At 47.3% G+C, this 72,089-nt stretch overlaps 1 protein-coding gene across 2 annotated transcripts; it reads right to left on the reverse strand.

Moving 5' to 3' along the window:
* Window positions 1-28,658: 28,658 nt before the first annotated feature.
* Window positions 28,659-57,593, reverse strand: LOC138676055 (uncharacterized WD repeat-containing protein alr2800-like). Of its 2 annotated transcripts, none has more exons than XM_069764911.1 (8): window positions 57,503-57,593; window positions 38,892-39,136; window positions 38,551-38,731; window positions 37,570-37,676; window positions 37,236-37,382; window positions 32,696-32,776; window positions 32,397-32,609; window positions 28,659-29,023 (listed from the first exon to the last, which is right to left on the reverse strand). In XM_069764911.1, the coding sequence occupies exons 2-8, from the start codon at window positions 39,114-39,116 to the stop codon at window positions 28,904-28,906; spliced, it is 1,074 nt and encodes a 357-aa protein (XP_069621012.1). In that variant the 5' UTR covers window positions 39,117-39,136; window positions 57,503-57,593; the 3' UTR covers window positions 28,659-28,903. The 2 variants fall into 2 exon arrangements, with proteins under 2 accessions (XP_069621012.1, XP_069621004.1); XM_069764903.1 differs by lacking the exon at window positions 57,503-57,593 and adding an exon at window positions 42,700-42,839.
* Between the last annotated feature and the right edge of the window lie 14,496 nt (window positions 57,594-72,089).

The raw sequence follows: 72,089 nt of genomic DNA on the forward strand, positions 1-72,089 counted from the left end.
ATTCAAGAAAATTCCACTTCTTTGCTTTATTAAACTCCTGGGTTGCTTTGGCTTTATGTTTTGGGTCATTGGTCGTCGTTTCATACTACAGATGGACAATCAGTTTGGCCGCATTTGGCTGGATCTGAGCACACAGTATGGCGGCTCTGAAGACCTCAGAATTAATTCGGCTGCTTCTGTCCTGTGTCACATCATCAATAAACACTAGTGACCCAGTGCCACTGGCAGACATGCATGCCCGCGCCATCACACTGCCTCCGCCGTGTTTTACAGATGATGTGGTATGCTTTGGATCATGAGCTGGACTGCGCCTTCACCATACTTTTCTCTGTCCATCATTCTGGTAGAGGTTGATCTTGGTTCCATCTCTCCAAAGAATGTTCTTCCAGAACTGTGCGGCTTTGTTAGATGTTTTTTAGCCTTTTTATTCTTGATGCTTATGAGTGGCTGCACCATGCAGTGAACCCTCTGTATTTACTTTCATGCAGTCTTCTCTTATGGTAGATTTGGATATTGATACGCCGACCTCCTGGAGAGTGTTGGTCACTTGGTCGGCTGTTGTGAAGGGGTTTCTCTTCACCATGGAGATTATTCTGCGATCATCCACCACTGTTGTCTTCCGTGGGCGCCCAGGTCTTTTTGCATTGATGAGTTCACCAGTGCTTTCTTTCTTTCTCAGGATGGACCAAACTGTAGATTTTGCCACTCCTAATATTGTAGGAATTTCTCGGATGGGTTTTTTCTGTTTTCGCAGCTTAAGGATGGCTTGTTTCACCTGCATGGAGAGCTCCTTTGACCTCATGTTTGCTTCACAGCAAAACCTTCCAAATGCAGCACCACACCTCAAATCATCTCCAGGGCTTTTATCTGCTTAAAGGGACCCTGTCACCTGAATTTGGCGGGACTGGTTTTGGGTCATATGGGCGGAGTTTTCGGGTGTTTGATTCACCCTTTCCTTACCCGCTGGCTGCATGCTGGCTGCAATATTGGATTGAAGTTCATTCTCTGCCCTCTGCCCTCCATAGTACACTCATAGTACAATCTTGCCTTGTGCAGGCGTGTACTATGGAGGACAGAGAATGAACTTCAATCCAATATTGCAGCCAGCATGCAGCCAGCGGGTAAGGAAAGGGTGAATCAAACACCCGAAAACTCCGCCCATATGACCCAAAACCAGTCCCGCCAAATTCAGGTGACAGGTTCCCTTTAATTGAGAATGACATAACGAAGGGATTGCCCACACCTGTCCATGAAATAGCCTTGGAGTCAATTGTCCAATTACTTTTGGTCCCTTTAAAAACAGGGTGGCACATGTTAAGGAGCTGAAATTCCTAAACCCTTCATCCAATTTTAATGTGGATGCCCTCAAATGAAAGCTGAAAGTCTGAACTTCAACTGCATCTGAATTGTTTTGTTTAAAATTCATTGTGGTAATGTCTATAACCAAAATTAGAAAAATGTTGTCTCTGTCCAAATATATATGGACCTAACTGTATATTCTTGTACATAGGAGCTGTGTTATAGTAGTTATATTCTTGTACATAGGGGGCAGTATTATAGTAGTTATATTCTTGTACATAGGGGGCAGTATTATAGTAGTTATATTCTTGTACATAGGAGAAGTATTATAGTAGTTATATTCTTGTACATAGGGAGCAGTATTATAGTAGTTATATTCTTGTACATAGGAGCAGTATTATAGTAGTTATATTCTTGTACATAGGGGGCAGTATTATAGTTGTTATATTCTTGTACATAGGAGAAGTATTATAGTAGTTATATTCTTGTACATATGAGCAGTATTATAGTAGTTATATTCTTGTACATAGGAGAAGTATTATAGTAGTTATATTCTTGTACATATGAGCAGTATTATAGTAGTTATATTCTTGTACATAGGGAGCAGTATTATAGTAGTTATATTCTTGTACATAGGAGCAGTATTATAGTAGTTATATTCTTGTACATAGGGGGCAGTATTATAGTTGTTATATTCTTGTACATAGGAGCAGTATTATAGTAGTTATATTCTTGTACATAGGAGCAGTATTATAGTAGTTATATTCTTGTACATAGGAGAAGTATTATAGTAGTTATATTCTTGTACATAGGAGCAGTATTATAGTAGTTATATTCTTGTACATAGGGGGCAGTATTATAGTTGTTATATTCTTGTACATAGGAGCAGTATTATAGTAGTTATATTCTTGTACATAGGAGCAGTATTATAGTAGTTATATTCTTGTACATAGGAGCAGTATTATAGTAGTTATATTCTTGTACATAGGAGAAGTATTATAGTAGTTATATTCTTGTACATGGGGGCAGTATTATAGTAGTTATATTCTTGTACATAGGAGCAGTATTATAGTCATTATATTCTTGTACATAGGAGCAGTATTATAGTAGTTATATTCTTGTACATAGGAGCAGTATTATAGTAGTTATATTCTTGTACATAGGAGCAGTATTATAGTAGTTATATTCTTGTATATAGGGGCAGTATTATAGTAGTTATATTCTTGTACATAGGAGGCAGTATTATAGTAGCTATATTCTTGTACATAGGAGCAGTATTATAGTAGTTATATTCTTTTACATAGGAGCAGTATTATAGTAGTTATATTCTTGTACATAGGAGCAGTATTATAGTAGTTATATTCTTGTACATAGGAGCAGTATTATAGTAGTTATATTCTTGTACATAGGAGCAGTATTATAGTAGTTATATTCTTGTATATAGGGGCAGTATTATAGTAGTTATATTCTTGTACATAGGAGGCAGTATTATAGTAGCTATATTCTTGTACATAGGAGCAGTATTATAGTAGTTATATTCTTTTACATAGGAGCAGTATTATAGTAGTTATATTCTTGTACATAGGAGCAGTATTATAGTAGTTATATTCTTGTACATAGGGGCAGTATTATAGTAGTTACATTCTTGTACATAGGAGCAGTATTATAGTAGTTATATTCTTGTACATAGGGGCAGTATTATAGTAGTTATATTCTTGTACATAGGAGCAGTATTATAGTAGTTATATTCTTGTACATAGGAGCAGTATTATAGTAGTTATATTCTTGTATATAGGGGCAGTATTATAGTAGTTATATTCTTTTACATAGGAGCAGTATTATAGTAGTTATATTCTTGTATATAGGGGGCAGTATTATAGTAGTTATATTCTTGTACATAGGGCCAGTATTATAGTAGTTATATTCTTGTACATAGGAGCAGTATTATAGTAGTTATATTCTTGTACATAGGAGCAGCATTATAGTAGTTATATTCTTGTACATAGGAGCAGTATTATAGTCATTATATACTTGTACATAGGAGCAGTATTATAGCAGTTATATTCTTGTACATAGGAGCAGTATTATAGTAGTTATATTCTTGTACATAGGAGCAGTATTATAGTAGTTATATTCTTGTACATAGGGGCAGTATTATAGTAGTTATATTCTTGTACATAGGAGCAGTATTATAGTAGTTATATTCTTGTACATAGGAGCAGTATTATAGTAGTTATATTCTTGTACATAGAGGCAGTATTATAGTAGTTATATTCTTGTACATAGGGGGCAGTATTATAGTAGTTATATTCTTGTACATAGGAGCAGTATTATAGTAGTTATATTCTTGTACATAGGAGCAGTATTATAGTAGTTATATTCTTGTACATAAGAGCAGTATTATAGTAGTTATATTCTTGTACATAGGGGGCAGTATTATAGTAGTTATATTCTTGTACATAGAGGCAGTATTATAGTAGTTATATTCTTGTACATAGGGGGCAGTATTATAGTAGTTATATTCTTGTACATAGGAGCAGTATTATAGTAGTTATATTCTTGTACATAGGAGCAGTATTATAGTAGTTATATTCTTGTACATAGGAGCAGTATTATAGTAGTTATATTCCTGTACATAGTGGTAGTATTATAGTAGTTATATTCTTGTACATAGGTGCAGTATTATAGTAGTTATATTCTTGTACATAGAGGCAGTATTATAGTAGTTATATTCTTGTACATAGGGGCAGTATTATAGTAGTTATATTTTTGTACATAGGGAGCAGTATTATAGTAGTTATATTCTTGTACATAGGAGCAGTATTATACTAGTTATATTCTTGTACATAGAGGCAGTATTATAGTAGTTATATTCTTGTACATAGGGGGCAGTATTATAGTAGTTATATTCTTGTACATAGGAGCAGTATTATAGTAGTTATATTTTTGTACATAGGGCAGTATTATAGTAGTTATATTCTTGTACATAGGGGCAGAATTATAGTAGTTATATTCTTGTACATAGGAGCAGTATTATACTAGTTATATTCTTGTACATAGAGGCAGTATTATAGTAGTTATATTCTTGTACATAGGGGACAGTATTATAGTAGTTATATTCTTGTACATAGGAGCAGTATTATAGTAGTTATATTTTTGTACATAGGGCAGTATTATAGTAGTTATATTCTTGTACATAGGGGGCAGTATTATAGTAGTTATATTCTTGTACATAGGAGCAGTATTATAGTAGTTATATTCTTGTACATAGGAGCAGTATTATAGTAGCTATACTCTTGTACATAGGAGTAGTATTATAGTAGTTATATTTTTGTACATAGGGCAGTATTATAGTAGTTATATTCTTGTACATAAGGGGCAGAATTATAGTAGTTATATTCTTGTACATAAGGGGCAGTATTATAGTAGTTATATTCGTGTACATAGAGGCAGTATTATAGTAGTTATATTCTTGTACATAGGGGGCAGTATTATAGTAGTTATATTCTTGTACATAGGAGCAGTATTATAGTAGTTATATTTTTGTACATAGGGACAGTATTATAGTAGTTATATTCTTGTACATAAGGGGCAGAATTATAGTAGTTATATTCTTGTACATAAGGGGCAGTATTATAGTAGTTATATTCGTGTACATAGAGGCAGTATTATAGTAGTTATATTCTTGTACATAGGAGCAGTATTATAGTAGTTATATTCTTGTACATAGGAGCAGTATTATAGTAGTTATATTCTTGTACATAGGAGCAGTATTATAGTAGCTATATTCTTTTATATAGGAGCAGTATTATAGTAGTTATATTCTTGTACATGGGAGCAGTATTATAGTAGTTATATTCTTGTACATAGGGGGCAGTATTATAGTAGTTATATTCTTGTACATAGGGGGCAGTATTATAGTAGTTATATGCTTGTACATAGGAGCAGTATTATAGTAGCTATATTCTTGTACATAGGAGCAGTATTATAGTAGTTATATTTTTGTACATAGGGCAGTATTATAGTAGTTATATTCTTGTACATAAGGGGCAGTATTATAGTAGTTATATTCCTGTACATAGGGGCAGTATTATAGTAGTTATATTTTTGTACATAGGGCAGTAATATAGTAGTTATATTCTTGTACATAGGAGCAGTATTATAGTAGTTATATTCTTGTACATAGGAGCAGTATTATAGTAGTTATATTTTTGTACATAGGGCAGTATTATAGTAGTTATATTCTTGTACATAGAGGCAGTATTATAGTAGTTATATTCTTGTACATAGGGGCAGAATTAGAGTAGTTATATTCTTGTACATAAGGGGCAGTATTATACTAGTTATATTCTTGTACATAGAGGCAGTATTATAGTAGTTATATTCTTGTACATAGGAGCAGTATTATAGTAGTTATATTCTTGTACATAGGAGCAGTATTAGAGTAGTTATATTCTTGTACATAGAAGCAGCATTATAGTAGTTATATTCTTGTACATAGGGGGAGTATTATAGTAGTTATATTCTTGTACATAGGAGCAGTATTATAGTAGTTATATTCTTGTACATAGGAGCAGTATTATAGTAGTATATTCTAGTACATAGGGGCAGCATTATAGTAGTTATATTCTTGTACATAGGATCAGTATTATAGTAGTTATATTCTTGTACATAGGGGGCAGTATTATAGTAGTTATATTCTTGTACATAGGAGCAGTATTATAGTAGTTATATTCTTGTACATAGGAGCAGTATTATAGTAGTTATATTCTGGTATATAGGGAGCAGTATTATAGTAGTTATATTCTTGTATATAGGGGCAGTATTATAGTAGTTATATTCTTGTACATAGGGGCAGTATTATAGTAGTTATATTCTTGTACATAGGAGCAGTATTATAGTAGTTATATTCTTGTACATAGGAGCAGTATTATAGTAGTTATATTCTTGTATATAGGGAGCAGTATTATAGTAGTTATATTCTTGTACAAAGGAGCAGTATTATAGTAGTTATATTCTTGTACATAGGGGCAGTATTATAGTAGTTATATTCTTGTACATAGGAGCAGTATTATAGTACTTATATTCTTGTACATAGGAGCAGTATTATAGTAGTTATATTCTTGTATATAGGGAGCAGTATTATAGTAGTTATATTCTTGTATATAGGGGCAGTATTATAGTAGTTATATTCTTGTACATAGGAGCAGTATTATAGTAGTTATATTCTTGTACATAGAAGTAGTATTATAGTAGTTATATTCTTGTATATAGGAGCAGTATTATAGTAGTTATATTCTTGTATATAGGAGCAGTATTATAGTAGTTATATTCTTTCACATCGGAGCAGTATTATAGTAGTTATATTCTTGTACATAGGAGCCGTATTATAGTAGTTATATTCTTGTACATAGCAGCAGTATTATAGTAGTTATATTCTTGTACATAGGGGCAGTATTATAGTAGTTATATTCTTGTACATAGGAGCAGTATTATAGTCGTTATATTCTTGTACATAGGAGCAGTATTATAGTAGTTATATTCTTGTACATAGGAGCAGTATTATAGTAGTTATATTCTTGTACATAGGAGCAGTATTATAGTAGTTATATTCTTGTACATAGGAGCAGTATTATAGTAGTTATATTCTGGTACATAGGAGCAGTATTATAGTAGTTATATTCTTGTACATAGGAGCAGTATTATAGTAGTTATATTCTTGTACATAGGAGCAGTATTATAGTAGTTATATTCTTGTACATAGGGATAGTATTATAGTAGTTATATTCTTGTACATAGGAGCAGTATTATAGTAGTTATATTCTTGTACATAGGGACAGTATTATAGTAGTTATATTCTTGTACATAGGGGCAGTATTATAGTAGTTATATTCTTGTACATAGGGGCAGTATTATAGTAGTTATATTCTTTTATATAGGAGCAGTATTATAGTAGTTATATTCTTGTACATAGGGACAGTATTATAGTAGTTATATTCTTGTGCATAGGAGCAGTATTATAGTAGTTATATTCTTGTACATAGGAGCAGTATTATAGTAGTTATATTCTTGTACATAGGGGCAGTATTATAGTAGTTATATTCTTGTACATAGGAGCAGTATTATAGTAGTTATATTCTTGTACATAGGAGCAGTATTATAGTAGTTATATTCTTGTAAATAGGAGCAGTATTATAGTAGTTATATTCTTGTACATAGGGGCAGTATTATAGTAGTTATATTCTTGTACATAGGAGCAGTATTATAGTAGGTATATTCTTGTACATAGCGGCAGTATTATAGTAGTTATATTCTTGTACATAGGAGCAGTATTATAGTAGTTATATTCTTGTACATAGCGGCAGTATTATAGTAGTTATATTCTTGTACATAGGAGCAGTATTATAGTAGTTATATTCTTGTACATAGGGGCAGTATTATAGTAGTTATATTCTTGTACATAGGGGCAGTATTATAGTAGTTATATTCTTGTACATAGTGGCAGTATTATAGTAGTTATATTCTTGTACATAGGGGCAGTATTATAGTAGTTATATTCTTGTACATAGCGGCAGTATTATAGTAGTTATATTCTTGTACATAGGAGCAGTATTATAGTAGTTATATTCTTGTACATAGGAGCAGTATTATAGTAGTTATATTCTTGTACATAGGAGCAGTATTATAGTAGTTATATTCTTGTATATAGTGGCAGTATTATAGTAGTTATATTCTTGTACATAGTAGCAGTATTATAGTAGTTATATTCTTGTACATAGGAGCAGTATTATAGTAGTTATATTCTTGTACATAGGAGCAGTATTATAGTAGTTATATTCTTGTACATAGGAGCAGTATTATAGTAGTTATATTCTTGTACATAGGAGCAGTATTATAGTAGTTATATTCTTGTATATAGTGGCAGTATTATAGTAGTTATATTCTTGTACATAGTAGCAGTATTATAGTAGTTATATTCTTGTACATAGCGGCAGTATTATAGTAGTTATATTGTTGTACATAGGGGCAGTATTATAGTAGTTATATTCTTGTACATAGGGGCAGTATTATAGTAGTTATATTCTTGTACATAGGAGCAGTATTATAGTAGTTAGATTCTTGTACATAGGAGCAGTATTATAGTAGATATATTCTTGTACATAGGGGCAGTATTATAGTAGTTATATTCTTGTACATAGGGACAGTATTATAGTAGTTATATTCTTGTACTTTGGGACAGTATTATAGTAGTTATATTCTTGTACTTTGGGGCTGTATTATAGTAGTTATATTTTTGTACATAGGGACAGTATTATAGTAGTTATATTTTTGTACATAGGGACAGTATTATAGTAGTTATATTCTTGTACATAGGGGCAGTATTATAGTAGTTATATTCTTGTACATAGGAGCAGTATTATAGTCGTTATATTCTTGTACATAGGAGCAGTATTATAGTAGTTATATTCTTGTACATAGGAGCAGTATTATAGTAGTTATATTCTTGTACATAGGAGCAGTATTATAGTAGTTATATTCTTGTACATAGGAGCAGTATTATAGTAGTTATATTCTTGTACATAGGGGCAGTATTATAGTAGTTATATTCTTGTATATAGGGGGCAGTATTATAGTAGTTATATTCTTGTACATAGGGCAGTATTATAGTAGTTATATTCTTGTACATAGGAGCAGTATTATAGTAGTTATATTCTTGTACATAGGAGCAGTATTATAGTAGTTATATTCTTGTAAATAGGAGCAGTATTATAGTAGTTATATTCTTGTACATAGGGGCAGTATTATAGTAGTTATATTCTTGTACATAGTAGCAGTATTATAGTAGTTATATTCTTGTACATAGCGGCAGTATTATAGTAGTTATATTCTTGTACATAGGAGCAGTATTATAGTAGTTATATTCTTGTACATAGGGGCAGTATTATAGTAGTTATATTCTTGTACATAGGGGCAGTATTATAGTAGTTATATTCTTGTACATAGGAGCAGTATTATAGTAGTTATATTCTTGTACATAGTAGCAGTATTATAGTAGTTATATTCTTGTACATAGGGGCAGTATTATAGTAGTTATATTCTTGTACATAGGGGCAGTATTATAGTAGTTATATTCTTGTACATAGGAGCAGTATTATAGTAGTTATATTCTTGTACATAGGGAGCAGTATTATAGTAGTTATATTCTTGTACATAGGGGCAGTATTATAGTAGTTATATTCTTGCACTTTGGGGCAGTATTACGTGATGGTAACCTCAGTTCTGTGTTCTCCATTATGTCCTGTATATGCTGTAGTTGTCTCTTTTCCGGATTTGTGCTTGCTCGCTGTATGATGGGTGATGTGTTCAGATCGTTGCTGGGATGAGAGGGTCACAGACATTAATCCAGTGTCACATCTCTTGTACTTCCCGGAGTAGAGGATGCGTAAACATTATTAAAGTGTCTCCTGCCGTTTTCTCAGGGGGTCACCGGCCGGACTCTGCTCTATCACCTTAAGCAGCGCCATTATTTACAGCTCGTCCCTGGGAACCTCTGGAATCAAAGATGATGACTTCTGCGATGAGGCCATGGACACCAGCGGGTCAGGAGGCGCTCACCACTGGCACAGGAAGAAAGTGTCTCATCACCAAGAGAGGACACAACAGATCGTATCCATCATCACATCCATCTGAAGAGGATGACTTCAGGGTCATCATCATCACTGAGGACCAGCGGGTACCAGAGACGTGTGCAATGGTGTACAGAGGAAAGAAAGGACTATGGCGCCCTCTGCTGGATGCTAAAGGCAGATCATCTAGAAATGCTGTGACCTCAGCTGCTGCAGAACCTTATAATACACTTCAGCTGCGGCACATCCTCATACTACAGGGCCTTGTGAAAGTATTCGCCCCCCTGGAACTTTTCAACCTTTTCCCACATATCAGGCTTCAAACATAAAGATACCAAATGTAAATTTTTGGTGAAGAATCAACAACAAGTGGAACACAATTGTGAAGTTGAACGAAATTTATTGATTATTTTAAATTTTTTGGAAATTCAAAAACTGTAAAGTGAGGCGTGCAATATTATTCGGCCCCTGTAACTTAACACTTTGTTGTGCCCCTTTTGCTGCGATTACAAGTCTCTTGGGTTTGTCTCTATCAGTTTTGTACATGGAGAGACTGAAATTCTCGCCCGTTCTTCCTTGGCAAACAGCTCGAGCTCAGTGAGGTTTGATGGAGATCGTTTGTGAACAGCAGTTTTCAGCTCTTTCCACAGATTCTCGGTTGGATTGAGGTCTGGACTGTGACTTGGCCATTCTAACACCTGGATACGTTTATTTGTGAACCATTCCATTGTAGATTTTGCTTTATGTTTGGGATCATTGTCTTGTTGGAAGACAAATCTCCGTCCCAGTCTCAGGTCTTTTGCAGACTCCAACAGGTTTTCTTCAAGAATGGTCCTGTGTTTGGCTCCATCCATCTTCCCATCAATTATAACCATCTTCCCTGTCCCTCCTGAAGAAAAGCAGGCCCAAACCATGATGCTGTCACCACCATGTTTGACAGTGGGGATGGTGTGTTCAGGGTGATGAGCTGTGTTGCCTTTACGCCAAACATATCGTTTGGCATTGTTGCCAAAAAGTTTGATGTTGGTATCATCTGACCAGAGCACCTTCTTCCACATGTTCGGTGTCTCCCAGGTGGCTTGTTCCAAACTTTAAACAACACTTTTTATGGATATCTTTGAGAAATGGCTTTCTTCTTGCCACTCTTCCATAAAGGCCAGATTTGTGCAGTGTACGACTGATTGTTGTCCTATGGACAGACTGTCCCACCTCAGCTGTAGATCTCTGCAGTTCATCCAGAGTGATCATGGGCCTCTCGGCTGCATCTCTGATCAGTCTTCTCCTTGTTTGAGATGAAAGTTTAGAGGGACGGCCGGGTCTTGGTAGATTTGCAGTGGTATGATGCTCCTTCCATCTCAATATGATCGCTTGCACAGTGCTCCTTGGGATGTTTAACGTTTTGTAAATAATTTTGTATCTAAACCCGGCTTTAACCTTCTCCACAACAGTATCCCGGACCTGCCTGTTGTGTTCCTTGGTCTTCATGATGCAGAACCCTGAGACTATCACAGAGCAGGTGCATTTATACGGAGACTTGATTACACACAGGTGGATTATATTTATCATCATTAGGGATTTAGGACGACATTGGATCATTCAGAGATCCACAATGAACTTCTGCACTGAAAGTAAAGGGGCCGAATAATATTGCACGCCCCACTTTTCAGTTTTTGAATTTCCACAAAAATTTAAATTAAACAATAAATTTCGTTCAACTTCACAATTGTGTTCCACTTGTTGTTGATTCTTCACCAAAAATTTACATTTGTATCTTTATGTTTGAAGCAAGAAATGTGGGAAAAGGTGGAAAAAATCCAGGGAGCTGAATACTTTCACAAGGCACTGTACACCTCAGCTGCTGCAATACCTCATCCCACACCTCAGCTGCTGCAGAACTTCATTATGCACCTCAATTGCTGCAGAACCTCATAATACACCTCAGCTGCTGCAGAACATCATGATACACCTCAGCTGCTGCAGAACCTCACAATACACCTCAGCTGCTGCAATACCTCATCCCACACCTCAGCTGCTGCAGAACCTCATCATACACCTCAGCTGCTGCAGAACTTCATCATACACCTCAGCTGCTACAGAACCTCATCATACACCTCAGCTGCTGCAGAACCTCATCATACACCTCAGCTGCTGCAGAACCTCATCATGCACCTCAGCTGCTACAGAACCTCATCATACACCTCAGCTGCTGCAGAACCTCATCATACACCTCAGCTGCTGCAATACCTCATTCCACACCTCTGCTGCTGCAGAACCTCATCAAACACCTCAGCTGCTGCAAATCCGCATCATACACCTCAGCTGCTGCAGAACCTCATCATACACCTCAGCTGCTACAGAACCTCATCATACACCTCAGCTGCTGCAGAACCTCATCATACAACTCAGCTGCTGCAGAACCTCATCCCACACCTCAGCTGCTACAGAACCTCATCATACACCTCAGCTGCTACAGAACCTCATCATACAACTCAGCTGCTGCAGAACCTCATCATACACCTCAGCTGCTACAGAACCTCATCATACAACTCAGCTGCTGCAGAACCTCATCCCACACCTCAGCTGCTGCAGAACCTCACAATACACCTCAGCTGCTGCAATACCTCATCCCCCACCTCAGCTGCTGCAGAACCTCATCATACACCTCAGCTGCTGCAGAACCTCATCATACACCTCAGCTGCTGCAGAACCTCATAATACACCTCAGCTGCTGCAATACCTCATAATACACCTCAGCTGCTGCAGAACCTCATAATACACCTCAGCTGCTACAGAACCTCATAATACACCTCAGCTGCTGGAGAACCTCATAATATACCTCAGCTGCTGTAGAACCTCATAATACAACTCAGCTGCTGCAGAACCTCATAATACACCTCAGCTGCTGGAAAACCTCATAATATACCTCAGCTGCTGCAGAACCTCATAATACACCTCAGCTGCTGCAGAACCTCATAATACACCTCAGCTGCTGGAGAACCTCATAATATACCTCAGCTGCTGTAGAACCTCATCACACACCTCAGCTGCTGCAGAACCTCATAATACACCTCAGATGGTGCAATACCTCATCATAAACCTCAGCTGCTGCAGAACCTCATAATACACCTCAGCTGCTGCAATACCTTATAATACACCTCGGCTGCTGCAGAACCTCATAATACACCTCAGCTGCTGCAGAACCTCATAATACACATCAGCTGCTGGAGAACCTCATAATATACCTCAGCTGCTGTAGAACCTCATCACACACCTCAGCTGCTGCAATACCTTATAATACACCTCGGCTGCTGCAGAACCTCATAATGCACCTCAGCTGCTGCAGAACCTCATAATACACATCAGCTGCTGGAGAACCTCATAATATACCTCAGCTGCTGTAGAACCTCATCACACACCTCAGCTGCTGCAATACCTTATAATACACCTCGGCTGCTGCAGAACGTCATCATACACCTCAGCTGCTGCAGAACCTCATAATACACCTCAGCTGCTGCAGACCTCCTTAATACAGCTCAGCTGCTGTAGAACCTCATAATACAGTTCAGCTACTGCAAATTCTCATCATACACCTCAGCTAGCAGAACCCCATAATACACCTCAGCTTCTGCAGAACATCATGATACACCTCAGCTGCTGCAGAACCTCACAATACACCTCAGCTGCTGCAATACCTCATCCCACACCTCAGCTGCTGCAGAACCCCATAATACACCTCAGCTTCTGCAGAACCCCATAATACACCTCAGCTGCTGCAGAACTTCATAATACACCTCAGCTGCTGCAGAACATCATGATACACCTCAGCTGCTGAATAACCTCACAATACACCTCAGCTGCTGCAATACCTCATCCCACACCTCAGCTGCTGCAGAACCTCATCATACACCTTAGCTGTTGCAGAACCTCATCATACACCTCAGCTGATACAGAACCTCATCATACACCTCAGCTGCTGCAGAACCTCATCATACACCTTAGCTGTTGCAGAACCTCATCATACACCTCAGCTGATACAGAACCTCATCATACACCTTAGCTGTTGCAGAACCTCATCATACACCTCAGCTGATACAGAACCTCATCATACACCTCAGCTGCTGCAGAACCTCATCATACACCTCAGCTGCTGCAGAACCTCATCATACACCTCAGCTGATACAGAACCTCATCATACACCTCAGCTGCTGCAAAACCTCATCATACACCTCAGCTGCTGCAGAACCTCATCATACACCTCAGCTGCTGCAGAACCTCATCATACACCTCAACTGCTGCAGAACCTCATAATACACCTCAGCTGCTGCAGAACCTCATCATACACCTCAACTGCTGCAGAACCTCATAATACACCTCAGCTGCTGCAGAACCTCATCATACACCTCAACTGCTGCAGAACCTCATAATACACCTCAGCTGCTTAAATACCTCATCATACACTTCAGCTGCTGCAGAACCTCATAATACACCTCAGCTGCTGCAATACCTAATAATACACCTCAGCTGCTGCAGAACCTCATAATACACCTCAGGTGCTGCAATACCTCATAATACACCTCAGCTGCTGCAGAACCTCACAATACACTTCAGATGCTGAGTAACCAGCAGGTACATAGTTATTTCCCGTGAACAATGTATAATACAGAACTAGTAAAGACACGAATCATCCACTACAAAAAGGAATAGAAATAATCAGTAGAAATGCAGTGTTCTTGGAGAGAAATCACAAATTATTGTACACAACATTGTAATAAACCACATGTAAGGCTCGTTTCACACTAACATTTATCCCGGCTGCGGAGGGATGTGGACTTCCTCTGTGAAGCCCCGACCTCTTTGTTCAGCTCTGCCTATGGCTACATGCGGCGTGCGCACCCTATCTTTAACATTGAGTATGCAGGCCATGCAGCTGTATGCAGATGCTGCTGCATGCGTCGGAGACATGGCTGCGAAAGGAGAAGCCTGGTACGACCAGCAGAACAAGGACACTCCTGTTGGGATATGCACGTACCATGGCCTGAACTCCTGTGGCAAATCCAAGGCTGAAATGGTCGCTGAACTGGTGCAATTCGAAGCAGACCAAGCCTGGCCAGACAGCCCAGAGGCCGCAGAAGCCAGCACAAGCAGAGGTGGTGCTGCAGCAGAGGTCCAACCACTGAATGCCGGCCCTACTAGCAACCAGGGCGAACTGGACCCCCACCTGCTGACGGCCTTGGAACAACTCCGCGCTGACGACTGTGAGGGATGTCTGCAACTGATTCAGCAATACCGGCAGGAGGCCCAGGCCCAGTGAGCCAAGCGAGAGGCCCAGGCCCGAGCCGAGCGAGAGGCCCAGGCCCAGCGGGAAGCGGAGAGCCGAGCGGCAAGCGGAGCGGGAGTACCAGCTGCAGATGGCCCGACTGCAAATGCAGGGGTCATCCCAGTCCAGCCGTGAGCCCAGCAGCGCTCAGATACCGAAGCCCCGACCCGAGCACTTTCCTGTTATGGAGAAGGATGGGGATTTGGACACTTTTCTGCGGGTCTTTGAGAAAGCCTGCAGACAGTACAGACTGCCTGGGGACCAATGGGAACAATACCTGACCCCAGGGCTGAGAGGTAAAGCTCTGGAGGCGTTTGCTGCCCTCCCTCAAGAACAAGATGGTGACTATGAGGCCATTAAGCAGGCCCTGATAACAAAGTACCAGCTTACACCTGAGGTTTACCATAGAAAATTCTGGACCCTCCAACATGGCCCACACGACAGCTACGGCGATGTGGTGCATGGACTCAGGACCCACTTTAACCAGTGGACCCAAGGACTGTCAGTGACCACCTTTCAGCAGCTGGGAGACCTGATGATCAAAGACCAGTTTTTTCATCTTTGCCCAGCTGAGGTGCGACAGTTCGTGATGGACAGAGAACCCAAAGACGTAACGAAAGCAGCGCAGATTGCCGATGCCTATGAGGCCAACCGTAGATCGGAAGCGCGGAAGACAGTCACCACCAGCTGGAGAGGGGGTAAGCCTGCAACCAACGCCAGTACCCCTGCCAGCCAACACACCAGAGGTCCTTTCCCCGTGGCCAACAGCAGCAGACCTACCACCGAACCTCGCAAGTGTTACTTCTGCAATCGGCCTGGTCATATCAGTAACTACTGCCCAGCCAAGCAGAAGAACCCCCAAGCCAAGGCCCCAGGGCCTAATGCAGCAGTTCTTTTGGTGGGTGGTGTGGTTGGGTGTGTGACAACGTACAGCATGTCACCGTGGGAGGCCATGTTGCTACAGGCCTCAAGGACACCGGGGCTGAACGGACCCTCATCCGACCCGAACTGGCGGCCCCTGAAGAGATCATTCCGGGGAAAACCCTAACTGTCACTGGGATTGGGGGCATCTGCTGTCCCTTACCGATGGCCCGGGTTTTTATTGATTGGGGTGCCGGGAGCGGGGTGAAGGAAGTGGGGCTGTCTGATAATTTGCCCACTGATGTTTTGTTGGGGACTGATTTGGGGAGGATGGTTGCACACTACGTTCCTGACACCCCTCCCCAATCTGCTAATGAGGGTAACGTTAACCCTGATGAGGATGATTATGATGGGAAATCGCATGTGTAAGGCCTCTTTCACACTTACGTCGTGTGGCCACCATCGCAATGCATCGTTTTGGAGAAAAAACGCATCCTGCAAAGTTGCCCGCAGGATGCGTTTTATCCCCATAGACTTACATTAGCGACGCATTGCGACGTATGGCCATACGTCGCATCCGTCGTCCACTGGATGCGTCGGGTTTTGACGGCCCGTCGTATCGAAAAACGTGGATTTTTCTGTGCATGCGCAGCCGGCCCGCCCAGAAATCTCGCCGAGACTTTACATTGGGCAGCAGACACGTTGAAATGCTGCGTCCGCTGCCCACATCACTCAAAATTTGTCACACTTCCGTCGGTACATCACGCCGACGCCTGGCGATGGCCCCGTACCGACGGAAGTGTGAAAGAAGCCTTACCTGACCATGCTTTATCCAGTAATGATGCATCTGATAACCATTTTTTCCCTGGGATTGATGATGTTGTAAATGTGCCAACTGAACGTGATAACCATTTTTATGCAAAAGTTATATATATAAATTGTGGGGGCACCACGGATTTCTTGTGGGATACAGACCTAGACCTACACAATGGCATATACTGAAAACAAAAGAAAACAGAATAGGCCAAACAAATGGGGATCACCACACATTTGGATTCGAGCAAAAAACGAACACAGCTTTATTCAAATAAATACATATATAATCACAAAGACATGAACATTTAAAAACATTAAAACCGGGAACATAACCCTAATCATAAGCCCACAATAAGGCTACACCTGCGCATCACTCCTAAGGATAGTGACAGAATTGCCTAAAGAGTAGCACCTATATAGACAGCATAGCCATAAAAAATCTTAATACCGACATGACCAGTGCATACGTGTACAGTCGTCCAGATACAATATCCTGAACACAACACAATAGTTCTCCCACAAAGTTTAGTCCATAGTTAAGTCCAATGCCCTAACTACAGATAATATAACAATACAAGATATGGCTGCTATCCAAACAGATGTAAAACTACATAAAGAAGCAGTTTGCTAAACTTAGGTTCCCTAGTGCTGTCAATACAGTGCACCTCCCAATAAATGTTGTGGGTTTGTACAGGGATGTGTGTCATCCGGTGACCAGAAAAATGCCCACAGGAAAAATGCCCACAGGAAAATTGCCCACACGGAAAATTGCCCACACGGAAAATTCCCAATTGCAGCATCACAAAGTTTCAGATCCATGATATTTGAGGTGCAAGGTGAAGAATGCCCACAGAAAATTGCCCATAGGCTGAATTATAGGTTAAATGCTCTGCAGGACAGGGGGATAGTATATGCATGTATACATGAGATGCTCTGCAGGGCAGAAAAATAATATATAATTATAGGTGAGATGCTCTGCAGGACAGAGAATAGCAAAGAGATATAGGTTAAATGCTCTGCAGGACAGGGGGATAGTATGCAGGTATACGTGAGATGCTCTGCAGGGCAGAAGAATAATATAGAATTATAGGTGAGATGCTGTGCAGGACGGAGAAAAGCAAAGAGATATAGGTTAAATGCTCTGCAGGACAGGGGGATAGTATGCAGGTATACGTGAGATGCTCTGCAGGGCAGAAGAATAATATAAAATTATAGGTGAGATGCTCTGCAGGACAGAGAAAAGCAAAGAGATATAGGTTAAATGCTCTGCAGGACAGGGGGATAGTATGCAGGTATACGTGAGATGCTCTGCAGGGCGGAAGAATAATATAAAATTATAGGTGAGATGCTCTGCAGGACAGAGAATAGCAAAGAGATATAGGTTAAATGCTCTGCAGGACAGGGGGATAGTATGCAGGTATACGTGAGATGCTCTGCAGGGCAGAAGAATAATGTTGAATTATAGGTGAGATGCTCTGCAGGACAGAGAATAGCAAAAAGATATAGGTTAAATGCTCTGCAGACAGGGGGATAGTATGCAGGTATACGTGAGATGCTCTGCAGGGCAGAAGAATAATATAGAATTATAGGTGAGTTGCTCTGCAGGACAGAGAATAGCAAAGAGATATAGGTTAAATGCTCTGCAGGACAGGGAGATAGTATGCAGGTATACGTGAGATGCTCTGCAGGGCAGAAGAATAATATAGAATTATAGGTGAGTTGCTCTGCAGGACAGAGAATAGCAAAGAGATATAGGTTAAATGCTCTGCAGGACAGGGTGATAGTATGCAGGTATACGTGAGATGCTCTGCAGAACAGAGAATAGTATAGAATTATAGGTGAGAAGCTCTGCAGCACAGAAGAATGTCGGTGAAAATTGCCCACATAAAAAACTACCCACAAGTTTATTAAGAACAGTTTATTGAGGAGTTCTAATAACAACAATAACTTAAGTTTATTAAACAATCATTGCACACCTGCAAATAATTAGCTCCCGGGTGATTGTCCTTGACTTCTATGGGCTCCATTGAAATACAATACAGCACAACACAGGCAGCAAAGAAAATGCAGAATGGATTTCAACAAAGGTCTCTGGGCCCAGTTTACTTCTCCAGGTTCGGTTCACTCATCCCTAGTCCCGGAGTGCGGATTCTGTTCGTCATTCCACTGTGCTAACAATAATTCCACTCTCATTGTGGTGTGTCTGGGCCTAGAGACCCTTATTCCACTCTCATTGTGGTGTGTCTGGGCCTAGAGACACTTATTCCACTCTCAATGTGCTGTGTCTGGGCCTAGAAACCCTTATTCCACTCTCATTTTGGTGTGTCTGGGCCTAGAGACCTTTATTCCACTCTCATTGTGGTGTGTCTGGGCCTAGAGACCCTTATTCCACTCTCATTGTGGTGTGTCTGGGCCTAGAGACCCTTATTCCACTCTCATTGAGGTGTGTCTGGGTCTAGAGACCCTTATTCCACTCTCATTGTGATGTGTCTGGGACTAGAGACCCTTATTCCACTCTCATTGTGGTGTGTCTGGGCCTAGAGACCCTTATTCCACTCTCATTGTGGCGTGTCTGGGCCTAGAGACCCTTATTCCACTCTCATTGTGGTGTGTCTGGGCCTAGAGACCTTTATTCCACTCTCATTGTGGTGTGTCTGGGCCTAGAGACCCTTATTCCACTCTCATTGTGGTGTGTCTGGGCCTAGAGACCCTTATTCCACTCGCATTGAGGTGTGTCTGGGTCTAGAGACCCTTATTCCACTCTCATTGTGATGTGTCTGGGACTAGAGACCCTTATTCCACTCTCATTGTGGTGTGTCTGGGCCTAGAGACCCTTATTCCACTCTCATTGTGGTGTGTCTGGGCCTAGAGACCCTTATTCCACTCTCATTGTGGTGTGTCTGGGCCTAGAGACCCTTATTCCACTCATTGTGGTGTGTCTGGGCCTAGAAACCCTTATTCCACTCTCATTGTGGTGTGTCTGGGCCTAGGGACCCTTCTTCCACTCTTAGTGTGGTGTGTCTGGGCCTAGAGACCCTTATTCCACTCTCAGTGTGGTGTGTCTGGGCCTAGAGACCCTTAGTCTACTCTAATTGTGGTGTGTCTGGGCCTAGATACCCTTTTTCCACTCTCATTGTGGTGTGCCTGGGCCTAGAGACCCTTACTCCACTCTCATTGTGGTGTATCTGGGCCTAGATACCCTTATTCCACTCTCATTGTGGTGTGTCTGGGCCTAGAGACCCTTATTCCACTCATTATGGTGTGTCTGGGCCTAGAGACCCTTATTCCACTCTCATTGTGGTGTGTCTGGGCCTAGAAACCCTTATTCCACTCTCATTGTGGTGTGTCTGGGCCTAGAAACCCTTATTCCACTCTCATTGTGGTGTGCCTGGGCCTAGAAACCCTTATTCCACTCTCATTGTGGTGTGTCTGGGTCTAGAGACCCTTATTCCACTCTCATTGTGGTGTGTCTGGCCCTAGAGACCCTTATTCCACTCTCATTGTGGTGTGTCTGGGCCTAGAAACCCTTATTCCACTCTCATTGTGGTGTGTCTGGGCCTAGAGACCCATATTCCACTCTCATTGTGGTGTGTCTGGCCCTAGAGACCCTTATTCCACTCTCATTGCGGTGTGTCTGGGCCTAGAAACCCTTATTCCACTCTCATTGTGGTGTGTCTGGCCCTAGAGACCCTTATTCCACTCTCATTGTGGTGTGTCTGGCCCTAGAGACCCTTATTCCACTCTCATTGTGGTGTGTCTGGGCCTAGAGACCCTTATTCCACTCTCATTGTGGTTTGTCTAGGCCTAGAAACCCTTTTTCCACTCTCATTGTGGTGTGTCTGGGCCTAGAGACCCTTATTCCACTCTCAGTGTGGTGTGTCTGGGCCTAGAGACCCTTATTCCACTCTCAGTGTGGTGTGTCTGGGGCCAGAGACCCTAATTCCACTCTCATTGTGCTGTGTCTGCGCCTAGAGACCCTTATTCCACTCTCAGTGCGGTGTGTCTGGGCCTAGAGACCCTTATTCCACTCTCAGTACGGTATGTCTGGGCCTAGAGACCCTTATTCCACTCTCATTGTGCTGTGTCTGGGCCTAGAGACCCTTATTCCAATCCACTCTGCATTTTCTTCCATCCTACGCCTGCCTGCACCTGCAGTATATGTGCATGATACATAACTAGGTAGGGTCTGTTCACTCTTACTCTTAGTAGCCATAAGTTGACAGGGAAGGAAGTGCAGGCCCCAGATTCAATGCCACTGAAGTCAATGGGAGAGCGGAGCGGCTATGACACTTCCGCTCCTCTGACAGAATCTCACATTGCTGTGGTGCATTCTGGGCTTCCAGGACCATCTTTCTCAGCCAGCAGCACCTGCTTTTGGTGGGCACCCACTGAGATGATAATGTATTAGATCTGACCTGCAGTCCCATGTAACTCCACAGATAATGCAGTGATTCTTTTGTGAGTACTGATAGCAGTGATGGCTCCTCTGGATCACACTGCTGCTGGTTCTGTCTGTGCTGCTGTTCTGGGCTGGTGGGAGGAGTAAGGCAGAATCAGTGAGAGCAGAGTCAGACTAGATCTATCTATTGCTGATAATGACAGACTGCTACAGACCACAGATCTTCAGCATGTTTGCAGTTTTGCACTAGGTCAGCTGTAAATCACAAGTTGATCACACATCATGTGACCATCCTCACCTTTCACCTCAAATATCATAGATCTGAAACTTTGTGATGCTGCAATTGGCAATTTTCCATGTGGGCAATTTTCCGTGAGGGCAAATTTCCGTGTGGGCAATTTTCCGTGTGGGCAATTTTCCTGTAGGCAATTTTCAGGGAACCGTTCAGAGAGTCTCAGTGAAGCACGCAGGGAGTCCCCTCCCTGTGTGATGCGATTCAGGGACTGTCCGAAGCAAAACTGAAGGAAGGCATTTATGTGAGTCCAGATATTTGGAAACTCATGAAGAACAACGCGTATGAAACAAAAATGAAAGGTGTTGAGAAAAGGGCTCGGGATTCTTTTGAAGGACTCGTGTAGAAATTTCTGGGTTAACAAAAAAGATTACAAAAAAAGTCCATGGTGGAGAACATGCGGAAGCGTTTCAGAGCCCTAGCTTGTCTGATGAATTTGAAGTTACATTTTTTACATTCCCATTCGGACTACAATCCTGAAAACCTCGGCGCTGGTAGCGAAAAGCACAAGAACAATTCCATCAGGATATCAAAGAGACGTGACGAGGATACCGAGGTAGATGGAACGTGAACATGACGGCGGACTACAGCTGATGCCTTCTACAAGAGAAAATATATCAAGAGAAGCTTGGAAGAGAAAAAGGCGCAAGAATTCATTTCCCGTAAAGTTTTTTTAATTAATTTTTAAATATAATATTTTGTACATTTTTATATACAACAAAGATTTTTCTTGTTCATCTTTTCCTGGACGGAATTTAACGCAAGTTTTGTGAAAAATCCACAAGTGATGGTTAAAAATAGAAGAGTTTTTTGTTTTTTAATTAAATCAGGGCCTAAGAAAACATAAGAATCGGTCATTGGATTGGAAACAATTTTCATAAACCCAAATTTTGCAAACCTGCGTTTATTAATCCATATATGTGATTATGTAATTGGTCGGGAATGAGAACATGCCCCTTAATGATGTTCCTTCACCTTTCAGAAGGACTTGGGGATCCTAGTTAATGATAAACTTACCTGGAGCAGCCAGTGCCAGGCAGCAGCTGCCAAGGCAAACAGGATCATGGGGTGCATTAAAAGAGGTCTGGATACACATGATGAGAGCATTATACTGCCTCTGTACAAATCCCTAGTTAGACCGCACATGGAGTACTGTGTCCAGTTTTGGGCACCGGTGCTCAGGAAGGATATAATGGAACTAGAGAGAGTACAAAGGAGGGCAACAAAATTAATAAAGGGGATGGGAGAACTACAATACCCAGATAGATTAGCGAAATTAGGATTATTTAGTCTAGAAAAAAGACGACTGAGGGGCGATCTAATAACCATGTATAAGTATATAAGGGGACAATACAAATATCTCGCTGAGGATCTGTTTATACCAAGGAAGGTGACGGGCACAAGGGGGCATTCTTTGCGTCTGGAGGAGAGAAGGTTTTTCCACCAACATAGAAGAGGATTCTTTACTGTTAGGGCAGTGAGAATCTGGAATTGCTTGCCTGAGGAGGTGGTGATGGCGAACTCAGTCGAGGGGTTCAAGAGAGGCCTGGATGTCTTCCTGGAGCAGAACAATATTGTATCATACAATTATTAGGTTCTGTAGAAGGACGTAGATCTGGGTATTTATTATGATGGAATATAGGCTGAACTGGATGGACAAATGTCTTTTTTTGGCCTTACTAACTATGTTACTATGTTACTATATAGAATACTTTATAGGACCTAATCGTTTCTCTCCTCTGAGATCAGATGCACGTGTGCTCGCTGTGCCGCGGCACTGCCCTTGGTGTCTACACGGTATACAGCCATTCTCTTCAGTTTGATGGTCGAGGGTGCGGCGCGGCTGGCGCGTGGTGCGATGCGCATGCATCAAGTCTAGATCCCATTGGTGATTTAGCGGTCACATGATCACCTACATGGGATATTTAAGAACCGGCGATAAAGGAGAATAGGTCCAGTCCCCCTGAGGAAGCAGCAAATACCACATGCGAAACGTGCGTTGGAGATCATGGTGTGACGACCTCATTTAGGCGCAGCTCAGGATGGGTAAGAGGAGCTCTGTTTGCCCCAGGTCTATAAGGGATGTATACTGCCCCTCCATATGACCAGTGCTTCCTACACCAACATTTCATTTCACTTCCAACCTGCAGAGACTTTCTGTTTACACACAGGGCTACAGTCTCTCCACTCACATTAGATAGCTGTGTGTTCACATTGATCTTACTGTGAGATCTGGAGATTCATGTTCCTTTTCTATCCCCCATCCACTTCTCCACGTAGATGATGTTGTGGGTTTGGTGTCAGATCTGTCCATACCGGACCCTTCCTGCCTATAGATGGCTCCTCCTGGTCCCTCTCACTCCGTCCTGGTGACGTCTTCTGTGTGTACCATACTGGACCCTTCCTGCCTATAGATGGCTCCTCCTGCTCCCTCTCACTTCGTCCTGGTGACGTCTTCTGTGCGTACCATACCGGACCCTTCCTGTCCTATACATGGCTCCTCCTGCTCCCTCTCACTCTGCGCTCACTCCGTCCTGTTGATGTCTTCTGTGCGTACCATACCGGACCCTTCCTGCCCATAGATGGCTCCTCCTGCTTCCTCTCACTTTGCACTCACTCCGTCCTGTTGATGTCTTTTGTGCGTACCATACCGGACCCTTCCTGCTTATAGATGGCTCCTCCTGCTCCCTCTCACTCCGTCCTGGTGACGTCTTATGTGTGTACCATACCGGACCCTTCCTGCCTATAGATGGCTCCTCCTGCTCCCTGTCACTTCGTCCTAGTGACGTCTTCTGTGCGTACCATACCGGACCCTTCCTGTCCTATACATGGCTCCTCCTGCTCCCTCTCACTCTGCGCTCGCTCCATCCTGTTGATGTCTTCTTGCGTACCATACCGGACCCTTCCTGCCCATAGATGGCTCCTCCTGCTCCCTCTCACTCTGCGCTCACTCCGTCCTGTTGATGTCTTCTGTGCGTACCATACCGGACCCTTCCTGCCTATAGATGGCTCCTCTTGCTCCCTCTCACTCAGTCCTGTTGATGTATTCTGTGCGTACCATACCGGACCCTTCCTGCCCTATACATAGCTCCTCCTGCTCCCTTTCACTCTGCGCTTGCTCCGTCCTGGTGACATCTTCTGTGCGTACCATACCGCACCCTTCCTGCCTATAGATGGCTCCTCCTGCTCCCTCTCACTCAGTCCTGTTGATGTATTCTGTGCGTACCATACCGGACCCTTCCTGTCCTACACATGGCTCCTCCTGCTCCCTCTCACTCTGCGCTCACTCCATCCTGTTGATGTCTTCTGTGCGTACCATACCGGACCCTTCCTGCATATAGATGGCTCATCTTGCTCCCTCTCACTCAGTCCTGTTGATGTATTCTGTGCGTACCATACCGGACCCTTCCTGCCCTATACATGGCTCCTCCTGCTCCCTCTCACTCTGCGCTCACTCCGTCCTGTTGATGTCTTCTGTGCGTACCATACTGGACCCTTCCTGCCTATAGATGGCTCCTCCTTCTCCCTCTCACTCCGTCCTGGTGATGTCTTCTGTGTGTACCATACCGGACCCTTCCTGCCTATAGATGGCTCCTCCTGCTCCCTGTCACTTCGTCCTAGTGACGTCTTCTGTGCGTACCATACCGGACCCTTCCTGTCCTATACATGGCTCCTCCTGCTCCCTCTCACTCTGCGCTCGCTCCGTCCTGTTGATGTCTTCTGTGCGTACCATACCGGACCCTTCCTGCCCATAGATGGCTCCTCCTGCTCCCTCTCACTCTGCGCTCACTCCGTCCTGTTGATGTCTTCTGTGCGTACCATACCGGACCCTTCCTGCCTATAGATGGCTCCTCCTGCTCCCTCTCACTCAGTCCTGTTGATGTATTCTGTGCGTACCATACCGGACCCTTCCTGTCCTATACATGGCTCCTCCTGCTCCCTCTCACTCTGCGCTCACTCCGTCCTGTTGATGTCTTCTGTGCGTACCATACCGGACCCTTCCTGCCTATAGATGGCTCCTCCTGCTCCCTCTCACTCAGTCCTGTTGATGTATTCTGTGCGTACCATACCGGACCCTTCCTGTCCTATACATGGCTCCTCCTGCTCCCTCTCACTCTGCGCTCACTCCGTCCTGTTGATGTCTTCTGTGCGTACCATACCGGACCCTTCCTGCCTATAGATGGCTCCTCTTGCTCCCTCTCACTCAGTCCTGTTGATGTATTCTGTGCGTACCATACCGGACCCTTCCTGCCCTATACATAGCTCCTCCTGCTCCCTCTCACTCTGCGCTTGCTCCGTCCTGGTGACGTCTTCTGTGCGTACCATACCGCACCCTTCCTGCCTATAGATAGCTCCTCCTGCTCCTCCGCTCACTCCATCCTTCTGACGTCTTCTGTGCCGTCTTGATTTATTCCAATGTTGTGTACAGTCAGTCTCTGACTTCTCGCTATATTAGTACACCCCCACACCTATATTACAGCGTCACTCGCTCTGAGCTCTGTGCCATTATTCTGTACCAGCGCAATGAGACTCTGCACAATGTTACTCGTACGGCGCCTTATTGTTCCACATCAGGGTCCTCAGGGGCTCTGCCTCCGTATTAGGAGGTACCGGTCCAGCACAGGAAGGGTTACACTGACCGCTCCAGCTCAGGAAAACCACCCGAATCTCCTGACATGAGGGGGACCCCAAATATCTCTATATACTGAGGGGGCGCAGGGGAGCGACGGCCAGGATCGGGCATCAGCCCCAGGACTCAGCCGAACCCCGCCACCCTGGAGCAGTCTATACATAACCGTCTATGTGCTCGGCTTTACCTACACCAGTCACATCCAAAGCTGCAATTATACTCCAGTCACATCAAAAGCTGTAATTACACTGCACTCACATCCAAAGCTGTTGTTATTCTCCAGTCACATCCAAAGCTGCAGTTATACTCCAGTCACATCCAAAGCTGTAATTACACTCCAGTCACATCCAAAGCTGCAGTTATTCTCCAGTCACATCCAAAGCTGCAGTTATACTCCAGTCACATCCAAAGCTGCAAATATTCTCCAGTCACATCCAAAGCTTCAAGTTATACTCCAGTCACATCCAAAGCTGTAATTACACTCCACTCACATCCAAAGCTGTTGTTATTCTCCAGTCACATCCAAAGCTGCAGTTATACTCCAGTCACATCCAAAGCTGCAGTTATACTCCAGTCACATCCAAAGCTGCAAATATTCTCCAGTCACATCCAAAGCTTCAAGTTATACTCCAGTCACATCCAAAGCTGTAATTACACTCCACTCACATCCAAAGCTGTTGTTATTCTCCAGTCACATCCAAAGCTGCAGTTATACTCGTCACATCCAAAGCTGCAGTTATACTCCAGTCACATCCAAAGCTGTAATTACACTCCACTCACATCCAAAGCTGCAGTTATTCTCCAGTCACATCCAAAGCTGCAGTTATTCTCCAGTCACATCCAAAGCTGCAGTTATTCTACAGTCACATCCAAAGCTGCAGTTATACTCCAGTCACATCCAAAGCTGCAATTATTCTCCAGTCACATCCAAAGCTGCATTATTCTCCAGTCACATCCAAAGCTGCAAGTTATACTCCAGTCACATCCAAAGCTGTTGTTATTCTCCAGTCACATCCAAAGCTGCAGTTATACTCCAGTCACATCCAAAGCTGCAGTTATACTCCAGTCACATCCAAAGCTGTAATTACACTCCAGTCACATCCAAAGCTGCAGTTATTCTCCAGTCACATCCAAAGCTGCAGTTATACTCCAGTCACATCCAAAGCTGCAGTTATACTCCAGTCACATCCAAAGCTGCAAATATTCTCCAGTCACATCCAAAGCTTCAAGTTATACTCCAGTCACATCCAAAGCTGTAATTACACTCCACTCACATCCAAAGCTGTTGTTATTCTCCAGTCACATCCAAAGCTGCAGTTATACTCCAGTCACATCCAAAGCTGCAGTTATACTCCAGTCACATCCAAAGCTGCAAATATTCTCCAGTCACATCCAAAGCTTCAAGTTATACTCCAGTCACATCCAAAGCTGTAATTACACTCCACTCACATCCAAAGCTGTTGTTATTCTCCAGTCACATCCAAAGCTGCAGTTATACTCGTCACATCCAAAGCTGCAGTTATACTCCAGTCACATCCAAAGCTGTAATTACACTCCACTCACATCCAAAGCTGCAGTTATTCTCCAGTCACATCCAAAGCTGCAGTTATTCTCCAGTCACATCCAAAGCTGCAGTTATTCTACAGTCACATCCAAAGCTGCAGTTATACTCCAGTCACATCCAAAGCTGCAATTATTCTCCAGTCACATCCAAAGCTGCATTATTCTCCAGTCACATTCAAAGCTGCAAGTTATACTCCAGTCACATCCAAAGCTGTTGTTATTCTCCAGTCACATCCAAAGCTGCAGTTATACTCCAGTCACATCCAAAGCTGCAGTTATACTCGTCACATCCAAAGCTGCAGTTATACTCCAGTCACATCCAAAGCTGCAGTTATACTCCAGTCACATCCAAAGCTGTAATTATACTCCACTCACATCCAAAGCTGCAATTATACTCCAGTCACATCCAAAGCAGCAATTAAACTCCAGTCACATCAAAGCTGAAATTATACTCATGCCACATCCAAAGCTGCAGTTATACTCCAGTCACATCCAAAGCTGCAATTATACTCCAATCACATCCAAAGCTGCAGTTATACTCCAGTTACATCCAAAGCAGCAGTTATAAACTATGAACATTCAAATCTCCATTAATGCTCTGGTCTCACGGAAAGCTGTATTTATACTCTGGTCACACCTAAAACCCACAGTCAAAGCTTTATTTATTCTTCACTCACATCCAAAGCTGCATTTAGGCTCCATTCACAACCAAACCTCCATATATAAAGTCTACTCTCATCCAAAGCTGCATTTAGTTTGCACTAACATTGAAAGCAGCAATTAGACCCTACTCACCTTCAGACCTGCATTTAGACTCCACTCACATCCAAAGCTGCCATTAAATGCTATTAAAATCCAAAGCTGGATTTCGACTTTACTTTCAATGCTGCAATTACACTCCAGTCACATCCAAAGCTGCATTGACAGTTCTGCCGCCCCTTTACTCATTCAGTACATATAGCTGACTGCAGTGCCGATTTCCTCCACATGGTGGCGCATTCGCTGCAGCTCTGGCTGTGACTGGAGCAGAGGACACGGTGTGAAGAGACGGACGGACGCACTTTAGGGATCCGGCAGGTAGTTTATGTCTGGACGGACATTAGCACAGTTCTGCGATGTGAAGATTGCCGCCCACTCCGGCCACGGCCACCACCTGCCCACCAGGGGCAGCGTCCACGGTCTGCACGGCCTTGCTGCACAGCGACACTTCTCCGAGAACCTGCAGGAAAGAAGGTGAAAGTTCTGCAGTGTCCGCTCTGGCGCTGAGCCCATGTCCGTACGTGCGCGGAGCGCGGAGTGTGCGTGTGTTCCCCTTTAAGGATCTCCTCCGTGGGGTGTGATACGTGGCACGTGTCGTGGCAAGTGGTGAAATGTTCTCCCGGATTACGCAGGAATGTGCACACTGTGTCACCGCAGAGACCGCACGTCTCCGGGACGCCGTACGTGTCGCCCTGAAAGCAGCGTCCCCCCCGGAGATGCAGAGGGTGGAAACCGCAGGGATCCCAGATTATATGCACTCATGGCAACGCTCATCCCTGCTGATCTCTGCCTGACGCTCCAGTCACAGCCAAAGCTGCATTCCTCAGAGTTCATCAGGGCGGATCTGATTGTACGCACATTTGGAGCGGACTGACTCGGAGTGTATGGGATGCTCTGTGCAGACACTGAACAAGTTGGGGTGTCCTGGAGGCAGTGAGGACAGGAAGAATTGGGAATGCAGCTCTAAAGGTGACTGGAGCAGAAGGGCACAGACACATAGTGTTCACAGCAGTGTGTGATACCGCTGCAGACACTGAACCAGCAGGGGACAATGAGAGGTGGCAGAATCTATTCCCTGTATGTAACCGCCTAGACTCTGGGGCCACTACTGAGCGCGACATCTGCGGGGAACAAGACCTTACTGAGTGTGTAGGGTGAGACACTGCACCGACCACACCAGCTCAGTACAGACACTGAACCAGCAGGGGACAATGAGAGGTGACAATACCTGTTCTCTGTATATAACCGCCTAGACGCTGGGGCCACTGCTGAGCGCGACACCTGCGGGGAACGAGACCTTACTGAGTGTGTAGGGTGAGACACTGCACCGACCACACCAGCTCAGTACAGACACTGAACCAGCAGGGGACAATGAGAGGTGACAGTACCTGTTCTCTGTATATAACCGCCTAGACGCTGGGGCCACTGCTGAGCGCGACGTCTGCGGGGTAACGTGACCTTACTGAGTGTGTAGGGTGAGACGCTGCACCGACCACACCAGCTCAGTACAGACACTGAACCAGCAGAGGACAATGAGAGGTGACAGAACCTGTTCTCTGTATATAACCGCCTAGACGCTGGGGCCACTACTGAGCGCGGCGTCTGCGGAGTAACGTGACCTTACTGAGTGTGTAGGGTGAGACACTGCACCGACCACACCAGCTCAGTACAGACACTGAACCAGCAGGGGACAATGAGAGGTGACAGAACCTGTTCTCTGTATATAACCGCCTAGACGCTGGGGCCACTACTGAGCGCGGCGTCTGCGGAGTAACGTGACCTTACTGAGTGTGTAGGGTGAGACACTGCACCGACCACACCAGCTCAGTACAGACACTGAACCAGCAGGGGACAATGAGAGGTGACAATACCTGTTCTCTGTATATAACCGCCTAGACGCTGGGGCCACTGCTGAGCGCGACACCTGCGGGGAACGAGACCTTACTGAGTGTGTAGGGTGAGACACTGCACCGACCACACCAGCTCAGTACAGACACTGAACCAGCAGGGGACAATGAGAGGTGACAGTACCTGTTCTCTGTATATAACCGCCTAGACGCTGGGGCCACTGCTGAGCGCGACGTCTGCGGGGTAACGTGACCTTACTGAGTGTGTAGGGTGAGACGCTGCACCGACCACACCAGCTCAGTACAGACACTGAACCAGCAGAGGACAATGAGAGGTGACAGAACCTGTTCTCTGTATATAACCGCCTAGACGCTGGGGCCACTACTGAGCGCGGCGTCTGCGGAGTAACGTGACCTTACTGAGTGTGTAGGGTGAGACACTGCACCGACCACACCAGCTCAGTACAGACACTGAACCAGCAGAGGACAATGAGAGGTGACAGAACCTGTTCTCTGTATATAACCGCCTAGACGCTGGGGCCACTACTGAGCGCGGCGTCTGCGGAGTAACGTGACCTTACTGAGTGTGTAGGGTGAGACGCTGCACCGACCACACCAGCTCAGTACAGACACTGAACCAGCAGAGGACAATGAGAGGTGACAGAACCTGTTCTCTGTATATAACCGCCTAGACGCTGGGGCCACTGCTGAGCGCGGCGTCTGCGGAGTAACGTGACCTTACTGAGTGTGTAGGGTGAGACGCTGCACCGACCACACCAGCTCAGTACAGACACTGAACCAGCAGGGAACAATGAGAGGTGACAGTACCTGTTCTCTGTATATAACCGCCTAGACGCTGGAGCCACTGCTGAGCGTGACGTCTGCGGGGAACGAGACCTTACTGAGTGTGTAGGGTGAAACGCTGCACCGACCACACCAGCTCAGTACAGACACTGAACCAGCAGAGGACAATGAAAGGTGACAGAACCTGTTCTCTGTATATAACCGCCTAGACGCTGGGGCCACTGCTGAGCGCGGCGTCTGCGGAGTAACGTGACCTTACTGAGTGTGTAGGGTGAGACGCTGCACCGACCACACCAGCTCAGTACAGACACTGAACCAGCAGGGGACAAAGAGAGGTGGCAGAACCTGTTCTCTGTATATAACCGCCTAGACGCTGGGGCCACTGCTGAGCGTGACGTATGCGGGGAACGAGACCTTACTAAGTGTGTAGGGTGAGATGCTGCACCAACCACACCAGCTCAGTACAGACACTGAACCAGCAGGGGACAATGAGAGGTGACAATCTATTCTCTGTATATAACCGCCTAGACGCTGGGGCCACTACTGAGCGCGACGTCTGCGGGGAACGAGACCTTACTGAGTGTGTAGGGTGAGACGCTGCACCGACCACACCAGCTCAGTACAGACACTGAACCAGCAGGGGACAATGAGAGGTGGCAGAACCTGTTCTCTGTATATAACCGCCTAGACGCTGGGGACACTACTGAGCGCGACGTCTACGGGGTAACGTGACCTTACTGAGTGTGTAGGGTGAGACGCTGCACCGACCACACCAGCTCAGTACAGACACTGAACCAGCAGGGGACAATGAGAGGTGACAGAACGTATTCCCTGCATATAACAGCCTAGACTCTGGGGTCACTACTGAGCGCGGGGTAACGTGACCTTACTGAGTGTGTAGGGTGAGACGCTGCACCGACCACACCAGCTCAGTACAGACACTGAACCAGCAGGGGATAATGAGAGGTGACAGAACGTATTCCCTGTATATAACCGCCTAGACGCTGGGGACACTGCTGAGCGCGACGTCTACGGGGTAACGTGACCTTACTGAGTGTGTAGGGTGAGATGCTGCACCGACCACACCAGCTCAGTACAGACACTGAACCAGCAGGGGACAATGAGAGGTGGCAGAACCTGTTCTCTGCATATAACCGCCTAGACGGTGACCTCTCTTCTCACCTCTTGTGTCTTGGTGCTGATAGCGCGGGCGCTGCATGTACCGCTGCCTCCGGCCAGGACCACGTGGTCAGTGCAGAACCGAGCGGCGTACAGGAACTCCCCCTGCAGGACGGGGGCAGGAAACACCAGGTCCTGGATCAGGCTGGAGGAGCGCAGGTCCCAGAGCTGCAGAGCGTTCCTCGCCACCCAGGAGCCGCTCAGGATTTGGTCGTTCTGTGCAGAATAATCAGAAGATTGTGATCGCAGCTCTGGAGGTGACTGGAGTCACTGTCTCTCCCAGCCCCCGGAGCAGAACTCACCCGAATATCGATCCCCGGCCCACAAATGTGCGGCCCGATGATCACCCTCCTCGCTTCCTTCGCCATCCGCTTGTCCCAGACCTCGAATAGGAAAAAAAATACAGAATAAATCCGACCTGATAATAACGAGAGGAGGCTAAGAAAGTCCAACCTCTCACAGCTGAGGGTTTGTCACAATTGTATGCAAAATATACATATATATTTTTTATTAGTTTTTTACATTTTTAGCCCCCCCCCACGCACAGCAGAGCTTGTACAATCAACAGGCAACCCTGGCTGACCAGTCTGTCCAAAAAACAGACGGGATTCCAGGGTTGCTGAGCGGAGATGGAAGAGATCCCGTTCTGCTGAGTACTTTATCGTATACAAGCAGTCCCTCGCCAGCTTCAAGTCCACACTCACTGCCGCAAAACAAACCTACTTCTCATCTCTCATATCCTCCCTGTCTCACAACCCTAAACAGCTTTTCAACACTTTCAATTATCTACTCCGTCCCCCAGCACCTCCTCCCTCCCCCCTCATTTCTGCTGAAGACTTTGCCTCTTTCTTTAAGCAGAAGATCGAAAACATCAGAGAAAGCTTTGGCCCACAGTCCCCAATGCCCCTCCTAACTGCTCAGCACTGTTCTTCCAAAGCCAGCTTCTACACCATGACAGATGATCAGCTCTCCACCCTCCTGTCATGGGCACACCTCACCACCTGCATGCTTGACCCGCTCCCATCCCACCTCATCCCTAACCTCGCCACAGTCTTCATCCCAACCCTAACACACCTCTTCAACCTCTCACTTACAAATGGTGTCTTCTCCTTATACTTCTTCAAACATGCCAAGATCACACCCATCCTCAAAAAGCCCTCCCTCGAACCATCCATCGCCCGATATCACGTCTCCCTTACGCCTCAAAACTACTGGAACAGCACGTCCATCTTGAACTGTCCTCCCACCTCTCCTCCTGCTCCCTCTTTGACCGGTTACAATCTTGCTTCCGACCGCATCACACAACTAAAACTGCCCTTATTAAAGTCACCAATGACCTACTAACTGCCAAGAGCAAGTGACACTACTCTATCCTCCTCCTCCTGGACCTGTCTTCTGCCTTCGACACTGTGGACCACTCCCTTCTGCTACAAATCCTCTCATCTCTTGGCATCACAGACTTGGCCCTATACTGGATCATAATAATAATAATAATCTTTATTTTTATATAGCGCTAACATATTCCGCAGCGCTTTACACACATTATCATATTGTCATAACTGACAGACTGAACATTCAGTATCTCCCTCCCACACACCACCTCCTCACCTCGCCCCCTATCTGTCAGTGTTCCCCAAGGCCCTGTTCTAGGACCCCAACTCTTCTCCATTTACACCTTCGGCCTGGGACAGCTCATAGAGTTCCACGGTTTGCAGTACATCTCTACGCCGATGACACGCAGATCTACCTATCCGGACCTGACCTCACCTCCTTACTCCCCAAAATCCCGCACTGTCTGTCTGCTATTTCAGCCTTCTTTTCTACTCGCTTTCTACAACTGAACATGGACAAAACAGAATTCATCATCTTTCCCCCACCTCACTCTACCCCTCCACCAGACCTATCCATCAATGTCAATGGCTGCTCACTTTCCCCGGTCCCGCACGCTCGGTGCCTCGGGATGATCCTCGACTCTCCCCTGTCTTTCAAGCCACATATCCAAGCCCTTGCCTCCTCCTGCCGATTCCAACTCAAAAACATTTCCCGGATCCGCACATTCCTTGACCGCGACACCACAAAAACACTAGTACATGCCCTTATCATCTCCCGCCTCGACTACTGCAACCTCCTACTCTCTGGACTCCCCTCTAGCACTCTCGCACCCCTCCAATCCATCCTACACTCTGCTGCCCGACTAATCCACCTGTCCCCCCGCTATTCCCCAACCTCTCCTCTCTGCCAGGCCCTTTACTGGCTTCCTATCGCCCAGAGACTCCAGTTCAAAACCCTAACTTACCTACACACAACCTCCGATCCTCTCAAGATCTCCTTCTCTACTCTTCTCTCATCTCTTCCTCCCACACAACCGCATCCAAGACTTCTTCCGTGCTTCCCCTATACTCTGGAACTCTCTACCCCAACACATCAGACTCTCGCCTACCATAGAAACCTTCAAAAAGAACCTGAAGACCCACCTCTTCCGACAAGCCTACAGCCTACAGTAACCCTCAGTCTACCGATCCGCCGCACGACCAACTCTACCCTCTCCTAGTGTATCCTCACCCATCCCCTGCAGAGTGAGCCCTCGCGGGCAGGGTCCCCTCTCCTCCTGTATCCTCACCCATCCCTTGTAGATTGTGAGCCCTCGCAGGCAGGTTCCTCTCTCCTAGTGTATCCTCACCCATCCCCTGCAGAGTGAGCCCTCGCGGGCAGGGTCCTCTCTCCTACTGTATCCTCACCCATCCCCTGCAGAGTGAGCCCTCGTGGGCAGGGTCCTCTCTCCTACTGTATCCTCACCCATCCCCTACAGAGTGAGCCGCCCTCGCGGGCAGGGTCCTCTCTCCTACTGTATCCTCACCCATCCCCTGCAGAGTGAGCCCTCGTGGGCAGGGTCCTCTCTCCTACTGTATCCTCACCCATCCCCTGCAGAGTGAGCCCTCGCGGGCAGGGTCCTCTCTCCTAGTGTATCCTCACCCATCCCCTGCAGAGTGAGCCCTCATGGGCAGGGTCCTCTCTCCTACTGTATCCTCACCCATCCCCTGCAGAGTGAGCCCTCGTGGGCAGGGTCCTCTCTCCTAGTGTATCCTCACCCATCCCCTGCAGAGTGAGCCCTCGCGGGCAGGGCCCTCTCTCCTCCTGTATCCTCACCCATCCCTTGTAGATTGTGAGCCCTCGCAGGCAGGTTCCTCTCTCCTAGTGTATCCTCACCCATCCCCTGCAGAGTGAGCGCTCGTGGGCAGGGTCCTCTCTCCTACTGTATCCTCACCCATCCCCTGCAGAGTGAGCCCTCGCGGGCAGGGTCCTCTCTCCTACTGTATCCTCACCCATCCCCTGCAGAGTGAGCCCTCGCGGGCAGGGTCCTCTCTCCTACTGTAGCCTCACCCATCCCCTGCAGAGTGAGCCCTCGCGGGCAGGGTCCTCTCTCCTACTGTATCCTCACCCATCCCCTGCAGAGTGAGCCCTCGTGGGCAGGGTCCTCTCTCCTAGTGTATCCTCACCCATCCCCTGCAGAGTGAGCCCTCGCGGGCAGGGCCCTCTCTCCTCCTGTATCCTCACCCATCCCTTGTAGATTGTGAGCCCTCGCAGGCAGGTTCCTCTCTCCTAGTGTATCCTCACCCATCCCCTGCAGAGTGAGCCCTCGTGGGCAGGGTCCTCTCTCCTACTGTATCCTCACCCATCCCCTGCAGAGTGAGCCCTCGCGGGCAGGGTCCTCTCTCCTACTGTATCCTCATCCATCCCCTGCAGAGTGAGCCCTCGCGGGCAGGGTCCTCTCTCCTACTGTAGCCTCACCCATCCCCTGCAGAGTGAGCCCTCGCGGGCAGGGTCCTCTCTCCTACTGTATCCTCACCCATCCCCTGCAGAGTGAGCCCTCGTGGGCAGGGTCCTCTCTCCTACTGTATCCTCACCCATCCCCTACAGAGTGAGCCGCCCTCGCGGGCAGGGTCCTCTCTCCTACTGTATCCTCACCCATCCCCTGCAGAGTGAGCCCTCGTGGGCAGGGTCCTCTCTCCTACTGTATCCTCACCCATCCCCTGCAGAGTGAGCCCTCGCGGGCAGGGTCCTCTCTCCTAGTGTATCCTCACCCATCCCCTGCAGAGTGAGCCCTCGTGGGCAGGGTCCTCTCTCCTAGTGTATCCTCACCCATCCCCTGCAGAGTGAGCCCTCGTGGGCAGGGTCCTCTCTCCTAGTGTATCCTCACCCATCCCCTGCAGAGTGAGCCCTCGTGGGCAGGGTCCTCTCTCCTAGTGTATCCTCACCCATCCCCTGCAGAGTGAGCCCTCGTGGGCAGGTTCCTCTCTCCTAGTGTATCCTCACCCATCCCCTGCAGAGTGAGCCCTCGCGGGCAGGGCCCTCTCTCCTCCTGTATCCTCACCCATCCCTTGTAGATTGTGAGCCCTCGCAGGCAGGTTCCTCTCTCCTAGTGTATCCTCACCCATCCCCTGCAGAGTGAGCCCTCGTGGGCAGGGTCCTCTCTCCTACTGTATCCTTACCCATCCCCTGCAGAGTGAGCCCTCGCGGGCAGGGTCCTCTCTCCTACTGTATCCTCACCCATCCCCTGCAGAGTGAGCCCTCGCGGGCAGGGTCCTCTCTCCTACTGTATCCTCACCCATTCCCTGCAGAGTGAGCCCTCGTGGGCAGGGTCCTCTCTCCTTCTGTACCTGTTAGTGCCTTGTTTTACTCATGTTTATTGTACTTGTCTATATTTGCCCTGTTCACGTGTAAAGCGCCATGGAATAAATGGCGCTATAAAAATGTATAATAATAATAATCCTGTGCATAGCTGATAAAAGGTTAGTTTATGGGACAGTCCCTTAAAGGTCCCACATACAATGTATCACACACCTTAATGGAATCATCCCAGCCGCCCGTCACAAATATATGGTGTTCGGAGGGGTGAAACCTGAGAGCGAAGATCCTGCGCGTGTGCCCGCTGGTCAAAGTCAGGTCATCATCAATCAGGAAGTCCGGGGCCACCAGAAAGTTCAGGATCTGGTGCATAAAACACGGATTACAACTCCCATTAGATGCAGATTCTTAAAGGGATACCTGAATGTCATATCAGTTCACTGATACGTCATCAAACCCCTGCCCATAACTCTAGGGGTCTGTCCGGAAAAGCTGGGTGACGACCCCCAGAAGGGCAGTAATGGCGGCACCTATAGAGGAGGCGTGTTACCTCATTGGTCTGACTATCATAGATGCGGATGTTTCTGTCCCTCCCGGCTGTGGCAAACATGGTGCCGTCTGTGCTGAAATCCAGGGCGTGAATTTCATTTTCTTGCTCTAAAAAATACACACACAAAAATAAATTAAAAGAATAATAAAAAATAATTGATAATTAAAAGAATAATAAAAAATAAAATACGAAAAAATGAAAACATAAAATAATGACAATAAATAAATAAAATCTAACAAAAAATATAAACACAGAAAATAATAATAATAATAATAATAATAATAATAATAATGAAAAAAAAAGAATACACAAAATAATGTAAATTTTTAAAAAAATGAGAAAAAATATAAATACATAAAATAATAATGAAAAAATGAAAATATTGAAAAAATTAATAAATAAAGTAATGAAAATGAATGAATAAAAAAGTAAAATGTGCAAAACAATGAAAGACAAAGAAAATAAAGAAAATAAAAATTTTAAAAATTAAAACATACATAAAATAAAAAATAATGAGAAAAAAATGAAAAACTGAAAATATTGAAAAAATAAATACATCAAATGAAAAATGAAATAAAAAATAATAATAATATAAAAAAACAAAAAGAAAATAATGGAAAATAAAGAAAATATAGAAAAATGTAACAAAATAATGAAAATAATGAAAAAGTAAATACATAAAATAATGAAAATAAAAAGAATAAAAAAACAAAATACAATTAAAAAAATATAAATAAATAAAAGAAAATAAAGAAAATATATACAATAATAAAATAAGGAAAAAATAAATCAAATGATGAAAATGATAATAATGAAAAGAAACAAAACCAAAAAATAAAATAATGAAATTAAACTACAAAATAAACAAAAACCTGTTTATTATTTAAAACTGCAGTCACTGACCGCCAGATGCCGCGCCAGCTCCTTTCCTCAGCCCCCCAATTATTAACCCTTACATTACGGCACAGGCGGATCCTTCACCTGTTAGCGACAATACATTCAGCTCGGACTTGATGTCATAGAAGGAGATCAGGCCGTCGGCGCCGGCGCCCACCAGGATGTTGCTGTTTTTGGGGTGATAGCTGAGGGAGGTGACGGCTTGTCTTGTGCGATGTCCTGGGGACAGAGTCCCGCCGAGGCTGCCACCGTCCACGTTCACAATCTGGAATAGATCACATAGAAAACCGCCGAATGGCGCAGAGAGACAACCGCAGGACGGCGGGGGCCGTGGTGCTACAATGGGCGCGTTACATTGTATCGGTGCAGAAACCCCCGGACTGGGCGGGTCGCCCCTTCTTCAGAGTGAACCCGCTCCCGATTACCTGGATTGCGCCGTTCCCAAACCCGACGGCGAGCTGCTTTCCGCTGGGCGAGAATCGGAGACTGAAGATACCGTGCAAATCCTTGCTCAGAGGGATCCGGCGCCTGACGAACAGCTCGGCGTATCTGCCACACTCGTCGTCCTCCGAGCCTTCGTCCACGCTCTCTCCAGCGCTCTCTAACTCCTTGGATCTGAGGACGGCTTCCTCCAAGCGTCGGCGAGACATGGCGCTCGGCTCGTATCACCCTGCAGGACAGAACAACCTCCTGTCAGCCACCACCAGGGCGGCGCCTCCGTCACCGGTCACACACACGGCGTATATGAGTCTAGATCCAATCGCTGCCGGCGGCTCCTCCTGTCTACCTCTGTCAGCTCTCCCTGGCAGCCAATCACCGCCTCCGAGGACAAATCAAAAAGTGTATAAACTGCTAGGCACATTTTTAGAAGCTTATGAATGGCTGAGAGGGCTCACGTGTGGTACTGGGGCGCTTACTGTGGCATTCCTGTTTACAATAATAGTCAACATCCACCTGATCGGCGTAAGACCTCCACCTACTGCCAAGAAATCCCCTGGCTGCAAGAAGGCCGGGAGGAGCTGGAGAGGCCGAGCTGTGGCCCACTTCATCTATGGGAGTGATGATGATGGCGCAGCTACCTTCATGGAGGAGGGAGCTGGCCGGGAGGAGCTGGAGAGGCCGAGCTGTGGCCCACTTCATCTATGGGAGTGATGATGATGGCGCAGCTACCTTCATGGAGGAGGGAGCTGGCCGGGAGGAGCTGGAGAGGCCGAGCTGTGGCCCACTTCATCTATGGGAGTGCTGCTCCCCCCATCTCTGACCTCTCTCCTCTGATCTGTCTGATCCCCACATCTCTGACCTCTCTCCTCTGACCTGTCTGCTCCCCACATCTCTGACCTCTCTCCTCTGACCTGTCTGCTCCCCCCATCTCTGACCTCTCTCCTCTGACCTGTCTGCTCCCCCCCATCTCTGACCTCTCTCCTCTGACCTGTCTGCTCCCCACATCTCTGACCTCTCTCCTCTGACCTGTCTGCTCCCCCCATCTCTGACCTCTCTCCTCTGACCTGTCTGCTCCCCCCCATCTCTGACCTCTCTCCTCTGACCTGTCTGCTCCCCCCATCTCTGACCTCTCTCCTCTGACCTGTCTGCTCCCCCACATCTCTGACCTCTCTCATCTGACCTGTCTGATCCCCACATCTCTGACCTCTCTCCTCTGACCTGTCTGCTCCCCACATCTCTGACCTCTCTCCTCTGACCTGTCTGCTCCCCCCCATCTCTGACCTCTCTCCTCTGACCTGTCTGATCCCCACATCTCTGACCTCTCTCCTCTGACCTGTCTGATCCCCACATCTCTGACCTCTCTCCTCTGACCTGTCTGCTCCCCCCCCATCTCTGACCTCTCTCCTCTGACCTGTCTGATCCCCACATCTCTGACCTCTCTCCTCTGACCTGTCTGCTCCCCACATCTCTGACCTCTCTCCTCTGACCTGTCTGCTCCCCCCCATCTCTGACCTCTCTCCTCTGACCTGTCTGATCCCCACATCTCTGACCTCTCTCCTCTGACCTGTCTGATCCCCACATCTCTGACCTCTCTCCTCTGACCTGTCTGCTCCCCACATCTCTGACCTCTCTCCTCTGACCTGTCTGCTCCCCCCCATCTCTGACCTCTCTCCTCTGACCTGTCTGCTCCCCACATCTCTGACCTCTCTCCTCTGACCTGTCTGCTCCCCCCATCTCTGACCTCTCTCCTCTGACCTGTCTGATCCCCACATCTCTGACCTCTCTCCTCTGACCTGTCTGCTCCCCCCATCTCTGACCTCTCTCCTCTGACCTGTCTGATCCCCACATCTCTGACCTCTCTGCTCCCCCCCATCTCTGACCTCTCTCCTCTGACCTGTCTGCTCCCCCCCATCTCTGACCTCTCTCCTCTGACCTGTCTGATCCCCACATCTCTGACCTCTCTCATCTGACCTGTCTGCTCCCCACATCTCTGACCTCTCTGCTCCCCACATCTCTGACCTCTCTCCTCTGACCTGTCTGATCCCCACATCTCTGACCTCTCTCCTCTGACCTGTCTGCTCCCCCCCATCTCTGACCTCTCTCATCTGACCTGTCTGATCCCCACATCTCTGACCTCTCTCCTCTGACCTGTCTGATCCCCACATCTCTGACCTCTCTCCTCTGACCTGTCTGCTCCCCCCCATCTCTGACCTCTCTCCTCTGACCTGTCTGATCCCCACATCTCTGACCTCTCTCCTCTGACCTGTCTGATCCCCACATCTCTGACCTCTCTCCTGTGACCTGTCTGATCCCCACATCTCTGACCTCTCTCCTCTGACCTGTCTGCTCCCCACATCTCTGACCTCTCTCCTCTGACCTGTCTGCTCCCCACATCTCTGACGTCTCTCCTCTGACCTGTCTGCTCCCCACATCTCTGACCTCTCTCCTCTGACCTGTCTGCTCCCCACATCTCTGACCTCTCTCCTCTGACCTGTCTGCTCCCCACATCTCTGACCTCTCTCCTCTGACCTGTCTGCTCCCCCCCATCTCTGACCTCTCTCCTCTGACCTGTCTGCTCCCCACATCTCTGACCTCTCTCCTCTGACCTGTCTGCTCCTCACATCTCTGACCTCTCTCCTCTGACCTGTCTGCTCCCCACATCTCTGACCTCTCTCCTCTGACCTGTCTGCTCCCCACATCTCTGACCTCTCTCCTCTGACCTGTCTGCTCCCCACATCTCTGACCTCTCTCCTCTGACCTGTCTGCTCCCCCCCATCTCTGACCTCTCTCCTCTGACCTGTCTGCTCCCCACATCTCTGACCTCTCTCCTCTGACCTGTCTGCTCCTCACATCTCTGACCTCTCTCCTCTGACCTGTCTGCTCCCCACATCTCTGACCTCTCTCCTCTGACCTGTCTGCTCCCCACATCTCTGACCTCTCTCCTCTGACCTGTCTGATCCCCACATCTCTGACCTCTCTCCTCTGACCTGTCTGATCCCCACATCTCTGACCTCTCTGCTCCCCACATCTCTGACCTCTCTCCTCTGACCTGTCTGCTCCTCACATCTCTGACCTCTCTCCTCTGACCTGTCTGCTCCCCACATCTCTGACCTCTCTCCTCTGACCTGTCTGCTCCCCACATCTCTGACCTCTCTCCTCTGACCTGTCTGATCCCCACATCTCTGACCTCTCTCCTCTGACCTGTCTGATCCCCACATCTCTGACCTCTCTGCTCCCCACATCTCTGACCTCTCTCCTCTGACCTGTCTGCTCCTCACATCTCTGACCTCTCTCCTCTGACCTGTCTGATCCCCACATCTCTGACCTCTCTCCTCTGACCTGTCTGATCCCCACATCTCTGACCTCTCTGCTCCCCACATCTCTGACCTCTCTCCTCTGACCTGTCTGCTCCTCACATCTCTGACCTCTCTCCTCTGACCTGTCTGATCCCCACATCTCTGACCTCTCTCCTCTGACCTGTCTGATCCCCACATCTCTGACCTCTCTGCTCCCCACATCTCTGACCTCTCTCCTCTGACCTGTCTGCTCCTCACATCTCTGACCTCTCTCCTCTGACCTGTCTGCTCCCCACATCTCTGACCTCTCTCCTCTGACCTGTCTGCTCCCCACATCTCTGACCACTCTCCTCTGACCTGTCTGCTCCTCACATCTCTGACCTCTCTCCTCTGACCTGTCTGCTCCCCCACATCTCTGACCTCTCTCCTCTGACCTGTCTGCTCCCCACATCTCTGACCTCTCTCCTCTGACCTGTCTGATCCCCACATCTCTGACCTCTCTCCTCAGGCGCCTCTGCAGTTGTCCGGGCGGCTCATCCTCTGCCTGTCACGCTCTAGTTGTGGGGTGAGAGCAGCCTGATGATGGAGGGAGGGATCAGCTGGATATTGTGATTCTTTATCTCCCGGGCGACGCTTTACCAGAGACAAAGAGACAACAAACAATGGCCTCTGTGGTTCTCGGCCGCCGATGTCAGGACTGCAGTGACATCACCTGTGAGCCCATGATGGCGGCGGCGGCTGCGGGCTCCATGAGTGTGCGCACATGTCGTAATGGTGTCACCCCTAGGGGTACGGTGCAACCCCTCACAGTACGGTGCAACCCCTCACACTACGGTGCAACCCCTCACACTACGGTGCAACCCCTCACGGTACGGTGCAACCCCTCACACTACGGTGCAACCCCTCACGGTACGGTGCAACCCCTCACGGTACGGTGCAACCCCTCACGGTACGGTGCAACCCCTCACAATACAGTGCAACCCCTCACACTACGGTGCAACCCCTCACGGTACGGTGCAACCCCTCACGGTACGGTGCAACCTCTCACAATACAGTGCAACCCCTCACAGTACGGTGCAACCCCTCACGGTACGGTGCAACCCCTCACGGTACGGCGCAACCCCTCACGGTACGGCGCAACCCCTCACGGTACGGCGCAACCCCTCACGGTACGGCGCAACCCCTCACGGTACGATGCAACCCCTCACGGTACGGTGCAACCCCTCACAATACGGTGCAACCCCTCACAATACAGTACAACCCCTCACAATACAGTACAACCCCTCACGGTACAGTACAACCCCTCACGGTACAGTACAACCCCTCACGGTACAGTGCAACCCCTCACGGTACAGTGCAACCCCTCACGGTACAGTGCAACCCCTCACGGTACAGTACAACCCCTCACAGTACAGTACAACCCCTCACGGTACAGTACAACCCCTCACGGTACAGTACAACCCCTCACAGTACAGTACAACCCCTCACAGTACAACCCCTCACGGTACAGTACAACCCCTCACAATACAGTACAACCCCTCACGGTACAGTACAACCCCTCACGGTACAGTACAACCCCTCACGGTACAGTACAACCCCTCACGGTACAGTGCAACCCCTCACGGTACAGTGCAACCCCTCACAGTACAGTACAACCCCTCACAGTACAGTACAACCCCTCACACTACGGTACAGTACAACCCCTCACAGTACAGTACAACCCCTCACAGTACAACCCCTCACAGTACAGTACAACCCCTCACGGTACAGTACAACCCCTCACAGTACAGTACAACCCCTCACAGTACAGTACAACCCCTCACACTACGGTACAGTACAACCCCTCACAGTACAGTACAACCCCTCACAGTACAACCCCTCACAGTACAGTACAACCCCTCACAGTACAGTACAACCCCTCACGGTACAGTACAACCCCTCACAGTACAGTACAACCCCTCACAGTACAACCCCTCACGGTACAGTACAACCCCTCACAGTACAGTACAACGGAAAATACTAAAACCCTATGTGTCATTTGTCTATACCTATGCCTATGGTAGATTTTGCCTATGGTAGATTTTTTACAGTGTGCGGGAAATCAGCGATTCCGCAGAATTATTGAACATGTTGCTTTTTTTCCGCGATTTGTTTTTTTTCGCGGAAAAAAATCGCAACATTTGCACAAGTTTTGCGGATTACATTGAAATGATTGGGAACCATATGTAAGCGTTTTTTTCACGTTTTTATCGCATTTTTATAGAAAAAAAAACGCGAAAAATACGGATCGTGTGCACATAGCCTTACAACTCCCTTCTCTGTGTACCTGAACTGAGAGAGGGAGGGGAATGTTTTGAGTGAGATAATATTAAGGCTAGGTTCTCATTTCGTTTTCGGGTGAGCGCTAACAGACAGCGTTGCACGGCGAAATTAACGCCGTGCAACGTGTCCGTTAACGCTCCCATTGCCAGCAATGTTAAAGCGCATTGCTAGTGCGTGCCATTTTCGGAACGCGCTAGCGATGTGCCGTTCTTTTGTGGCGCGCCTCGGACGCTGCTTGCAGCTAGCGCTAGCGGGGACATTTAACGCGACCCCTAAAAAGACATTGCGTTAGCGCAATCCACTAGCGCTTAGCGCTAAACGGATTGCCCTGACGCAATGAGAACCTAGCCTAATATTGTCTACCTTGAGATAGTTTATAAACCCTCCTCTCACACATCCAGTACCCAGCAACCACAGAATGCAGAGTAAGTGGACATGTGAGCTGGGGCACAGAATGCAGAGTAAGTGGACATGCTGGCTGGGGCACAGAATGCAGAGTAAGTGGACATGCTGGCTGGGGCATAGAATGCAGAGTAAGTGGACATGCTGGCTGGGGCACAGAATGCAGAGTAAGTGGACATGTGAGCTGGGGCACAGAATGCAGAGTAAGTGGACATGCTGGCTGGGGCACAGAATGCAGAGTAAGTGGACATGCTGGCTGGGGCATAGAATGCAGAGTAAGTGGACATGCTGGCTGGGGCATAGAATGCAGAGTAAGTGGACATGCTGGCTGGGGCACAGAATACAGAGTAAGTGGACATGCTGGCTGGGGCACAGAATGCAGAGTAAGTGGACATGCTGGCTGGAGCATAGAATGCAGAGTAAGTGGACATGCTGGCTGGGGCACAGAATGCAGAGTAAGTGGACATGCTGGCTGGGGCACAGAATGCAGAGTAAGGCCGGCTTCACACTTGCGAGTTTTACGGACGTAAGAGCGCAGAAACTACGTCCGTAAAACTCGCAAAAAATACAGCACAATTATTCTCTATGCCCCTGCTCCTATCTGCCGTATTTTACTGATCAGTATTATACGGCTTTCTACGGCCGTACAAAATCGCAGCATGCTGCGTTTGTCACCGTACTGCGCAAGAAATACGCCAATGAAAGTCTATGGAAGCGTGAAAAATACGGATTACACACGGACAAGCAGTGTGACTTGCGAGAAATACGCAGCGCTGTTAGAGAGAAAAGCCGGCAATTCAGTGCGGTGTACAGTAAAATCACACTGACAGCTTACAGTCCAATAGGTAGAATAAATGTGTACACATAGAATAGGTATATATATATATATATGTCAGTGAGACACATATATGTATATATATTAATATTTTTTCCAGCGCTAGACAGCTTGAAAGCCGGTAATTCAATTACCGGCTTTTTCTTTCTCCTTCCTAAAACCCGACATGATTTGTGACATGATTACATACAGTAAACCATGTCTTCTCTCCATTCTTTTTGCAGATTCCACACTACTAATGTCAGTAGTGTGTATCTGCAAAATTTGGCCGTTCTAGCTCTTAAAATAAAGGGTTAAATGGCGGAAAAAATTGGCGTGGGCTCCCGCGCAATTTTCTCCGCCAGAGTAGTAAAGCCAGTGACTGAGGGCAGATATTAATAGCCTGGAGAGGGTCCACGGTTATTGGCCCCCCCCTGGCTAAAAATATCTGCCCCCAGCCACCCCAGAAAAGGCACATCTGGAAGATGCGCCTATTCTGGCACTTGGCCACTCTCTTCCCATTCCCGTGTAGCGGTGGGATATCGGGGTAATGAAGGGTTAATGCCACCTTGCTATTGTAAGGTGACATTAAGCCAAATTAATAATGGAGAGGCATCAATTATGACACCTATCCATTATTAATGCAATACTAGTAAAGGGTTAAATAAAACACAAACACATTATTTAAAATTATTTTAATGAAATAAAAACAATGGTTGTTGGAGTATTTTATTCTACGCCCAATCCAGTCACTGAAGACCCTCGTTCTGTGAAAGAAAAAACATAATAAACCAACAATATACTTACCCTCCGCAGATCTGTAACGTCCAACGATGTAAATCCTTCTGAAGGGGTTAAAACATTTTGCAGCAAGGAGCTTTGCTAATGCAGGCTGCTCCTCGCTGCAAAACCCCAGGGAATGAGTCTAAATATAGATCAATGAGCTATATTTAGCTTCATTTGCGGTGAGGCGCCCTCTGCTGGCTGTTTATAGATCGTGGGAACTTGCCTAGAAAGCCTGGGAGCTGGGAGCCTGGGAGCTTTCTAGGCAAGTTCCCACGATCTATAAACAGCCAGCAGAGGGCGCCTCACCGCAAATGAAGCTAAATATAGCTCATTGATCTATATTTAGCCTCATTCCCTGGGGTTTTGCAGCAAGGAGCAGCCTGCATTAGCAAAGCTCCTTGCTGCAAAATGTTTTAACCCCTTCAGATGGATTTACATCGTTGGACGTTACAGATCTGCGGAGGGTAAGTATATTGTTGGTTTATTATGTTTTTTCTTTCACAGAACGAGGGTCTTCAGTGACTGGATTGGGCGTAGAATAAAATACTCCAACAACCATTGTTTTTATTTCATTAAAATAATTTTAAATATTGTGTTTGTCTTTTATTTAACCCTTTACTACAATTGGATTAATAATGGATAGGTGTCATAATTGACGCCTCTCCATTATTAATTAGGCTTAATGTCACCTTACAATAGCAAGGTGGCATTAACCCTTCATTACCCCATATCCCACCGCTACACGGGAATGGGAAGAGAGTGGCCAAGTGCCAGAATAGGCGCATCTTCCAGATGTGCCTTTTCTGGGGTAGCTGGGGGCAGATGTTTTTAGCCAGGGGGGTTTTAGCCATGGACCCTCTCCAGGCTATTAATATCTGCCCTCAGTCACTGGCTTTACTACTCTGGCGGAGAAAATTGCGTGGGAGCCCACGCCAATTTTTTCCGCCATTTAACCCTTTATTTTAAGAGCTAGAACGGCCAAATTTTGCAGATACACACTACTGACATTAGTAGTGTGGAATCTGCAAAAAAAATGGAGAAGACATGGTTTACTGTATGTAAACCATGTCTCAAATCATGTCGGGTTTTAGGAAGGAGAAAGAAAAAGCCGGTAATTGAATTACCGGCTTTCAAGCTGTATAGCGCTGGAAAAAATATTAATATATATACATATATGTGTCTAATGACATATATATAGAGAGAGAGAGAGAGAGAGAGAGAGAGAGAGAGAGAGAGAGAGAGAGAGAGAGAGAGAGAGAGAGAGAGAGAGAGAGAGAGAGAGAGAGAGAGAGAGAGAGAGAGAGACAGTATATATATATATTTTTTTTTTTTTCTTTTTGGGACACATGGATCATTTCTATAGCGGTATGTCGGTTTTGCAAGCCTGCGAGAAAACCACGCAGTACGGATGCCATACGGATTACATACGGAGGATGCCATGCGCAAAAAACGCTGACACACCCTGCCTACGGAGGAGCTACGGACCACTATTTTCGGGACATTTCAGCGTATTACGGCCGTAATATACGGACCGTATTTTCATATGCTGAGTGTGAAGCCGGCCTAAGTGGACATGCTGGCTGGGGCACAGAATGCAGAGTAAGTAGACATGCTGCCTGGGGCATAGAATGCAGAGTAAGTGGACATGCTGGCTGGGGCATAGAATGCAGAGTAAGTGGACATGCTGCCTGGGGCATAGAATGCAGAGTAAGTGGACATGCTGGCTGGGGCATAGAATGCAGAGTAAGTGGACATGCTGGCTGGGGCACAGAATGCAGAGTAAGTGGACATGCTGGCTGGGGCATAGAATGCAGAGTAAGTGGACATGCTGGCTGGGGCACAGAATGCAGAGTAAGTGGACATGCTGCCTGGGGCATAGAATGCAGAGTAAGTGGACATGCTAGCTGGGGCACAGAATGCAGAGTAAGTGGACATGCTAGCTGGGGCACAGAATGCAGAGTAAGTGGACATGCTAGCTGGGGCACAGAATGCAGAGTAAGTGGACATGCTAGCTGGGGCACAGAATGCAGAGTAAGTGGACATGCTAGCTGGGGCACAGAATGCAGAGTAAGTGGACATGCTAGCTGGGGCACAGAATGCAGAGTAAGTGGACATGCTGCCTGGGGCATAGAATGCAGAGTAAGTGGACATGCTAGCTGGGGCACAGAATGCAGAGTAAGTGGACATGCTGCCTGGGGCACAGAATGCAGCGTAAGTGGACATGCTGGCTGGGGCACAGAATGCAGAGTAAGTGGACATGCTGCCTGGGGCATAGAATGCAGAGTAAGTGGACATGCTAGCTGGGGCATAGAATGCAGAGTAAGTGGACATGCTAGCTGGGGCACAGAATGCAGAGTAAGTGGACATGCTAGCTGGGGCACAGAATGCAGAGTAAGTGGACATGCTGGCTGGGGCACAGAATGCAGAGTAAGTGGACATGCTAGCTGGGGCACAGAATGCAGAGTAAGTGGACATGCTGCCTGGGGCATAGAATGCAGAGTAAGTGGACATGCTAGCTGGGGCATATCTTAAGGTACCGTCACACTCAGCAACTTTGCAACGAGAACGACAGCGATCTGTGACGTTGCAGCGTCCTGGATAGCGATCTCGTTGTGTTTGACACGCAGCAGCGATCTGGATCCCGCTGTGCCATCGCTGGTCGGAGCTAGAAGTCCGGAACTTCATTTGGTCGCTAGATCGGCGCGTATCGTCATGTTTGACATAAAAAACAACTACGCCAGCAACGTTTTACATGGAGCGAGAACAATAAGCGAGTCGCCATTACGTCACTGGATCGCTCCTGCATCGTTCTGTTTGACGTCTCTACAGCGACATAAACAGCGACGCTCCAGTGATCGGCTCGTTGTCTATATCGCTGCAGCGTCGCTATGTGTGACTGTACCTTACTGAAGTCAAGCTGCAACACCAGGCTCTCCCATCATCACTTTGGTAAGAATTACGAATAACGGTTTTGAGCTCCGTTTTTTTTATTGGAATAAGTTCATATTAGTACAACAACGTTATCTTCCAAGTTTCATTAGGATCTTTTTAGGGATTCAGTCGTTATGCGCCATTTTCTGCCATACCTATGCCTACAGTGTTATCACGGTTGGAAACGGAAAAACGGTTTTGAGCTCCGTTTTTTTTATTGGAATATGTTCATATTAGTACAACAACGTTATCTTCCAAGTTTCATTAAGATCTTTTTAGGGATTCAGTCGTTATGCGCCATTTTCTGCCATACCTATGCCTACAGTGTTATCACGGTTGGAAACGGAAAAACGGTTTTGAGCTCCGTTTTTTTTATTGGAATATGTTCATATTAGTACAACAACGTTATCTTCCAAGTTTCATTAGGATCTTTTTAGGGATTCAGTCGTTATGCGCCATTTTCTGCCATACCTATGCCTACAGTGTTATCACGGTTGGAAACGGAAAAACGGTTTTGAGCTCCGTTTTTTTTATTGGAATATGTTCATATTAGTACAACAACGTTATCTTCCAAGTTTCATTAAGATCTTTTTAGGGATTCAGTCGTTATGCGCCATTTTCTGCCATACCTATGCCTACAGTGTTATCACGGTTGGAAACGGAAAAACGGTTTTGAGCTCCGTTTTTTTTATTGGAATATGTTCATATTAGTACAACAACGTTATCTTCCAAGTTTCATTAGGATCTTTTTAGGGATTCAGTCGTTATGCGCCATTTTCTGCCATACCTATGCCTACAGTGTTATCACGGTTGGAAACGGAAAAAACGGTTTTGAGCTCCGTTTTTTTTATTGGAATATGTTCATATTAGTACAACAACGTTATCTTCCAAGTTTCATTAGGATCTTTTTAGGGATTCAGTCGTTATGCGCCATTTTCTGCCATACCTATGCCTACAGTGTTATCACGGTTGGAAACGGAAAAACGGTTTTGAGCTCCGTTTTTTTTATTGGAATTAGTTCATATTAGTACAACAACGTTATCTTCCAAGTTTCATTAAGATCTTTTTAGGGATTCAGTCGTTATGCGCCATTTTCTGCCATACCTATGCCTACAGTGTTATCACGGTTGGAAACGGAAAAACGGTTTTGAGCTCCGTTTTTTTTATTGGAATATGTTCATATTAGTACAACAACGTTATCTTCCAAGTTTCATTAGGATCTTTTTAGGGATTCAGTCGTTATGCGCCATTTTCTGCCATACCTATGCCTACAGTGTTATCACGGTTGGAAACGGAAAAACGGTTTTGAGCTCCGTTTTTTTTATTGGAATTAGTTCATATTAGTACAACAACGTTATCTTCCAAGTTTCATTAAGATCTTTTTAGGGATTCAGTCGTTATGCGCCATTTTCTGCCATACCTATGCCTAGTGTGTTATCATGGTTGGAAACGGAAAAAACGGTTTTGAGCTCCGTTTTTTTTATTGGAATATGTTCATATTAGTACAACAACGTTATCTTCCAAGTTTCATTAAGATCTTTTTAGGGATTCAGTCGTTATGCGCCATTTTCTGCCATACCTATGCCTACAGTGTTATCACGGTTGGAAACGGAAAAACGGTTTTGAGCTCCGTTTTTTTTATTGGAATATGTTCATATTAGTACAACAACGTTATCTTCCAAGTTTCATTAGGATCTTTTTAGGGATTCAGTCGTTATGCGCCATTTTCTGCCATACCTATGCCTACAGTGTTATCACGGTTGGAAACGGAAAAACGGTTTTGAGCTCCGTTTTTTTTATTGGAATATGTTCATATTAGTACAACAACGTTATCTTCCAAGTTTCATTAAGATCTTTTTAGGGATTCAGTCGTTATGCGCCATTTTCTGCCATACCTATGCCTACAGTGTTATCACGGTTGGAAACGGAAAAAACGGTTTTGAGCTCCGTTTTTTTTATTGGAATATGTTCATATTAGTACAACAACGTTATCTTCCAAGTTTCATTAGGATCTTTTTAGGGATTCAGTCGTTATGCGCCATTTTCTGCCATACCTATGCCTACAGTGTTATCACGGTTGGAAACGGAAAAACGGTTTTGAGCTCCGTTTTTTTTATTGGAATATGTTCATATTAGTACAACAACGTTATCTTCCAAGTTTCATTAGGATCTTTTTAGGGATTCAGTCGTTATGCGCCATTTTCTGCCATACCTATGCCTACAGTGTTATCACGGTTGGAAACGGAAAAACGGTTTTGAGCTCCGTTTTTTTTATTGGAATTAGTTCATATTAGTACAACAACGTTATCTTCCAAGTTTCATTAAGATCTTTTTAGGGATTCAGTCGTTATGCGCCATTTTCTGCCATACCTATGCCTACAGTGTTATCACGGTTGGAAACGGAAAAACGGTTTTGAGCTCCGTTTTTTTTATTGGAATATGTTCATATTAGTACAACAACGTTATCTTCCAAGTTTCATTAGGATCTTTTTAGGGATTCAGTCGTTATGCGCCATTTTCTGCCATACCTATGCCTACAGTGTTATCACGGTTGGAAACGGAAAAACGGTTTTGAGCTCCGTTTTTTTTATTGGAATTAGTTCATATTAGTACAACAACGTTATCTTCCAAGTTTCATTAAGATCTTTTTAGGGATTCAGTCGTTATGCGCCATTTTCTGCCATACCTATGCCTAGTGTGTTATCATGGTTGGAAACGGAAAAACGGTTTTGAGCTCCGTTTTTTTTATTGGAATATGTTCATATTAGTACAACAACGTTATCTTCCAAGTTTCATTAAGATCTTTTTAGGGATTCAGTCGTTATGCGCCATATTCTGCCATACCTATGCCTATGGTAGTTTTTTTTCTAAGGCCGGGATCACACATGTGAGAAACACGTCCGTGTCTCGCATGTGAAATCCAAGCTCTGGCGCCGGCACTGTGGAGCGGAGCGTGCGGCCGCACAGCAACACATGGAGCCGCACGCTCCACTCTGGAGTGCCGGCGCCAGAGCTTGGATTTCACATGCGAGACACGGACGTGTTTCTCGCATGTGTGATCCCGGCCTTAGAAAAAAAACTACCATAGGCATAGGTATGGCAGAATATGGCGCATAACGACTGAATCCCTAAAAAGATCTTAATGAAACTTGGAAGATAACGTCATTGTACTAATATGAACATATTGCAATAAAAAAAACGGAGCTCAAAACCGTTTTTCCGTTTCCAACCGTGATAACACTATAGGCATAGGTATGGCAGAAAATGGCGCATAACGACTGAATCCCTAAAAAGATCTTAATGAAACTTGGAAGATAACGTCGTTGTACTAATATGAACATATTCCAATAAAAAAAACGGAGCTCAAAACCGTTATTCCGTTTCCAAAAAATTTGACCCCTACATTCATGTATTGCAACTTTATGTCAAATAAATACATATGTAAATAAATTGGTTACTCTGCTTCAAATGGAGTGAAGTGGAAAGGAAAACTAAATTAAGAAAATGAAACGGTAAAAAAAAATCTAAAATAGGCAGAGATGTAGATGAATACGACTAAAATATCTACCATAGGCATAGGTAAATTTGCCACATAGGGTTTTAGTATGCACCCAGTACAACCCCTCACAGTACAGTGCAACCCCTCACGGTACAGTACAACCCCTCACGGTACAGTACAACCCCTCACAGTACAGTACAACCCCTCACAGTACAGTACAACCCCTCACAGTACAGTACAACCCCTCACGGTACAGTACAACCCCTCACACTACGGTAAAACCCCTCACAGTACAGTACAACCCCTCACGGTACAGTACAACCCCTCACGGTACAGTACAACCCCTCACGGTACAGTACAACCCCTCACAGTACAGTACAACCCCTCACAGTACAGTACAACCCCTCACAGTACAGTACAACCCCTCACAGTACAGTACAACCCCTCACGGTACAGTACAACCCCTCACACTACGGTAAAACCCCTCACAGTACAGTACAACCCCTCACGGTACAGTACAACCCCTCACGGTACAGTACAACCCCTCACGGTACAGTACAACCCCTCACAGTACAACCCCTCACAGTACAGTACAACCCCTCACAGTACGGTGCAACCCCTCACAGTACAGTACAACCCCTTACAGTACGGTACAACCCCTCACACTACGGTAAAACCCCTCACAGTACAGTACAACCCCTCACAGTACAACCCCTCACGGTACAGTGCAACCCCTCACGGTACAGTACAACCCCTCACGGTACAGTACAACCCCTCACACTACGGTAAAACCCCTCACAGTACAGTACAACCCCTCACGGTACAGTGCAACCCCTCACGGTACAGTGCAACCCCTCACGGTACAGTACAACCCCTCACAGTACAGTACAACCCCTCACAGTACAGTACAACCCCTCACAGTACAACCCCTCACAGTACAGTACAACCCCTCACAGTACAACCCCTCACAGTACAGTACAACCCCTCACAGTACGGTGCAACCCCTCACAGTACAGTACAACCCCTTACAGTACGGTACAACCCCTCACACTACGGTAAAACCCCTCACGGTACAGTACAACCCCTCACGGTACAGTGCAACCCCTCACAGTACAGTGCAACCCCTCACGGTACAGTACAACCCCTCACGGTACAGTACAACCCCTCACGGTACAGTACAACCCCTAACGGTACAGTACAACCCCTCACGGTACAGTACAACCCCTCACGGTACAGTACAACCCCTCACGGTACAGTACAACCCCTCACGGTACAGTACAACCCCTCACAGTACAGTACAACCCCTCACAGTACGGTGCAACCCCTCACAGTACAGTACAACCCCTCACAGTACGGTGCAACCCCTCACAGTACAGTACAACCCCTTACAGTACGGTACAACCCCTCACACTACGGTAAAACCCCTCACAGTACAGTACAACCCCTCACAGTACAACCCCTCACGGTACAGTGCAACCCCTCACGGTACAGTACAACCCCTCACGGTACAGTACAACCCCTCACACTACGGTAAAACCCCTCACAGTACAGTACAACCCCTCACGGTACAGTGCAACCCCTCACGGTACAGTGCAACCCCTCACGGTACAGTGCAACCCCTCACGGTACAGTACAACCCCTCACAGTACAGTACAACCCCTCACAGTACAGTACAACCCCTCACAGTACAACCCCTCACAGTACAGTACAACCCCTCACAGTACGGTGCAACCCCTCACAGTACAGTACAACCCCTTACAGTACGGTACAACCCCTCACACTACGGTAAAACCCCTCACGGTACAGTACAACCCCTCACGGTACAGTGCAACCCCTCACGGTACAGTGCAACCCCTCACCGTACAGTACAACCCCTCACGGTACAGTACAACCCCTCACGGTACAGTACAACCCCTCACGGTACAGTACAACCTCTCACGGTACGGTGCAACCCCTCACGGTACAGTACAGCCCCTCACGGTACAGTACAACCCCTCACAGTACAGTACAACCCCTCACAGTACAGTACAACCCCTCACACTACGGTGCAACCCCTCACAGTACAGTACAACCCCTCACACTACGGTACAACCCCTCACACTACGGTACAACCCTTCACAGTACAGTACAACCCCTCACAGTACAGTGCAACCCCTCACGGTACAGTGCAACCCCTCACGGTACAGTACAACCCCTCACAGTACGGTACAACCCCTCACAGTACAGTACAACCCCTCACAGTACAGTACAACCCCTCACAGTACAGTACAACCCCTCACAGTACAGTGCAACCCCTCACGGTACAGTGCAACCCCTCACGGTACAGTGCAACCCCTCACAGTACAGTACAACCCCTCACGGTACAGTACAACCCCTCACAGTACAGTACAACCCCTCACAGTACAGTACAACCCCTCACAGTACGGTACAACCCCTCACAGTACAGTACAACCCCTCACAGTACAGTACAACCCCTCACACTACGGTGCAACCCCTCACAGTACAGTACAACCCCTCACGGTACGGTACAACCCCTCACAGTACAGTACAACCCCTCACAGTACAGTACAACCCCTCACACTACGGTGCAACCCCTCACGGTACAGTACAACCCCTCACAGTACAGTACAACCCCTCACGGTACGGTACAACCCCTCACAGTACAGTACAACCCCTCACACTACAGTACAACCCCTCACAGTACGGTACAACCCCTCACAGTACGGTACAACCCCTCACAGTACAGTACAACCCCTCACAGTACAGTACAACCCCTCACACTACGGTGCAACCCCTCACAGTACAGTACAACCCCTCACACTACGGTGCAACCCCTCACAGTACAGTACAACCCCTCACAGTACAGTACAACCCCTCACACTACGGTGCAACCCCTCACAGTACAGTACAACCCCTCACAGTACAGTACAACCCCTCACGGTACGGTACAACCCCTCACAGTACAGTACAACCCCTCACAGTACGGTGCAACCCCTCACAGTACGGTACAACCCCTCACAGTACAGTACAACCCCTCACGGTACAGTACAACCCCTCACGGTACAGTACAACCCCTCACACTACGGTGCAACCCCTCACAGTACGGGTCACAGTACAGTACAACCCCTCACAGTACAGTACAACCCCTCACGGTACAGTACAACCCCTCACAGTACAGTACAACCCCTCACACTACGGTGCAACCCCTCACAGTACAGTACAACCCCTCACGGTACAGTACAACCCCTCACACTACGGTGCAACCCCTCACGGTACAGTACAACCCCTCACAGTACAGTACAACCCCTCACGGTACGGTACAACCCCTCACAGTACAGTACAACCCCTCACACTACGGTGCAACCCCTCACGGTACAGTGCAACCCCTCACAGTACAGTACAACCCCTCACAGTACAGTACAACCCCTCACAGTACAGTACAACCCCTCACGGTACGGTACAACCCCTCACGGTACAGTACAACCCCTCACAGTACAGTACAACCCCTCACACTACGGTACAACCCCTCACGGTACAGTACAACCCCTCACAGTACAGTACAACCCCTCACACTACGGTGCAACCCCTCACGGTACAGTACAACCCCTCACAGTACAGTACAACCCCTCACGGTACAGTACAACCCCTCACAGTACAGTACAACCCCTCACAGTACAGTACAACCCCTCACAGTACAGTACAACCCCTCACAGTACAGTACAACCCCTCACACTACGGTGCAACCCCTCACAGTACGGTACAACCCCTCACAGTACGGTACAACCCCTCACACTACAGTACAACCCCTCACACTACGGTACAACCCCTCACACTACGGTACAACCCCTCACACTACGGTACAACCCCTCACACTACGGTACAACCCCTCACAGTACGGTGCAACCCCTCACAGTACAGTACAACCCCTCACACTACGGTACAACCCCTCACACTACGGTACAACCCCTCACACTACGGTACAACCCCTCACGGTACAGTACAACCCCTCACACTACGGTACAACCCCTCACACTACGGTACAACCCCTCACGGTACAGTACAACCCCTCACACTACGGTACAATCCTTCACAGTACGGTGACACACTTCATGGAATGCGGCCATACCTCACGGTACCTCGCTCCCCTCAGCCAATCAGGAGCTTCTAAATAGTTTTGTTTACGAATTGTTCCAGAACTTTCCAAAGCGCAGACACGTTGTATCCATGGCAGCACAATGGCGGACACCTCGAGTAAAAGTGGAGAAGTTGATATTACGATGGAGCTGGGGAACTACAAGTGTCAGAATTCTCCCATCTATAAAAATTATTGTGGACAAAAATGACAAGGACCAATCACATTGCAGGTTGCTATGGGCAACACAGAGGCCCTGACGGTGTAGGGCTCTAAACCCTCTCGCTGATTCTGATTGGCTGAGAACACATCGCAATTTGCATAGCACGCATGGGGGCGGGGCATTGTTTGTAAAGGCATTTTATCCCACTGATTGGTTTGTCTGCGGATTTTATCAGTGATCAGTATTTTACCTCAAAAGAATAATCACGTTACAGATGACAGTTCCCTTTAAGATCAGGTGATCCAAGATGGCGGCTCCCGGCTGTTACACGCACTGATGACGTCACACGCAGCCCGCCCCTTACCTGCCTCAGCCGCACCTTTCTGGTGTTGACAGATAGTTCTCGTAGGACACGCCCCTAACGGAGTGATTGGTAGAACATCACACAGACACGCCCTCCAGCGGTTGAATAGTTTAGGACGTCACGCCCCCAAGTAATGTTAATTGTGGTTGGTCAGAGCGTGCAGTGGGCGGGGCAGTGACGGTCCCCATGGTGATGGCGCCCGTCTGTGCGGCCGGAGCAGCGCTCGTGTTCCGGGGCTCTGAGAATCGCTGCACGTCGTGTCTCACTTTTCGGCTTCACATTTACAGCATTTACACCTTTATATTCTTGTTCCTTGAAGTCCATTGTCTGCAATAAAAAATGACGTATGGGAAAGCTGGGTGACCGGCAGTATGGCCGCCACTACCAAGGACTGTAGTCAGTGACATATGGGAAAGCTGGGTGACCGGCAGTATGGCCGCCACTACCAAGGACTGTAGTCAGTGACATATGGGAAAGCTGGGTGACCGGCAGTATGGCCGCCACTACCAAGGACTGTAGTCAGTGACATATGGGAAAGCTGGGTGACCGGCAGTATGGCCACCACTACCAAGGACTGTAGTCAGTGACTTATGGGAAAGCTGGGTGACCGGCAGTATGGCCACCACTACCAAGGACTGTAGTCAGTGATTTATGGGAAAGCTGTGTGACTGGCAGTATGGCCACCACTACCAAGGACTGTAGTCAGCGACATATGGGAAAGCTGGGTGACCGGCAGTATGGCCACCACTACCAAGGACTGTAGTCAGTGACATATGGGAAAGCTGGGTGACCGGCAGTATGGCCGCCACTACCAAGGACTGTAGTCAGTGACATATGGGAAAGCTGGGTGACCGGCAGTATGGCCCCCACTACCAAGGACTGTAGTCAGTGACATATGGGAAAGCTGGGTGACCGGCAGTATGGCCGCCACTACCAAGGACTGTAGTCAGTGACATATGGGAAAGCTGGGTGACCGGCAGTATGGCCCCCACTACCAAGGACTGTAGTCAGTGACATATGGGAAAGCTGTGTGACCGGCAGTATGGCCGCCACTACCAAGGACTGTAGTCAGTGACATATGGGAAAGCTGGGTGACCGGCAGTATGGCCCCCACTACCAAGGACTGTAGTCAGTGACATATGGGAAAGCTGTGTGACTGGCAGTATGGCCGCCACTACCAAGGACTGTAGTCAGCGACATATGGGAAAGCTGGGTGACCGGCAGTATGGCCGCCACTACCAAGGACTGTAGTCAGTGACATATGGGAAAGCTGGGTGACCGGCAGTATGGCCGCCACTACCAAGGACTGTAGTCAGTGACATATGGGAAAGCTGGGTGACCGGCAGTATGGCCCCCACTACCAAGGACTGTAGTCAGTGACATATGGGAAAGCTGGGTGACCGGCAGTATGGCCCCCACTACCAAGGACTGTAGTCAGTGACATATGGGAAAGCTGGGTGACCGGCAGTATGGCCGCCACTACCAAGGACTGTAGTCAGTGACATATGGGAAAGCTGGGTGACCGGCAGTATGGCCCCCACTACCAAGGACTGTAGTCAGTGACATATGGGAAAGCTGTGTGACCGGCAGTATGGCCGCCACTACCAAGGACTGTAGTCAGTGACATATGGGAAAGCTGGGTGACCGGCAGTATGGCCACCACTACCAAGGACTGTAGTCAGTGACATATGGGAAAGCTGGGTGACCGGCAGTATGGCCGCCACTACCAAGGACTGTAGTCAGTGACATATGGGAAAGCTGGGTGACCGGCAGTATGGCCACCACTACCAAGGACTGTAGTCAGTGACATATGGGAAAGCTGGATGACCGGCAGTATGGCCGCTATTACCAAGGACTGTAGTCAGTGACATATGGGAAAGCTGGGTGACCGGCAGTATGGCCACCACTACCAAGGACTGTAGTCAGTGACATATGGGAAAGCTGGGTGACCGGCAGTATGGCCGCTATTACCAAGGACTGTAGTCAGTGATTTATGGGAAAGCTGGGTGACCGGCAGTATGGCCGCTATTACCAAGGACTGTAGTCAGTGATTTATGGGAAAGCTGGGTGACCGGCAGTATGGTCACCACTACCAAGGACTGTAGTCAGTGATTTATGGGAAAGCTGGGTGACCGGCAGTATGGCCACCACTACCAAGGACTGTAGTCAGCGACTTATGGGAAAGCTGGGTGACTGGCAGTACGGCCACCACTACCAAGGACTGTAGTCAGCGACTTATGGGAAAGCTGTGTGACTGGCAGTATGGCCACCACTACCAAGGACTGTAGTCAGCACTGTATGGGAAAGCTGGGTGACAGGCAGTATGGCCACCACTACCAAGGACTGTAGTCAGTGACTTATGGGAAAGCTGGGTGACAGGCAGTATGGCCGCCACTACCAAGGACTGTAGTCAGTGACTTATGGGAAAGCTGGGTGACCGGCAGTATGGCCACCACTGCCAAGGACTGTAGTCAGCGCTGTATGGGAAAGCTGGGTGATCGGCAGTACGGCCGCCACTACCAAGGACTGTAGTCAGTGACATATGGGAAAGCTGGGTGACCGGCAGTATGGCCGCCACTACCAAGGACTGTAGTCAGCGCTGTATGGGAAAGCTGGGTGATCGGCAGTATGGCCGCCACTACCAAGGAGTGTAGTCAGTGACATATGGGAAAGCTGGGTGACCGGCAGTATGGCCACCACTACCAAGGACTGTAGTCAGCGCTGTATGGGAAAGCTGGGTGATCGGCAGTATGGCCACCACTACCAAGGACTGTAGTCAGCGCTGTATGGGAAAGCTGGGTGACCGGCAGTATGGCCGCTACAACCAAGGACTGTAGTCAGCGCTGTATGGGAAAGCTGGGTGACCGGCAGTATGGCCGCCACTACCAAGGAGTGTAGTCAGTGACATATGGGAAAGCTGGGTGACAGGCAGTATGGCCACCACTACCAAGGACTGTAGTCAGTGATTTATGGGAAAGCTGGGTGACCGGCAGTATGGCCACCACTACCAAGGACTGTAGTCAGCGCTGTATGGGAAAGATGGGTGACCGGCAGTATGGCCACCACTACCAAGGACTGTAGTCAGCGCTGTATGGGAAAGCTGGGTGATCGGCAGTATGGCCGCCACTACCAAGGACTGTAGTCAGCGCTGTATGGGAAAGCTGGGTGACCGGCAGTATGGCCGCCACTACCAAGGAGTGTAGTCAGTGACATATGGGAAAGCTGGGTGACAGGCAGTATGGCCACCACTACCAAGGACTGTAGTCAGTGACCTATGGGAAAGCTGGGTGACCGGCAGTATGGCCGCCACTACCAAGAACTGTAGTCAGTGACCTCTGGGAAAGCTGGGTGACCGGCAGTATGGCCGCCTCTACCAAGGACTGTAGTCAGTGACCTCTGGGAAAGCTGAGTGACAGGCAGTATGGCCGCCTCTACCAAGGACTGTAGTCAGTGACCTCTGGGAAAGCTGGGTGACCGGCAGTATGGCCGCCACTACCAAGGACTGTAGTCAGCGCTGTATGGGAAAGCTGGGTGACCGGCAGTATGGCCGCCACTACCAAGGACTGTAGTCAGCGCTGTATGGGAAAGCTGGGTGACCGGCAGTATGGCCACCACTACCAAGGACTGTAGTCAGCGCTGTATGGGAAAGCTGGGTGACCGGCAGTATGGCCGCCACTACCAAGGAGTGTAGTCAGTGACATATGGGAAAGCTGGGTGACAGGCAGTATGGCCACCACTACCAAGGACTGTAGTCAGTGACCTATGGGAAAGCTGGGTGACCGGCAGTATGGCCGCCACTACCAAGAACTGTAGTCAGTGACCTCTGGGAAAGCTGGGTGACCGGCAGTATGGCCGCCTCTACCAAGGACTGTAGTCAGTGACCTCTGGGAAAGCTGAGTGACAGGCAGTATGGCCGCCTCTACCAAGGACTGTAGTCAGTGACCTCTGGGAAAGCTGGGTGACCGGCAGTATGGCCGCCACTACCAAGGACTGTAGTCAGCGCTGTATGGGAAAGCTGGGTGACCGGCAGTATGGCCGCCACTACCAAGGACTGTAGTCAGCGCTGTATGGGAAAGCTGGGTGACCGGCAGTATGGCCACCACTACCAAGGACTGTAGTCAGTGATTTATGGGAAAGCTGGGTGACCGGCAGTATGGCCACCACTACCAAGGACTGTAGTCAGTGACCTATGGGAAAGCTGGGTGACCGGCAGTATGGCTGCCACTACCAAGGGCTGTACTCAGTGACCTCTGGGAAAGCTGGGTGACAGGCAGTATGGCCGCCTCTACCAATGACTGTAGTAAGTGATCTTTGGGAAAGCTGGGTGACCGGCACTATGGCCGCAACTACCAAGAACTGTAGTCAGTGACCTCTGGGAAAGCTGGGTGACAGGCAGTATGGCCGCCACTACCAAGGACTGTAGTCAGTGACATATGGGAAAGCTGGGTGACCGGCAGTATGGCCACCACTACCAAGGACTGTAGTCAGTGATTTATGGGAAAGCTGGGTGACCGGCAGTATGGCCGCCACTACCAAGGGCTGTAGTCAGCGCTGTATGGGAAAGCTGGGTGACCGGCAGTATGGCCGCCACTACCAAGGACTGTAGTCAGTGATATATGGGAAAGCTGGGTGACAGGCACTGCGGCCACCTCTACCAAGGACTGTAGTCAGTGACCTCTGGGAAAGCTGGGTGATCGGCAGTATGGCCGCCACTACCAAGGACTGTTGTCAGCGCTGTATGGGAAAGCTGGGTGACCGGCAGTATGGCCACCTCTACCAAGGACTGTAGTCAGTGACCTCTGGGAAAGCTGGGTGACCGGCAGTATGGCTGCCACTACCAAGGACTGTACTCAGTGACCTCTGGGAAAGCTGGGTGACAGGCAGTATGGCCGCCTCTACCAAGGACTGTAGTAAGTGATCTCTGGGAAAGCTGGGTGACCGGCACTATGGCCGCCACTACCAAGAACTGTAGTCAGTGACCTCTGGGAAAGCTGGGTGACAGGCAATATGGCCACCACTACCAAGGACTGTAGTCAGTGACCTATGGGAAAGCTGGGTGACCGGCACTATGGCCGCCACTACCAAGGACTGTAGTCAGTGACATATGGGAAAGCTGGGTGACTGGCAGTATGGCCGCCTCTACCAAGGACTTTAGTCAGTGACCTCTGGGAAAGCTGGGTGACCGGCAGTATGGCTGCCACTTCCAAAGACTGTAGTCATTGACTTCTGGGAAAGCTGGGTGACAGGCAGTATGGCCGCCTCCACCAACGACTGTAGTCAGTGACCTCTGGGAAAGCTGGGTGACAGGCAGTATGGCCGCCACTACGAAGGACTGTAGTCAGTGACCTATTGGAAAGCTGGGTGACCGGCACTATGGCCGCCACTACCAAGGACTGTAGTCAGTGACATATGGGAAAGCTGGGTGACAGGCAGTATGGCCGCCTCTACCAAGGACTGTAGTCAGTGACATATGGGAAAGCTGGGTGACAGGCAGTATGGCCGCCACTACCAAGGACTGTAGTCAGTGACCTATGGGAAAGCTGGGTGACCGGCACTATGGTCGCCACTACCAAGGACTGTAGTCAGGGACATATGGGAAAGCTGGGTGACAGGCAGTATGGCCGACTCTACCAAGGACTGTAGTCAGTGATCTCTGGGAAAGCTGGGTGACCGGCACTATGGCCGCCACTACCAAGAACTGTAGTCAGTCACCTCTGGGAAAGCTGGGTGACCGGCAGTATACCCGCCACTACCACGGACTGTAGTCAGTGACCTCTGTGAAAGCTGGGTGACCGTCACTATGGCCGCCACTACCAAGGACTGTAGTCAGTGACATATGGGAAAGCTGGGTGCCAGGCAGTATGGCCGCCTCTACCAAGGACTGTAGTCAGTGACATATGGGAAAGCTGGGTGACAGGCAGTATGGCCGCCACTACCAAGGACTGTAGTCAGTGACCTATGGGAAAGCTGGGTGACCGGCACTATGGTCGCCACTACCAAGGACTGTAGTCAGGGACATATGGGAAAGCTGGGTGACAGGCAGTATGGCCGACTCTACCAAGGACTGTAGTCAGTGATCTCTGGGAAAGCTGGGTGACCGGCACTATGGCCGCCACTACCAAGAACTTTAGTCAGTGACCTCTGGGAAAGCTGGGTGACCGGCAGTATGGCCGCCACTACCACGGACTGTAGTCAGTGACCTCTGTGAAAGCTGGGTGACCGTCACTATGGCCGCCACTACCAAGGACTGTAGTCAGTGACCTCTGGGAAAGCTGGGTGACAGGCAGGATGGTCCGCCACTACGAAGGACTGTAGTCCGTGACCTATGGGAAAGCTCGGTGACCGGCAGTATGGCCGCCACTATCAAGGACTGTAGTCAGTGACCTATGGGAAAGCTGGGTGACCGGCACTATGGCCGCCTCTTCCAAGGACTGTAGTCAGTGACCTTTGGAAAATCTGGGTGACCGGCACTATGGCCGCTACTACGAAGGACTGTAGTCAGTGACCTCTGGGAAAGCTGGGTGACCGGCAGTATGACCGCCACTACCAAGGATTGTAGTCATTGACCTATGTGAAAGCTGGGTCGCCGTCACTATGGCCGCCACTATCAAGGACTGTAGTCAGTGACATATGGGAAAGCTGGGTGACAGGCTGTATGGCTGCCTCTACCAAGGACTGTAGTCAGTGACCTCTGGGAAAGCTGGGTGACAGGCAGTATGGCCGCCACTACGAAGGACTGTAGTCAGTGACCTATGGTAAAGCTGGGTGACCGACAGTATGGCCGCCACTACCAAGGACAGTAGTCAGTGATTTATGGGGAAGATGTGTGATCGGCAGTATGGCCGCCACTATCAAGGGCTATAGTCAGCGACTTATGGGAAAGCTGGGTGACAGGCAGTATAGCCGCCACTACCAAGGTCTGTAGTCAGTGACTTATGGGAAAGCTGGGTGACAGGCAGTTTGGCCGCCACTACCAAGGGCTGTAGTCAGTGATTTATGGGGAAGTTGTGTGACCGGCAGTATGGCTGCCACTACCAAGAGCTTTAGTCAGCGACTTATGGGAAAGCTGGGTGACAGGCATTATGATGGGACCTTATTGGTGGAGGTGGAGGGGATGTAGAAAGAGGCGTCTCCACAGGATTCTAGTGCCAGGAAGTATTTGCAGCTGAGAACTGTAGGAGAGCTGGGTGGTTACCCCTGGGCTGTAACGTGCGTTGCTCGTCTCCTGGTAGTCATTGACTAATCTAAGCGGAGTAATAATCTCTCCACCTCTACAGCAGCCGCTGACAGTCACCGTCCGGGGAGCAGAGAAAGCCAAGGAACAAGAACTGCCCCTTCCAGTTACTGGTCCTGATGGAGCCGCTGTCCTTACAGGGATCAGAGCACCAAATGCCAGACCCCAACACCGCTCCTTTACCGAAATAATGGAAGGGTGGAAGACTGACCCAAAGAGACTATGACAGACAATTACCTTTCACAACTGGTTCAGGACCCAACAATACGGGGGGCACTGCTAGACCTAATATTAACCAACAGGCCAGACCGCATAGCAAATATAAGGGTTGGGGGTTACTTGGGGAATAGTGATCACAAAATAATAAGTTTTCATGTATCCTTTAATAAGATGTGTAATAGAGGGGTTACAAGGACACTAAACTTCAGGAGGGCAAATTTCCAACGGATGAGAGAGGATCTTGGTGCAATTAACTGGGACGATATCCTGAGACACAAAAATACACAAAGACTATGGGAGACATTTATTAGCATCCTGGATAGGACCTGTGCACAGTATATACCGTATGGGAATAAACATACTAGAAGTAGGAGGAAACCAATATGGCTAAATAGAGCTGTAAGGGGCGCAATAAGTGACAAAAAGAAAGAATATAGAGAATTAAAGGAAGTAGGGAGTGATGAGGCATTAACCTCTTTACCCCCAAGGGTGGTTTGCACGTTAATGACCGGGCCAATTTTTACAATTCTGACCACTGTCCCTTTATGAGGTTATAACTCTTGAACGCTTCAACGGATCCTGGTGATTCTGACTTTACCCAGCTCTCCCTGGCTCCAGAATATCTCTGTATACTGCATTGATTTTCCACGGTATGCACTGACTTTACCCAGCTCTCCCTGGCTCCAGAATATCTCTGTATACTGCATTGATTTTCCATGGTATGCACTGACTTTACCCAGCTCTCCCTGGCTTCTGAATGTCTCTATATATTGCACTGACTTTTCTATGCTTCCCCTGGATCTGAGTGTCTTGGTGCAGCACATATAATCCTTTTAGTATGCTTTCTTACCTATCAGCTTGTTTCCATGACCTGTTTTCATGTCTCTCATTGTGTGATCCTGGCATCTCTGTGAGTGGTCAGTCTTACCCCTCCCTCACTTTATGACCTTTGCTTAACTCTCTACATCTGGTCTCCCATACCCAGCCACCTCCTCATTCACACCTGATTGCCCTTAACTGGGGATATATTCACATGCAGGAGTCTGCTATAGACTCAGTCTGCTGCAAATCATCTTTTAACTTCCATCTTTTAAATTACATCTTTTTAATTATGATTCTGAATTAGACTGAATTGGACTGGAATTGACTGGAAGGTAACAGAATACCAACCACTACAATGTTTCGGTTTCTTTTCTCTTTCACCCCCATACTACTTTCCTTCTTACATTCTCCTGCAATCACTCCACCTAGTAAGGAACTAGTCATTTCTTCCTCCATACTCCCCAGCCATCTCACCTTCTCCTCAGAACTGTTCCTCCACATACAATCCTTTTTCTCCAGACACACACGGCCACATCATGTCCTATCCTGCTCCCACCTTCTAATATTCTGTCTGCTACTCCTCATTGCTGGTGACATATCCCCAAATCCCGGCCCTCCCCAACTCATCCCCACACTCGTTTCTAACCCCCTGCCACGATCCTCCGCATGTTTTCCCAACCACGACAACCTCATACCCATTCATCCAGCCCCCACTCCCCCGCTCCCCCTACTTGGAGCACTATGGAACGCACGCTCCATCTGCAACAAACTGCCATTTATCCATGACCTCTTCATCACCAACAAACTCTCCTTCCTCGGCCTCACTGAAACCTGGCTCACCCCCTCTGACTCGGCCTCTCCAGCTGCGCTCTCCTATGGCGGATTCCACCTCTCTCACACCCCTCGCCCCAGCAACAAACGCGGTGGAGGAGTTGGCTTCCTCCTGTCCGACACCTGCTCCTTCACTCCAACCCCGCTACCACCCTCCACTACTCTTCCCTCGTTTGAGGTGCACTCTGTCCGCATCTACTCCCCCTCCAACCTCCAGCTGGCTGTCATCTACCGCCCCCCAGAACTAGCCATCTCCACCTTTCTCGACCACTTCACCACCTGGCTACTTCATTTCCTCTCTGTTGACATCCCCACTATCATCATGGGTGATTTCAATGTCCCCATTGACACTTTCACCTCAGCTACCTCTAAACTTTTATCACTGACTGCCTCCTTTGGCCTCACTCAATGGTCCTCTGAGGCCACTCACAAAGATGGCCACACGCTGGACCTCATTTTCACCCGCCTCTGCTCCCTTACTAACCTCACTAACACACCCCTCCCCCTGTCTGACCACAACCTACTGACATTCTCGTCCCTCTCCTCTCCTAGTGTGCAACCCCCACTCCACAAACTCACTCACCCTCGCCGAAATCTCAAACATCTCAACTTACAATCACTCTCTGAGTCCCTTCTCCCTCTTACAGACATAGCCTCCCTTCATGACACAGATGCTGCTGCCACTTTTTATAACACCACAATAACAACAACACTCGATTCGGCCGCCCCACTCATGCATAGTAAAACTCGTACAATTAACAGGCAGCCCTGGCTGACCAGCCTGACCAAAGAATTGAGACGGGCTTCCAGGATTGCTGAGCGGAGATGGAAGCGATCCCACTCTGCCGACCACTTCACTGCATACAAGCAGTCCCTCGCCAGCTTCAAGTCTGCGCTCACTGCCGCAAAACAAACTTACTTCTCATCCCTCATATCCTCCCTGTCCCACAACCCTAAACAGCTTTTCAACACTTTCAATTCTCTACTCCGTCCCCCCGCACCTCCTCCCTCCCCCCTCATTTCTGCTGAAGACTTCGCCTCTTTCTTTAAACAGAAGATCGATACGATCAGAGAAAGCTTTGGCCCACAGCGCCCACTGCCCCTCTTAGCTCCTCAACCCTGCTCCTCCAAAACCAGCTTCTCCACCATGACAGAAGATCAGCTCTCCACCCTCCTGTCAAGATCACACCTCACCACCTGCACGCTTGACCCGCTCCCATCCCACCTCATCCCTAACCTTTCCACGGTCTTCATCCCAACCCTAACGCACCTCTTCAACCTCTCACTCACAACAGGTGTCTTTCCCTCATCCTTCAAGCATGCCAAGATCACACCCATCCTCAAAAAGCCCTCCCTCGACCCATCCTCTGTGTCTAGCTATCGCCCAATATCTCTTCTCCCTTATGCCTCCAAATTGCTGGAGCAACACGTCCATCTTGAACTGTCCTCCCACTTCTCCTCCTGCTCCCTCTTTGATCGGTTACAATCAGGCTTCCGTTCCCATCACTCAACTGAAACTGCCCTAACTAAAGTCACCAATGACCTACTAACTGCCAGGAGCAAGCGACACTACTCTGTCCTCCTTCTCCTGGACTTGTCTTCTGCCTTTGACACTGTAGACCACTCCCTTTTGCTACAAATCCTCTCATCCCTTGGCATCACAGACTTGGCCCTTTCCTGGATCTCCTCATATCTGACAGACCGAACATTCAGTGTCTCCCTCCCCCACACCACCTCCTCACTTCGCCCCTTGTCAGTCGGTGTTCCTCAAGGCTCTGTTCTAGGACCCCTACTCTTCTCCATCTACACTTTCGGCCTGGGACAGCTCATAGAATCCCAGGGTATGCAGTACCATCTCTACGCTGATGACACGCAGATCTACCTCTCCGGACCGGACCTCTCCTCCTTGCTTACCAAAATCCCGCACTGTCTGTCTGCCATTTCAGCCTTCTTTTCTGCTCGCTTTCTACAACTGAACATGGACAAAACAGAATTCATCATCTTTCCCCCATCTCACTCTACCCCTCCACCAGACCTATCCATCAATGTCAATGGCTGCTCACTATCCCCAGTCCCACACGCCCGGTGCCTCGGGGTGATCCTCGACTCTGCCCTCTCTTTCAAGCCACATATCCAAGCCCTTGCCTCCTCCTGTCGTCTCAAACTCAAAAATATTTCCCGGATCCGTGCTTTCCTTGACCGCAACACTGCAAAAACGCTAGTGCATGCCCTTATCATCTCCCGCCTCGACTACTGCAACCTCCTACTCTCTGGACTCCCCTCTAGCACTCTGGCACCACTCCAATCCATCCTACACTCTGCTGCCCGACTAATCCACCTGTCCCCCCGCTATTCCCCAGCCTCTCCCCTGTGTCAAGCCCTTCACTGGCTTCCTATCGCCCAGAGACTCCAGTTCAAAACCCTCACACTGACATACAAAGCCATCCACAACCTTTCTCCTCCATACATCTGTGACATGGTCTCCCGGTACCTACCTACACGCGACCTCCGATCCTCCCAAGACCTCCTTCTCTACTCCCCTCTCATCTCTTCTTCCCATAACCGCATCCAAGACTTCTCCCGTGCTTCCCCCATACTCTGGAACTCTCTACCCCAACACATCAGACTCTCGCCTACCATGGAAACCTTCAAAAAGAACCTGAAGACTCATCTCTTCCGACAAGCCTACAGCCTGCAGTGATCCTCAACCTACTAAACAGCCGCACAGCCAGCTCTTCCCTCTCCTAGTGTATCCTCACCCACCCCCTGCAGAGTGTGAGCCCTCGCGGGCAGGGTCCTCCCTCCTTATGTACCCGTGTGCCTTGTTATCTGCTCATGTTTAATGTATTTGTCTATATTTGCCCCGTATTCACATGTAAAGTGCCATGGAATAAATGGCGCTATAAAAATGTATAATAATAATAATAATTCTGACATTGTTTTCTCAAGACATATTGTACTTCATGACAGTGGTAAAATTTCTTTGATATTACCTGCGTTTATTTGTGAAAAAAAACGGAAATTTCGCAATTTTCCAACTTTGAATTTTTATGCAATTAAATCACAGAGATATGTCACACAAAATACTTAATAAGTAACATGTCCCACATGTTTACTTTACATCAGCACAATTTTGGAAACAAAAATTTTTTTTCTAAGGGAGTTATAAGGGTTAAAAGTTGACCAGCAATTTCTCATTTTTACAACACCATTTTTTTTTAGGGACCACATAAATAAATAAATAATACATCTCATTTGAAGTCATTTTGAGGGGTCTATATGATAGAAAATACCCAAGTGTGACACCATTCTAAAAACTGCACCCCTCAAGGTGCTCAAAACCACATTCAAGAAGTTTATTAACCCTTCGGGTGTTTCACAGGCATTTTTGGAATGTTTAAATAAAAATGAACATTTAACTTTTTTTCACAAAAAATTTACTTCAGCTCCAATTTGTTTCATTTTACCAAGGGTAACAGGAGAAAATGGACCCCAAAAGTTGTTGTACAATTTGTCCTGAGTACACCTATACCCGACATGTGGGGGTAAACCACTGTTTGGGCGCATGACAGAGCTCGGAAGCGAAGGAGGGCAATTTGACTTTTCAATGCAAAATTGACTGGAATTGAGATGGGACGCCATGTTGCGTTTGGAGAGCCCCTGATGTGCCTAAACATTGAAACCCCCCACAAGTGACACCATTTTGGAAAGTAGACACCCTAATGAACTTATCTAGAGGTGTGGTGAGCACTTTGACCCACCAAGTGCTTCACAGAAGTTTATAATGCAGAACCGTAAAAATAAAAAATCGTTTTTTTCACACAAATTATCTTTTCACCCCCAATTTTTTATTTTCCCAAAGGTAAGAGAAGAAATTGGACCCCAAAAGTTGTTGTACAATTTGTCCTGAGTACGCTGATACCCCATATGTGGGGGTAAACCACTCTTTGGGCGCGTGGGAGAGATCGGAAGGGAAGGAGCGCCGTTTGACTTTTCAATGCAAAATTGACAGGAATTGAGATAGGACGCCATGTTGCATTTGGAGAGCCACTGATGTGCCTAAATATTGAAACCCCCCACAAGTGACACCATTTTGGAAAGTAGACCGCCTAAGGAACTTATCTAGAGGTGTAGTGAGCACTTTGACCCACCAAGGGCTTCACAGAAGTTTATAATACAGAGCCGTAAAAATAAAAAATAAAAATTTTTCCACAAAAATTATTTTTTAGCCCCCAGTTTTGTATTTTTCCAAGGGCAACAGGAGAAATTGGACCCTAAATATTGTTGTCCAATTTGTCCTGAGTACGCTGATACCCGATATGTGGGGGGGGAACCACCGTTTGAGCGCATGGCAGAGCTCGGAAGGGAAGGAGCATCATTTGGAATGCAGACTTAGATGGAATGGTCTGCAGGCGTCACATTGCGTTTGCAGAGCCCCATATGTACCTAAACAGTAGAAACCCCCCACAAGTGACCCCATATTGGAAACTAGACCCCTCAAGGAACTTATCTAGATGTGTTGTGAGAACTTTGAACCCTCAAGTGTTTCACTACAGTTTATATCGCAGAGCCGTGAAAATAAAAAATCCTTTTTTTTCCCACAAAAATTATGTTTTAGCCCCCAGTTTTGTATTTTCCCAAGGGTAACAGGAGAAATTGGACCCCAAAAGTTGTTGTCCAATTTGTCCTGAGTACGCTGATACCCCATATGTTGGGGTAAACCCCTGTTTGGGCACACGGGAGAGCTCGGAAGGGAAGGAGCACTGTTTTACTTTTTCAACGCAGAATTGGCTGGAATTGAGATCAGACGCCATGTCGCGTTTGGAGAGCCCTGATGTGCCGAAACAGTGGAAATACCCCAATTATAACTGAAACCCTAACCCTAACACACCCCTAACCCCAACGGTAACGCTAACCACACACCTAACCCAGACACACCCCTAACCCTAATCCCAACCCTATTCCCAACCGTAAATGTAATCCAAACCCTAACCCTAACTTTAGCCCCAATCCTAACTGTAGCCTTAACCCTAGCCCTAACCCTAGCCCTAACCCTAGCCCTAACCCTAGCCCTAACCCTAGCCCCAACCCTAATCCTAGCCCCAACCCTAACCCTAGCCCCAACCCTAACCCTAGCCCTAACCCTAGCCCTAACCCTAATGGGAGAATGGAAATAAATACATTTTTTAAATTTTTTAATTTTTTCCTAACTAAGGGGGTGATGAAGGGGGGTTTGATTTACTTTTATAGCGGGTTTTTTAGCGGGTTTTTATGATTGGCAGCCGTCACACACTGAAAGACGCTTTTTATTGCAAAAAATATTTTTTGCGTTACCGCATTTTGAGAGCTATAATTTTTCCATATTTT

This window comes from Ranitomeya imitator, chromosome 1 (genome assembly GCF_032444005.1).
Source record: "Ranitomeya imitator isolate aRanImi1 chromosome 1, aRanImi1.pri, whole genome shotgun sequence".
NCBI lineage: Eukaryota > Metazoa > Chordata > Amphibia > Anura > Dendrobatidae > Ranitomeya > Ranitomeya imitator.

What these genes read in the sequence shown, in the direction of transcription:
- LOC138676055 (XM_069764911.1), bottom strand. Translation starts at nt 39,116, where the DNA reads ATGTCTCGCCGACGCTTGGAGGAAGCCGTCCTCAGATCCAAGGAGTTA. An exon ending in GAATGTATTGTCGCTAACAG is followed by an intron (nt 37,677 to 38,550) that starts GTGAAGGATCCG and finishes TGTATTTTTTAG; the next exon opens with AGCAAGAAAATGAAATTCAC. An exon ending in GGCCGGGGATCGATATTCGG is followed by an intron (nt 32,610 to 32,695) that starts GTGAGTTCTGCT and finishes TATTCTGCACAG; the next exon opens with AACGACCAAATCCTGAGCGG.